This window comes from Elaeis guineensis, chromosome 7, assembly GCF_000442705.2.
Source record: "Elaeis guineensis isolate ETL-2024a chromosome 7, EG11, whole genome shotgun sequence".
Classification (NCBI taxonomy): domain Eukaryota; kingdom Viridiplantae; phylum Streptophyta; class Magnoliopsida; order Arecales; family Arecaceae; genus Elaeis; species Elaeis guineensis.
Window position 1 is genome coordinate 99,016,359 of NC_025999.2, and position 67,949 is coordinate 99,084,307.

The 67,949-nt window shown below is 43.6% G+C and overlaps 5 protein-coding genes and 1 non-coding gene across 7 annotated transcripts in view; 4 read left to right on the top strand and 2 right to left on the bottom strand.

Moving 5' to 3' along the window:
- The window catches only part of LOC140859078 (uncharacterized), an 8,108-nt gene extending 2,426 nt beyond the window's left edge, over positions 1 to 5,682 (top strand). The window contains exon 2 of the mRNA XM_073260447.1: positions 1 to 5,682. This exon is cut by the window's left edge and continues 1,494 nt beyond it. The gene's annotated coding sequence lies outside the window, so the exon portion shown is untranslated.
- LOC105048122 (multiprotein-bridging factor 1b) overlaps positions 1 to 7,031 on the top strand; it is a 15,098-nt gene extending 8,067 nt beyond the window's left edge. The window contains exons 2-4 of the mRNA XM_010927326.3: positions 5,599 to 5,682; positions 6,491 to 6,573; positions 6,655 to 7,031. Coding sequence (XP_010925628.1) covers positions 5,599 to 5,682; positions 6,491 to 6,573; positions 6,655 to 6,774 — 287 coding nt within the window. The 3' untranslated portion in view covers positions 6,775 to 7,031. The remainder of the gene's footprint in view (positions 1 to 5,598; positions 5,683 to 6,490; positions 6,574 to 6,654) is intronic.
- A 739-nt stretch (positions 7,032 to 7,770) lies between these two features.
- On the bottom strand, positions 7,771 to 23,940 carry LOC105048121 (tubby-like F-box protein 1). Its single transcript, XM_010927325.4, has 4 exons — positions 23,529 to 23,940; positions 23,093 to 23,180; positions 20,885 to 21,014; positions 7,771 to 8,538 (listed from the first exon to the last, which is right to left on the bottom strand). Exons 1-4 carry the CDS (start codon positions 23,859 to 23,861, stop codon positions 7,968 to 7,970), a joined length of 1,122 nt encoding a protein of 373 aa, XP_010925627.1. The 5' UTR covers positions 23,862 to 23,940; the 3' UTR covers positions 7,771 to 7,967.
- Positions 23,941 to 32,093: 8,153 nt separating this feature from the next.
- LOC105048120 (uncharacterized) lies at positions 32,094 to 36,912 on the top strand. Of its 2 annotated transcripts, none has more exons than XR_012142521.1 (4): positions 32,094 to 32,596; positions 32,696 to 32,817; positions 35,926 to 36,094; positions 36,198 to 36,912. It is a non-coding gene; the product is annotated as an uncharacterized protein (transcript). The 2 variants fall into 2 exon arrangements; XR_832588.3 differs by having other exon boundaries at positions 32,095 to 32,596; positions 36,192 to 36,912.
- A 4,955-nt stretch (positions 36,913 to 41,867) lies between these two features.
- LOC105048119 (CBL-interacting protein kinase 5-like) lies at positions 41,868 to 44,061 on the top strand. The gene has a single exon (XM_010927323.3). It carries the CDS (start codon positions 42,441 to 42,443, stop codon positions 43,824 to 43,826), a length of 1,386 nt encoding a protein of 461 aa, XP_010925625.1. The 5' UTR covers positions 41,868 to 42,440; the 3' UTR covers positions 43,827 to 44,061.
- Positions 44,062 to 57,470: 13,409 nt separating this feature from the next.
- On the bottom strand, positions 57,471 to 60,605 carry LOC105048118 (uncharacterized). Its single transcript, XM_010927322.4, has 4 exons — positions 60,060 to 60,605; positions 59,870 to 59,961; positions 59,660 to 59,741; positions 57,471 to 57,711 (listed from the first exon to the last, which is right to left on the bottom strand). Exons 1-4 carry the CDS (start codon positions 60,118 to 60,120, stop codon positions 57,530 to 57,532), a joined length of 417 nt encoding a protein of 138 aa, XP_010925624.1. The 5' UTR covers positions 60,121 to 60,605; the 3' UTR covers positions 57,471 to 57,529.
- Positions 60,606 to 67,949: the final 7,344 nt, after the last annotated feature.

Below are 67,949 nucleotides of genomic sequence, written 5' to 3' on the forward strand. Positions count from 1 at the left end.
GTTCCTGACATAGTCAATTTCAGCTCATGTTTGGACTGCGGGGGCACATAAGGGCCGTTGCAAGGGCCTCTCTCCTCATCCGGTCTCTAAATAATCGGGCCTTCGACTTTGCTCATGTTAGGACGAGGTTCACCTCCTGTTCCTAACAGGGCTGTGGGGGCGCATAAGAGCCGTTGCAAGGGCCTCTCCCCCCATCCGGTCTCTAAATAATCGGACCTTCGACTTTGCTCATGTTAGGACGAGGTTCTTCTCCTATTCCTAACATGGCTGTGGGGGCATATAAGGGCCGTTGCAAGGACCTCTCCCCCCATCCGGTCTCTAAATAACCGGACCTTCGACTTTGCTCATGTTAGGACGAGGTTCTCCTCCCGTTCCTAACATGGCTGTGGGGGCACATAAGAGCCGTTGCAAGGGCCTCTCCCCCCATCCGATCTCTAAATAATCGGGCTTTCGACTTTGCTCATGTTAGGACGAGGTTCTCCTGTTCCGAACATGGCTGTGGGAGCACATAAGGACCGTTGCAAGGGCCTCCCCCCATCCGGTCTCTAAATAACTGGACTTTCGACTTTGCTCATGTTAGGACGAGGTTCTCCTCTTGTTCCTAACATGGTTGTGGGGGCATGTAAGGGCCGTTGCAAGGGCCTCTCCCTCATCTGGTCTCTAAATAACCGGGCCTTCGTTCGTGTCAGGACGAGATTTTCCTCCTGTTCCTGACATGCTTAATTTCGATTGTCTGAAGGAGCTACTTCCTGTCGTTACAAGCTCATGCCAAAAGAAAAGATATGCGAATATGAAAGAAACTTTTATTTAAGACAAAGTTATTGATAATATATTCGTAGATTTTTCGAATCCCATAGTCGAGGAAGGTCTGCTCCCCGTCGGGGTCCTCCAGAGATGGTGTTGATGATCCCGATTGGAGGCCGATCTTCAGGCTGTTCCTCCCTCTTTGGCGGCTCCGATTGTGGTAGGGCCCTCGGTCGATCTTCCCTACCTTCAGGCCGGCGTCGAATGAATCTGTCGAGCCGACCTCATTTAATGAGCTCGATCTCATTCCGGAGCTGAATACACTCCTCCGTGTCGTGGCCGTGGTCACGATGATAGAGGCATAACTTGTTAGGATTGCGCTTCTCGGGGTGTGTGCGCATCCTTTCCGGCCTTCGCAGCTGCTCCCTGACCTCCATCAGCACTTGAGCTTTTGGAGCATTGAGGGGGCGTAGCTGTGGAATCTTCCTAAGGGAGAGCTTCGTCGAACCCTGCGATCCGGGCTCCTCTGCCTACGAGCTCGGGGGGGAGTTCGGACACGTTTGTGTCCGGGGGGAGTTCGAGAACATGGTCGAGCTTCACTCGTCTCTTTTTCAGCTGCGGGCTTGCTGGAGTCACCCGTCTGGTGCTCCTTCGCGACCTCCTCGTCTTTCATCTTGAAGGCTTCCTCTGCTCAGGCATATCCTTCGGCTCGAGCCAGCAAATCAGCGAAGTCCCTGGGATACTTCTTTTTCAGGGAGAATAGAAGATCATTCTTTTGAAGACCGCTCTTAAAGACGGCCATTGCAACTGATTGGTCCAGATTCCGGATCTCCAATGCGGCTGCGTTAAAACGGTTGGCGTAAGTTCGGATGGATTCTCCCTCTTTTTGCTTGATGTTGATGAGGGACTCCGAATCTCTTCGGAGATGCCGGCTGCTAACGAAATGAGCCACAAACTGGTGGCTCATCTGATCAAAGGAGAAGATGGTATCCGGCTTCAGTGCCGAGTACCAATTTCTTGCTGCTCCCTTCAAGGTGGATGGGAAAGCTCAGCACAGGATGGTGTCTGACGCGCCATGGAGCAGCATCATTGTTTGGAAGGCCTCCAGGTGGTCCACCGAATCCGAGGTCCCGTCGTAGCTCTTGAAGTTCGGCGGGATTGATTTCTGCATAATCATTTGAGAGAAAGGAGGGTCAGTACATATGTCCTCACCGTAAGCAGTGAGAGCATGACGGAGCTCTTCGATCCGTCGGTTTATCTCCTGGAATCTTTGATCCAGGAGGTCCTCTCGACTGCGAGTCTCGAGGGTCTTCTGGTAGAACGGAGGTAGGGACCCTCCGAGGGTGGAATCGTGATCAGACGGAGGGCTCTCCGCCTTCTGCTTCCCCTTTCCGGAGAAGACAGGGCGACTGGCCCAAGTAGCCCGTCCGGTCGCCAGATTCTGGAACTCCGACGATGCTCTTTCCAGCCGCACTGATGCCTGCGGCTGTTGCGGCTGCTGCTGCATGGCCTGCACTGCTTCGGTGAGGCTCCTAACCTGCTGAACCAGCAAGTCGAACTGCTCCATACCAATTGCCATTGTTGGAGGAGGAGCCTGGAAAACTGGAAACGAGGCCAGAGCTTGCAGGTCTCGCTGAGATCTGGCCGCGAAGGCCGTGGATCGCCTGGTGGATGCCTTTCGGGGAGGCATCAGGTGGAGATTTGGCAGGAGAAGAAGGAGAAAATGTCGAAGAAAATGATCGAAGACAATCCCACTGAGTATTCCTTTAAGAAGAAGGGTACTGCAAAGACACAGGGATCCTTCCTCTAGCGTCAATTCTGTTGGTGCAGAATTCCGCCGACGTCGGAGAAGCTGGAGTCGAGGAGATCGCATCCGCCGCTGGGACCTGCAAGAGAAGTCTAAACCGGAGTTGGGGGTGCTCCGGCAAGACCCTCCGACGCTTAAGTCAGTACTCTGCCTCAACAGAAATGGAGCACTCAAATGGAATTTTAGCAGAGTTTCGAGATAGAGTTTTGAGCTTAGGGAAGAACATATTTGGGGGTCTCCTTTTTATAGATGGAGAGCGTAACTGATTGACAGCGACGTCTGTAACCGCCTGGTAGTGAGCCGTTTGGAGCCATGCGGAGTTTGTTACGAAGAGTAGTGGCGTCAGGGGGCCGTTCAGGGCCACGTGGAGTTTGTTATGGAGAGTGGAGTGGTGTCTGTTGTCGCGACTTGCCAGAGAGTAGTGGGGCCGCGTGGAATCTGTTACAGAGAGTGGAGTAGGGTAGTGGCCATTGTTGCAACTTGCCAGAGAGTTCGGGCCGGACGGCTGAAGCTCGGCTGGGGCGTCTGACGGAGCGGAATAGCTCTCTGTCTCTGTAATCTAAGAGAAGCTCGGATGTTTTCGAGGTTGCTGACGAATCCACTGTTGTCGGGTGCCTTGGGTGCTGATGCTGCAGGCGGAAGTCATCTGCTGTAGAAGCTCAGACGGAGACTTTCTGTTGGAGAAATCCGATAAGAGTCCGATTGCTAGAGGAGTCCGTCTGAAGTTTGCCTGATGTAGAAGCTCGTCTGAGGACTGTCCGTCGGAGAGATCCGATTTCATGAGGAATCCGGCAGAGGGTCGACCGATAGTGGGGTTCGGATGGCGTTGTGGAGGTTCGTCCGCTGGAGGAGTCTTGAGGATACTGTTGAAGGTCGAACATTGGAGGAGTTCGGGATTCAATTCTGTTGTAGAAGTTCGGACGGAGTCCAACTCTCGTAGGAGTCTGGATGAAGTTCGCTTATTGTAGAAGCTTGGCCGAATATCAATTGTCGTGGAAGCTCGGATGGAGATTTCTTATTGTAGAAGCTCGGAGTAGAGACCCGGTTGGTGGAGCCTGTCCCGTTGTAGAAGTTCGTCTGTGATCCATCCACTGTAGAAGTTCGGCTGGGATCCGACTCTTGTAGGAGCTCGGATGAAATTCGGAAGGCGGTCGACCGTCGTAGAAACTTGGATGGAATCTGGTTACTGTAGAAATCCTGCTGTTGGAGAAGCTCGGACATTGACGAAGTCCGGAAGAAGTTCGGAGTAAAGTCATCGTGGCCGGAAGAAGTCTGGAAGAGATTCGGAGAATAGTCGATCACTGTAGAAAATCAGCTGATAGTGAAGCTCGGAAAGTGCTTGGAGCAGCCCGGTAGATGAATGGAGGAGCTCATTATCGGAGAAGTCCGAATGGTATTATGGAAGCTCGGACGGTCGGGGGAGTTCGAAAAGATGCCACACAAGATTGGAAGCTGGAAGAGCCCTGGAAGGGTCGGCTTTTTACGAACTTCGGCTGGGATTATTTTATACCCAACAATACGCAAGGTATTGTTGAAAGGCCTCTTAACTGTTTATTGGTCGATGGTTGGAATACAAGTAATTTACCTAAACTAATTAGTGAAGAGCTTTGAGATTGTGTTGATTTCATTGAATGATTCAAACTATGAATCTACCTTTTGTTTTAAACGGAAGAAAGGAAGGGAGGCCCGCCCGCACATATTATTGCCTGGGTGCAGATTTTTAGATGCAACTATCTAGAATTTAACGTAATTTTGTAGTTTGGCTTGTATATGATCGATATTTTTGGGTATGATAAGAGGAAAGAAGGACCATCGGGGATTGAGGTTAACTTGGATGTCCTATGATTTAATGGATTTGAATTTGTCAGTTAGGGCTTGAATGTAGGAATCTTGTCAATTATATTAAAAAAAAAAAAAGATCTTTTGTGTGGTCAGGAACTGATTTAGACTAAATTAAGGATAGAAAGATTTGAAGTTAAAAATAATTAAAGAAATATAAATAAATAAATTTGTGATACAAAATTCGAGAATCGGTTCATCTCCATGAGTAACATGCCTACACCACAATCAGAGAAAGGGAGGGAGGGATAGGTAGGAGAGAGATCATAATGATGAAAATCGGTCATTTTACTAATTCTTGAAAAATCAAGAAGGGAGAAAGGGAGGGAGGGATGGGTAGAGAGATGATAATGATGATAAAAAATTGGTCATTTTACTAATCTTGTCATATGACTGTTGACAGTGTGAGCTAAAGTTACATAGAATCTAAAGAGATATGCTGCAAATTAGTTGAAAATGCACTGCATTGTTAGGCATTATGCATGTATCTCTTTAGTCTAAGTGAACTTTGTAAATTTGCATATATGCATGACTAAAATCTAGATAGGTATGCTGCAGACTATACTTAAAAAACTGCATAGAATCTATATATATATATATATATATATATATATATATATATATATATATATATATATATATATAATAACTGGACAGAGGAACGAGCTTTAGGGTTGACATTTGACTAGCAAAGCGACGATCCTTCCAAGATATTATGGAGAATGGAGAACATCTCTGAAAGAAGACTCTTGGAAAAGAATGAACCAGATTTTGCCATCAGATGTCAACCTGATATCATTCTTTTGATTATTTATGAAGAAATGATAATGCTTTATCCTTTTTTTTCTGTCTGAGAATCTTGCTAACCTTTTGGAGTATAAGATGCTTGCTTCACAGTCTGAGTGTCAGGCTGCACAGAAACCTAAGCCTGCTGGGTCTGTGAGCTGTGACTGTGTTATTTGCAAACATAGAGAAATATGCTGCTGTAAAGTATTTAATAACTGGTTGATATATGAAATATGATGTAGTTTTGTGACTTTTGTCGCATCTGTCATAGTCACATTTTGTCAGTCATGTAAATTTCAAAATTACAATAGTTCCATCCTGGTTTGTGTTTGTGCTTTCACTATATTATCAGTCAATTGTCTTATTTGTACAGAGAATTTGAGGGTTCTGTTTTCACTTGTTTCTTTTTTTAATTTTTGTAGCCACTGCTGGTATCAATAGAGCTGCATCTAGCAGCACATCGCTGAATACAAGGAAGCTTGATGAAGAAACAGAGACTCTTTCTCGTGAGTATTGACAACTTGTTATGAGTTTGATATTCAATAAACTGTATCCTTTTTGTTCTTATAAAAAAGCTTGTCTATACTTAACGATGTGTTGATGATTTGAAACTTTTCAAATGCAAGGGTATCACGTCCTCTCAACCTTTGCGGTTTCTTTTTTTTTTCTTTTTGGTTGTTCCTTTTTCTATCTAAAAGTCATCAAACATATACCAAGAAATCAAATAGAATGCACATAAGTAGTACCAGGGGCCATAATTTTCCCTTCTTTTCCTTGGCAGGACACCAAGAAGTGAAAATATGTTGCTCTTTCTGTTTCAAAATAAACAAAAGGGACAAACAAAATGACCTAACCTGTGCATAGTATTTATACATAATTGTAAACTGAATATTTGACTTCTTAGCTTGATATGGCTCTGGCCGCAGATTTTTTTTTTTTTTTTTGTTGAAAGTTTTCAATTTCTTCATATAACCATTGAATATCCATTTCTTTCTTGCCCATCGCAGAACCTGCTAACCTATCTTGGTTCCATCATTCGTCTTATAATACCTAGACTAGACTAACCCATTAGTGCCACACTATGTAATTTTTGTACTAAATGTCACCAAATTCTTGTTATCCTTTGGGTTTTGTTGAATCAGAGAAGCTTCAGCATTACCATTTTCCTTGGGGTTTGTTTTATTATGATGTTAAATGTTTATGCAAAATGTCCTTGTGCAGCTGCAAACATATGGTAGCACTTGACATCATGAATTTTGTTGTCTAATATGGATGTGAAATTGGTTTGCTTACATTAATGCAAATTGTAATTAGATGAACGAGTACCATCAGAACTGAAGAAGAATATCATGAAAGCTCGAATGGACAAGAAATTGACCCAAGCTCAGCTTGCACAGGTATTATTCTTGTTTTTGTATCATCTCTTATTAATTTTTACTGTGAGCTACAGTATTCACGAATTCACCATCTTGTGTCAGCTGATCAATGAGAAGCCTCAAGTGATTCAAGAGTATGAATCAGGGAAGGCTATTCCTAATCAACAGATCATAATCAAACTGGAAAGGGTTCTTGGAGCGAAACTGCGAGGTAAAAAGTAATGCAACAATTGCCAACTGGTACTAGCCAAATAACTGAGGGAATTCAGAGCGCTAGGTTTGATTTACTAATGTGGTATGGATCGAGTTCTTCAGTTCAGATTAATGCAAACCAAACATCAGAGAACATTATCCAGGAATATGTATCTTCTATGTTGGGTTCCTGTAATCATGGAGGTAGACTTGAGACTGTCGTGGTCGTTTGCTCTATGTTAAGTCTGCATTTCCAATATATTTCAAGGAGCTCCTCTCTTCGCCAATCCACCCTCGCTGTGACTGGTGCGAACTGTTGATCACAATGGATGGAGATCTGCTGATAGGTTCTTGTAATCACGGAGGTTGATTTCAGACTGTTCTGGTCGTTTGGTCTGTGTTAAGTCTGTATGTCCTCCCATATCTCTGGGAGCCCCTGTCTGCGCCAATCCACGTCCACGCTCTTTCGTTGGGACTGGTGCAAACTATCTATCACAATCGATGGAAGATCTGGTGCTGTGTCTTTTTCTGAGAACCCGTCTAGGGTTATGTTACGTTACTCCTTCCTGCATATCGTGCAGGCAGGTTGGTCACTGTATGGAATTCTACTAGATAATGATTGTCAGGCGGGTGGATGCAGCGCTGGATTCGCTACTTTTACCAGGCAATCTGCTCGGTAATGGTAATCTTATATGAGGGCAAAAGAACGAATAAAATTTAGAATCAAAAGAACTATTTATCATTATCTTAGTACCAGTCCTTTCTGCCCGGCCTGGACTGTCTCCAAACCGTAACATTGTAACATTTGAAGAATGGTGTGACCCCAACGCTTCGCTGCATCTCAAATTTTTGTATCTTGAGACATGTTTCTTGCATAAACAACCAAAAATTTTTCCACTCTAAAAAAAAAAAAAACCCTAAACACTTTTTTTCTCTCATTTTGTTTGTTGCGGTAGTGTTACGGAATGGTAGGCAAACAAGGGAACAAAATCAGTCCACTGCTACTTTGAGGCACTCATACACCACTGAAAACAGAATTATGCTTTCAACCATATCACGAGGAATCTAAAATCGTCCTGCAAATAAACATCTATATAGCTACAATACCACCTTCTCAACAGAATTTAGGGGTTTCACTGCAAGGAATGTTAAAGTAAATGATCCCTGGAACATCATGGTCCCTGCCATTCAGCATTGCACGGTAGAATAAACCTGCAATGCTCCTATTCACAGGCAAATTTCATGCCAAAGCTAGTGAGGCAGATGGCAAATGCCTGGAAAGCTGAAAGTGGCTGCCGGTAATCCATGGTGAACATGTCATCTCCGACTTTCCCAAATTGAAGCAACACGGTCTCCTCATCTCCCACTTCTCCAGGTGGGCTGGGATCTGCAGCTGCCACCAGTTGAAAGTTCTTCACTGAGGCAACTGTAACACGCCCATGGAAGTTCAGGCACCAGCACTGCAAGTGCTCATGCCACCGTGGGGCTTTATTCTTTAGAACCACTGAACCAGCCTGCCTTTGTTCCTTCAACATCTCCTCAGGATCAGGTTCATCCTCCATATTTTCTGGTGCTGAAGGGCACTGGAGTGTGCACATCATTCTTCTTGGTCCTCTTGATTTGAGAAGGTTGAACTTGTAAGATACTTGACCAATTTCAAAGTTACCAGCTGGAACTTGTGGGCTGATTTGCTTGCTGGTGAAACGGCGGCTTGCTCGGCTGCTAGATACCTTTGCACCATTGAATGGTGGCCGACTGTCATAGATGGTAAACTTGGTGCCCAAAAAGTCAGATCTGCAACAAATAGAGTTCTGTTTAAATCAAGAAAGGTGCTTTTTCTAGGCATGCATTTTACACTAGGTAATGTTCGGTGCACACCTTGATCTTAAAAGACAATGAACATGTTCTTTACTAATGACCATGGTGGTGCATACCACAGGTGCCATGCTGTGGATACTTTTGAAAAGCCATGCTGTGGTCAATAATTTATGAGCATCGAGCAAAGACAAGGAGGAATTCCTCGTAGGAAAATAAAGTTACAACAGAAGCCCAATAAAGACAAATATTTTATAAGAGGTATTAATGAAGGTTTTGGAGTCTTCATGTTTTTTGTCCGATGAAAAATGTACTCTTGCAAATATTCAACACATGGAGATATTCAATATAGTCCCTCCAGATGGTGTCTAAGAACTGTTAATACATGATGGGATGATTCAGCTGACTCCCGATTCCAATTTTCAATCAGCCTGATAAACACGAACTGTCGACTATCAATCGATTGGCCGACTTACAGTCGGCTATCTTCAACCATCTTTGACAAACTTCAATTATGACGACTCGACTGATTTCATATCGATGACCATCGACATATCAGAGTTACCGATCGATGGTTATTCGGACTTCCTCAATTGTCGACATACAGTCGACATCTTCAGACTACCGATATATAGTCGGCAAATCATAAATCGCCAATGCAAAAAGTGGATAATGGTCAAAACATGATCAGTGATGGGGTATAACCATCCATCCCACGATCACATAATGTCGAGTTAAACGGGACCCACATGTCTAATCGTTACAAACTTTTACCAACTACTCGTCTATAAAAAAAGGTAAATGAACAGCATTTGGTAAGGACTCTTGAGAACTGAAACTCTGCTTCTCTAAATATTTATCTGCTGTTCATCACTCTCCATTGACTTAGCATCGGAGGATCTTCGCGGACACAATTCCGATCAATGTGGACTTCATTTTGCATGTGCTCTTCGTTGGTGACAGGCGCAACAAGAGATTGGCCGCAACAGATGGGCACGCTAGGTAGGAGGGTCATACGAGCAATCATTGCGAAAATCAGAACTCAAAATAATTCTACAGGATCCGTGAGGCAATTTTCCCGCCGGAAAGATCTCCCTCCACCTCAATTGACAAAGCTCAGTTCTTCGCATCTTATAATCACTACGGACGCACAAATTGCTGCTCTAATACAGCAAATGAAGGTGTTGATGGAGGCGGTGCATAGCCTCCGACAACAACAGACACAGCAACAGCAATAACCACTAGCGAAGGAGCCGGTGGCTCATTCAGTGCCGTCCAGGCACAACCGCCGTTCTCTACAGCACTCACCCTCTTCATCTCCAGAACGACGACCGTCTTGACGTTCTCATCGAATCGAGCAACCATATTTTCGACATCCTCATCATGCTGCTCATCCTTCGCGGTGATCTCTTTCTCCTTCTCATGTACATAGCATCAAGAAGGAAAAAAGACCGCGTGCACCTTCTCCCTCTCCATCCTCAAATTCTTCAGGGGATTCTACCTCCGAATTTTCTCAGCAACGGCGGCTCAATGACTACAAGCGTAAATTTAAGGAGATCGATCGCCAACTCGTCCGACTCTAGGTGGAAGGTTGGAAGTCTTTCAACGACCTCAACTTTCACAATGCCCAACCTCTCTTTCAACGTATTTTGGACGAACTGATCCCGTCTCGGTTCAAGATACCGCAAATAGAGCCATATGACAGCTCCACCGACCTAATTGATTATTTGGAGAGTTATAAGGCTCTCATAATGATCTAGGAGGCGATCGACGCCCTCCTATGCATTGGCATCCCGGCAACCATTCGGAAAGCTGCTCGAGCCTGATATTTTGAGCTTCAATCGGAGAGCATAATCTCTTTCGAGTAGCTCGAGCATTTGTTCATCGCTCATTTTAGTACTAACCGAAAGGTACCACGAACATTGGACAGTCTTTTTTCCATCAAACAAGGTGAGACAGAGACATTGAGAGATTTTGTGGCTCATTTTAACACGATCACACTTGAAATCAGGAACCTCAACAAAGATATGACAATCTCGGCCATAAAGAGAGGTCTGAGGGGATCCAGATTCACCTACTCTCTGGATAAGACTCTCCCTCGAATCTATGCTGAACTCTTGGAGCGTGCATACAAATATATTCGTGCGGATGAAGACACTTCTCACCAACATCAAACAGAAGGAAAAGGTCCGAAAAAGAAACAAAAGAAAAGTAGAGCTCCGACCGAGCCAAGTTGGTCAATGATCAATAAGGGAGCTTCACCCCATCGATGAAGTCCAAGGCCGAACAACTATGACAGCAGGTGTGACTCTTATATTCCTCTTTCTGCTTTTTCATACGTAATTCTTAATAGAGATCGAAGGAGAGGAGTATCTTCGACATCCCTCGCCAATGAAAGTGCCATCGAGGAGTCGCAACAAAAAGTATTATCAGTTTCATCGTGATCACGATCACGATACCAAACAATGTATTCAACTCAGGGACGAAATAGAGATCCTGATCCGATGTGGCTATCTTAGAAAATTTTGATGATATCGTCCGACTCAACCTCCCACCGACCAACAGCCCCAACCACAAGCTGAGAAAACGATCAATAATCGGCCAACGGTGGGAGTGATAAACATGATCTCTGGGCGACCGAAGGATTGGGGGGCAACTTTCGAAAAAGAGTCGGTAAAGAAATGACAATGTGATAATGTAATCTCTTTTTCGGAAGATGATGTTCGGAGAATACAAACTCTCCATGATGATACTGTCATCGTCTTGGCGACAATAGCAAACTATGATGTAAAAAAAAAAATTAGTCAATAATGGAAGCTCTACTGATGTTCTCTTTTACTTGATTTTCTTCCAAATGCGACTACCGACTGATCGACTCAGAGTCTCAATGTCATTAGTCAGTTTTACCAGAGATACAGTTATCATGGGAGAAAAAATTACTCTTCCACTAACCGCAAAAATAGATCCATAACATAGTACCATTCTCCTGATATTTACAGTCGTCCGAGTTCTCTCAGCTTATAATGCCATACTCGGACGATCGAGACTCAATACCTTAAGAGAGATAGTATCAACATATCATTTATTGATCCGATTTTCAATAAAAAATGGAGTCGGAGAAATGCATGGAGATCAACTTGCTCGACGATGCTTCATGATCTCTACAAAGAATAATCAATCTGAAGACTCTTTGTCCGTCGATAAATTGGACCAAAGAGAATAAAAAAAGAGGTGAACCAGTCGAGCAATTGATTTCTATCCCGTTAAGAGAGAATAATCCTGAGAAGATGGTCCAAATTGGATCGCAATTATTTGATCCGGAGCGACAACAACTAGTGAATCTACTAAGAGCAAATGCCAACGTTTTTGCTTGGTCGGCAATGATATGCCAGAAATTCCTCCAGAAATAATAATTCACTGACTAAACATTGATCTTAAAGTTAGGCAGGTGAGACAGAAGAAAAAATCTTTTGCTCCTAAAAGACAGAAAGTTATCGATGAAAAAGTCGACAAGCTCCTCACGGCTGGCTTCATCAAAGAAGCTAATTATCCCGATTGGCTCGCCAATGTAGTAATGGTGAGATAAATCAATGAAAAATGAAGAATCTGCATCGACTACACAAATTTAAATGAAGCTTGTCCGAAGGATAATTTCTCCTAACTAAAGATTGACCAACTAGTTGATGTGACTTCCGGACATCATCTTTTGAGCTTTATGGATGCCTTCGCGAGCTACAATCAGATTCAGATGACACCCGAAGATGAGAAACACACTACCTTCGTAACCGACAAAGGCATCTACTGTTATAAGATAATGCCATTCGGTTTAAAGAATGCCGAAACTACTTATCAATGGCTAGTCAACAAATTGTTCAAACCATAAATTGCACGTAACATGAAAGTCTATGTTGACGATATACTGATGAAAAGCTCTCAAACTTTTGATCATATTCGAAATTTGAAAGAAGCCTTCGACACACTTCGACGACATCAGATGAAATTAAATCTGACTAAGTACGCATTTGGGATAACCGTCGAAAAATTTCTCAAATTTATCATGTCACAATAAGAAATTGAAGCTAATCTCGAAAAAATAAAAGCAATCATCAATATAAAGCATCCAAGCTCCAAGAAAGAGATACAACAACTCAATAGAAGGATCGCCGCACTCAGTCGATTCATTTCAAAATCGATAAAAGATATCTACTATTCTTCAAGATCTTATGACAAGCAAAAGACTTTTCATGGTCAGATGAGTGCCGACAATCCTTCGAGGATCTAAAAAAATATTTGACGTCTCCACCATTACTTACAAAATCGAAGATTGAAGAAACTTTGTATCTTTATCTAGCGACTTCAACAGAGGCAGTTAGTTCGGTACTCATCCAGAAGGATGAAAATCGAATTCAACGACCGATTTATTACACCACCAAGGTGCTTCATAATGCTGAAATAAGATATTCAAAAACGAAAAAGATGATATACGCTCTGATCATATCATCACAATGACTTCGTCTGTACTTTCAGACACATCCAATAATTATCTTGACAGATCAGCCATTGAAGGTAATTCTGTACCGATCAGATACTTCAGATCGAATGGCGAAATGGACAATAAAACTCAGCGAATTTGATATTCAATATCGCCCACGACCGTCAATGAAGGTACAAATTTTTACCGACTTTGTCGTCAAGTGCACCGTATCCGACGATAATCCTAAGGATGAACTCGACAACAAATCGAAGCAAATTGAAATTCCTGAGACCGACTTAACATCAATGTAGGTGCTACATATTGATGAAACATCCAACACACAAAGCAGTGGAGCCGGTCTCATCCTCACCAACTCCAAAGGAATCATAACCAAATATACCCTTCAATTTAATTTTAAAACCTCAAATAACCAAGCCGAATATGAAGTCCTTTTAGCCGGCTTAAAGATTGCCAAAGAACTTCACATTGACAACTTGAAGGTCTTTACCGACTCATAATTGATTACTGGACAAGTTAAGGATGAGTTTGAAATCTGAAACCCCATTATGATGAAGTACCTTCAGAAAGTGAAAGATCTTACATTAACTCTAAAATATTTCAAGATCTCTCACGTTCCAAGGGTAGAGAATGCTCGAGCTGATGCACTTTTCTGACTCGCAACCACTTCATTCAGCTCGCTTAGTCGGACGTTCATCGAATGTCTTGAACAACCGAAAATTGATAAAGTCGAAGAAGTGCTACAAATCAATGACGAGCCGAGCTGGATAGATCCGATTATCCAGTATTTAACTGATGGAGCTCTACCTGTAGATCCTTCAAAAATCAAACGGCTACGATGGATAGCCTCAATATATTTTAATGAATGGATAACTATATAAAAGATTATTCTCTCTTCCCTTATCGAAGTATTTAAGATCAACGGATGCCGACTATGCATTCCGAAAAGTTCATGAAGGAATTTGTGAAAATCACTTGAGAGGCAAATCATTGGTTTATAAAGTCTCAGAACAAAGATATTATTGGCCCACCATGAAGAAAGATGCAGTTGAACTTGTTCGAAGATATGAACCATATCAGAAATATACTAACATACAACATCACCAGCCAGCCAGCTAACATCGATCATTGTACCATAGCCCTTCGCACAATGGAGAATTGACATACTTGGACCCTTTCCTCCGATATCTGATCAGAAAAAATTTATAGTAGTTGCCATTGATTACTTCGAACCTTTGACATAAATCACTGAAAGTAAGATAAAAAACTTCATTCAGAAATCAATCATATGTATATTCGATCTACCAAATACCATCATTACCGATAATGATCGATAATTCGACAATCAGAATTTCAAAGAGTTTTGTACGAAATTTTATATTACGCACAAACTCATCTCAGTCGGTCATCCACAATCCTCAATCGGTCATCCACGGTCCAACGATGAAGTAGAGGTAACAAACCGAACAATTCTATATGATCTCAAAACCAGACTGAATGAAGCTAAAAGTCTTTGGATGGAAGAATTATATCCGATCTTATGAGCATATCGAACAACTCGTATACCGACAGAAAGAATCGACATCTAACTTGACTTGTGGAACTGAAGCGATAATTCCACTTGAGATTGGATTGCCATCAGTAAGAGTTAAATAATATAATGAGCCAAGCAATTTTGAATATCGAAGAGTCGACCTAGACTTATTTCCGAAAGTCCGACAGCAAGCTTAAGTTCGGATGGCAATATATCGACAGAGAATAGCCCAATATTACAATGCAAAAGTCAAGCCAAAAGTCTTTCGTTCAGGAGATCTGGTCCTAAGAAAAGTAGAAGTTTCAAAACATCTGGACCAAAAAAAAATTATCTCCAAATTGGGACGGATCTTACAAGATAACCGAGACACTTCGTCTGGATGCATATCGGCTAGAAACTCTCGATGGAATGACTATTCTTCAGATTTGGAATGTCGATAATTTGAAAATTTACTATCAATAAAAATATTCACATGTACGATATATTCGGAATGAAACATTGGGATTTAGAATCTTGAAATCTTCAATCATCTACAAGTTATCTACAAAATGACATCAGACTGATAAATAATCGATCAATTTTTACCGATTGTATCTAGATTTTCTGCTGTAAAAACTAACTTAAGTCGAACGACAATATCGACAAACAATCGATCAGCTTATACTGACTATATCTCAATTTTTCATTGTAAAAACCGACTTAAATCGAATGACTACTCATGCCGATTTAACTTTAGCTAAGCAGAATATTATGCCGACTTGACTTCGATCGAGTAGGAAATATACCGACTTGATTACGATCAGTCGAAGGATATTCGGCTTGTCACCGTATATCAAATACTAAGTCTACAAGCTAAGCCGGTTGACACCCAATTAGCAGACAAACTCTACTATGATTATTGGCCGACATTCAATTCATCAATGAATAATCGGTAATCCGACCGTTATTCAACAACATTGACAATACAAGTTTAAAAAAGGATTCCATACCTAAAATTTTTTTTTCATTCATTGAAGAAAAGATTACAAAATTAGATCCAAGATTCGATTATTGGACTCTTGTTCGATTACAAAAAAAAAAGAAGATAAAGATATAACACCGATCACCAGTCAGCTTCTTCTTCACCTTGCTCCGGTACAACTTCGATAGTTGGAGCAGATTCTGGTGCAATCGATGCATTTCTTTCATTCGATGCGGTGGTCTCCTCAGTAGCCTGTTCTCCTAATCTAGGAGAGACGATGCTGTTCAAATCTAAATTCGGATATAATTTTTCGACTGCATCTCTGCCATCTTCGTATCCGACACAGTAGGAAGCGAATCCATCCTCGAAAATTTCATCTTTATATTCTTGTGATTCTTTGAAATTCTCGATGGCCAAATTCAAAGCACCTTTCGTCCATTCAGCTTCTTCCTTGGCAGAGGCTGACTTTACATCGACAAGTGCCAACCTCTCCTTGGTGGTCCGATGCCTTTCGTACTCCGCCTCGAGTTCTTCTATACATCTGTCCCTTTCTCTCCAGAGCTGATTGATTGAATGCTTCTTGCTCTTGATCCGAAACTCCAGGGACGTGATATTCTGTTGAGCCAACCCTAATTCGACTCTGGAGGACTGCAGTTCGACCGTCATGCAAAAGATCTCTTCCTGAAGCACCTTCTTCCGTTCAGCTACCGCTTGAAGTTGTTTGACGGCAGCAGCTTTCTTGATGTTGGTGACCGCGACCTTATCCATCCACACTCGATGAAGCTCGATGAATTTTCGATATCCGCTCTCCAGAGCATATATATTGTGTGCCAGCTAAAAAGAAAGGATAAGTCAAGTTAGATCAAAAAAAAAGAAAAAAAGAGAAGAAAGGAAGTATCATCAACTTATCCCAAAAATCGTCGGATAGAAAGAAGAAAACATCTCGGACACAGTCCGATCTTTTCTGTTCTCCCTGTCAGTCGGGAGAAGAGCAGCCTCGATGAGTCGTTTGGCCAATGACAGATTGGCCAAGGCCGACTCACCGACGGAGATCCAAATATCAAAAAGGGTGGGGAGACCCGCCGACGATCCATTGTCGGTCGAAGTAACCGGCACCTTTCTCCGCTCTCCAGTCGGTGGTCGTTCGCTCGAAACCGCCATGCAGTCGGTGCTTGACTGCGTCTAAGATCGCGTCACTTGAGGAATGGCCTGCGCGGCAGCAGATAGCTCTGGTTAGGCCGTGATTGTAGATTCGGCCAAAACCCTCGTCGATGGAGCCACTGATGGTTCTGGTGCGGCATCTTCATCCCTCACCGTCTCAACTCTAGTCGACGACATTTCAGTAGAAGGAAGCATTGTCGGAGCTGACAATGCTATAACCGGCTCAGTGCTGGGAGCTATCACCAACAGATGTCGGACTCTCTCGTCGGTACCAACCCAGAATCAGCCCGACTCTTCTTCGTCGTTCGGGATGATCCTGCGTCGATCGCTACTCTCTTTCTAGCAGCATGTAGATGAATGTCGACAGTTGAAACTTATGCTGTCGACCGCATAGCTGCAATCAAAAGACAGAAGTTTAGTACAGAGTTCAGAAGCAAATGAAAAACAAAACGATCGATTATGCTATACTTAAAGAAGTTATCGAACTAAGTCTGGCATCATAAAGAGCTTGCTCTGTCATCGGCTCTCGCTGCGCTGGGACTTTCATATCTTTAAGTCGAAAAAAATCTTTCCGATCGATGATGTTGACCCGACTATGCTCATTAGGGCCGATTCTCGGATCGTCCCAGGATGAAGGAAAGCCCCAAAGAGATGAAGAAGAAACCAAAAAAATTGATTCTTCCATCTATGAATGAATGATGAAAGATCGAAAATGAAGGACAGACCCTTCCTCGAGTTGAAAAACCACCAACCCTTGACTTTTGAGTGAGGACGAAGGACAAAAAAAAGCTCGAAAAAGAGAAGGACGAGGGTTGGTCGGGATGAGATGATACAACAAAGTAAAACTGATAATCAGCCGAATGAAGTTCGGAGCTAGCTGAACAGAGCAAATATGGTAATAATCGAGAAGATTTCGGACGAACTCCGAAATTAAAAATTGAAGACCGACCCGAAGGTCCTCTACATAGATGCGATCTGATCCGAAAGAGAAGAGTTCACCCAACCATCCGGACTATGAGCAAAGAGCTAAAATTACTCCAGGATACGGTACTGTTCCCGGAGCCGATCGACATTGGGTCCGGACAAGGAAGAAACCTCCGTCTCCAGATCTGAAGGAGAATCGTCGGTCAGATTCTCCAATCGACTATCTCAAAAAGATGAAGCCTTCGCCTTCTTACCCCTACTTGCCATTGAAAATGATAGGACCTAGAAGAAAAGAGAAAAAAAAAACTAGGGGGAAGGAACAAGAACTTGACTTGAAACTAAGAAATGATGTGAAGAATAGAGAACTTCGAAAGCTCTCAGCACCCGAGACGAAACCCTCTGCAACAGGAAAGAATGACAAATGCAAAAGCAAAAGATCCAAATGAAAATGACGTTATATATAGGAACATTTAATGGTTCGGATGAGGTTGTTCAAATCAAAGCCTCTCCAGATTCCGACACATGGCTACATCACAACCGACCGTTGATCGGACGGTTCGACGTACCTACCTTCAAATCACGCCACCTCACTACTATCCGCGTGAACAATGCAGAGCCAATGATATCTGAACATATAGCCGAAATCAACTAGTTAGAATCAAATCGTCCGGATTCACTGGACGCTAGACTATCTTCTCGAAGCGACACTCCAATGATGAACTCACGGTTATTGAAACGACAAAACGGTCGAAGATCCTTCGTTTTTCGAAGAAATCATTAATTTCTGTAGTCGAATCGGAGCTCGAGACAACACATGACAACTTCCTTCGTCCAATATGTCAAACCACGTGCCAATCCACATATCAGACTATCTTGAACTTGAGAGTGGGGGATAACTGTTGGGACAATTCAGCCGACTCTCCGATTTCGACTTTCAATCGGCCTGATAAGTACGAACTGGCGACTATCAATTGGTTGGCTGACTTACAGTCGGCTATCCTCAATCATCCTTGGCAAACTCCAACTATGACGACTCGACTGATTTCAGACCGATGACCATCGGCATATCAGAGTTGCCGACCGATGGTCATTCAGATTTCTTCAATTGTCGACATACAGACTTCTTCAGACTACCAACATATAATCGGTAAATCAGAAACCGTCAGCGCAAAAAGTGCATAATGATCAGAACATGATCAGTGGCGAGGTATAACCACCCATCCCACGATCACATAATGCCGAGATAAGTGAAACCCACGTGTCTAACCATTACAAATGGTTATCAACTACTCGTTTATAAAAGGAGATAAATGAACAGCATTTGGTAAGGACTCCTAGGAGCTGACACTCTGCCTCTCTAAATATTTATATGCTGTTCACCACTCCCTACTGACTTAAGCATCGAAGGATCTCCGCCGGACACAATTTCGATCAGTGTGGACTTCGTTTTGCAAGTACTCTTCGCCAGTGACAGATGCAACAGGAGATTGACCGTAACAATACATAACTAACAAGACTTTCCTAACTATTGGAGGTCAATTCAGTATATATTTCTTTGCCATTCATATCCATAAAAGATTACTCATCAGCAAAACTTATCAAATCTTTTGTTATAATTTCAATGCAAGTACTGCAAAATGTAGACATATCTAAAACCTTTTCAGTTTTTGGCATTTACCCAGAGGAGGGGGCATAAATATGCCTTGGTACTGCTACCTAGAATCACGAGGAACCATTGATCTAAATGTAGACAAAAACAGTTACCAGCTGATATAATAATTGTCATTTTTTTGAAAAAAATGAATATAATAAGCATGTTGTAGCCAAGGGCTCATGGCTTGACATATGAGGTATTGTCCGCTCTAACCCATAGGCTTTACAGTTTTGCCCTTCAAAAGGTACCTCATATGAGATGGATGGTCCCTTCCTATATAAGCCAGAGTCTCTCTTGACTCATAACTAATGTGGGACTAATGATACTTTCCCTCCTATATCACAATATAGCCTCCCAATCAAGGAAAAGTCTATATCGACGGAGAGTGCCCTTCTTAATTTTATCATAGTCTGTGTATGGACGGAAGGTGTCCTCTTCATTTTTACCACAGTCCCCCAATCAAAGAGGAGTCTGTGTATAGATGGGAGATGCTCTCCTTATTTTTACCACAACCCCCTAATCAAAGAGAAATCTGTGTACGGACAGAAGGAGAGCCATAGTCATAGGGTTGATCCTCTATTTAGCGTGTCACTATTGCAGTCCAGAGCTCATGACTCAGCACGTGAGGTATTCGCTGTGGCCCATGGTCTCATAGTTTTGCCCTTCAAAAGGTACCTCACGTGGGATGGATGGTCCGTTCCAATATAAGCCAGAGTCTTTCTTGACTCACAACCAATATGGGACTAATGATGCCCTCCCTCCTGCACCACCACACATATTATCAGTTCTAAAAATCCACTTGGCTATCTCCGTTCCCAATGATCAGCATGGTTTGACAACTTAAATGAGTTTTTTGTGGTTGTTAATTTCCTATATCCTAAACTTAATTCAAGTTTACTTAAATGAGTTAATTTCACAATTAAGTGCAAAATATATAGTCAAAATGATCCAGAAAATGCAATAGAAATATTAGAGAATACAAAATAATGTTAAAAAACATTAAATGATAATGATGCAAAAAAGGAAAAAAAACATAATATAGGTAAACTGTTATTAAAAGATCATCATCCTACTTAAAAAATTGGCCAACGCTTTTGAGTTAGACTCCAAGCATTCTGGTCAAATTGTCAACTGGGACGCAAGCATTCCAACCATCTGATCAAGTAAGATTCCGATTGACTTGTTCCAGTCAAATTATCAAGAAACCTCTCTTTTGTTGCTGCTTCGTAACACAAAAGGTATTACTAGAGGTAGGCTCGTAAACTACGTGCTTAAAAGCATTAGAAAGAGTGATCCGACATCCATGTATAAAATGCAGATGTCACAACACAAACACATTACGTATCACATGTATGTATGCTAGCAGATATGTATATACATACACATAGTATCATGTGACTGATATCCAAATTCATCTTGATGACAAAATTTAAAATTAAATGATATTAATGGATCCCGATTTACAATAATAGCAAGCATATGTTTCAGTTTAAGCTCCCTTCAACAAAACTAGAAGAGAATTATAACAAGATATGCTCTATGGGATATCAAATACTCCAAATGCATAAGGGCAGTGCAACTTAATAATCATAGGCTCACCTCAACTTTCCCACATATGCATTACTTCCTTGGGACAGGTCATCAGCATCAAGAGAGATGATGTACTCTACATGTGCACCATGCCTAAACCTTCGAGCTGCTAAAAGAAACTTTCCTTTATCCATAAATCCTGCAAGAATCAATGCTGTCAGTCATCTTCAAAGAATTCCTCAAGGATATACAAAACAACTAGGCAAGTTTGTAGATTGGAGAGTCCCAACATATATACACAATGGAGATCATTAAATACAAGAAAGCATACCTTATCAAGAATAAACATCATACTAGACACAACAGAGGAAAAACCAAAATTGGAACTAAATATACTTGATTAGATCAAACCACAACATCCATAAAGTAGGTGTTCAACATAAGATAATATTCCCATAAACGAACCACAGCATTATTTACTGAATGCCTAAATTAAAAATTTAGCTTATCAAGTACCATATAAAATTTTTATCTAATAAAATGGATGCCCCATGAAAAGAATGTAAAAGGATTAAAAGGTGGCCCACCAATTAAATCACTAAATCACTAGATGCAAATATTTGAGGATGCTCGATCTTGTCACATTCTGTGAATTCCTTGAAGCAGGCGAGCATATTATTGTAAATTTGTAATAAATTAATGTTAAGAATTATTTTTTATTATCTAGAAATAACTCCAAAGTAAGGATTTCTTAAATGCAAACATGATTATGTATTTCACTAATGATAAATGCATACGTAAACTTTCTACAATTTGTTTTTTGTTTTTGTTTAAAGATTTATTAAGCAGTCAACATTACTTAAATGATCCCATGCTGGAACCCCTGAAGTTGTTGGCCATGAAAATTCTTAACTTTAGCCCAGGCCCTAGATTGACCAGAGTTTTGAAACTATTTCTGAAACCTTAATTAATTCTAGTCTTTCCAGAGGCCAAGCAAGATGTGGAATCAGTAATTTTATACAGAATAGTTGGGCCAACATTATATACCATGAGTATTCTATGTGAGGTAGCTGATTGAGCATATCTTTATCAAACATGTATAATAAGTACTAACAATAGCAAGCTCTAGTTCAAAGAAATTTCTATATATTACAGAGCAATATTTGGGTCAGTAGAATGTTATAAAATACGACTCAAAAAACTGTTGTCCTCAGAAATCAAAGCTTTTCTTCAGAAGGCTTCTAAAGTGAAAAGGATAAAGGAAGTGCTTTGCCCTTTATAATTTTATCCTTTTTCCTTAGTGCCTTAGAAATATACAGTCCACAATCTTAAACTGCATATAGCTTGTAATAAGGATGAACCTAGATCTCCGACAATCAGACCCACAATAGTAAGCAGGTTATCACTTCAGAAGCCATGTATGGGGTATTGCATCCTAGACCTGCATAAGCCCAAGTAGAACTGGCTTCTTTAAAAAAATAAATAAAAAGCAACACAAGAACTATGTGAAACAACTTGGATTATCCCCTTGAATACCAAGCTAATAAAGATAAAAAACTATTTGAGGAAAAAACTCTGTATGGGTTGTTCAGAAAGAACACAAGGCTGAGCAACATGTTTACATATTTTCTTACTTGCTGAACATGGTTAAAGGCTTTTACATCTTAGATATCCAAACAGTCATCACTGCCATGACCGGAAATCAAAATGGTAAGTACTATTTTGGTGTATCATGAAGACTCATGGTTCTGATGCAACCATAGGAATTCTTCTTATAGCACTGTCAAAAGGATTAACATAACTTGGAGGTTTTTACTCCAGTCATCATATACACCAACCTCCACACAATTAATTGTCACTCTTGAATATAAGTTTCACCTGTGAACAATTCTCATAGCTACTCAGGTTCAAGCAAGTAGCAACATCAATCAGCAAAAATGATAGCAATCTCTACACGATATTACTCGAACCATTCGCCAATAACTTGTCAAGCAATTTAGTAGTCCAATATGACCGATTCAGAACTTCCATTGGAGCATTGAAACTGATAGCTGTCATCATCACAATTTAGAACCATGATATTGAATGTTCAACTAACTCCATAAGTATGTAGCCAGGTCAAAGTCAAGTTCAAACAAATAAAGTCAAAGCTTTAGCAATGGAGAATTGCGAACCACTCACTGGCAAGCAAGTAGCAGTCAAATTAGGCCAATCTACTATTAACATCTATCGCACAAGATGAAGAAAAAATGAAAGATTCAGTTGACAATTACTTACTCTGGGTCAAGCTGAGGTAGAGATAGAACGTGGAGTTCCTCTTGTTCCTTTTGATAAAACATTGGATCGGAAGGTTTCTTGGCCCCGGCTGCATCCAAAAAGCCATTTACAAAAAATAAAAAAATCCATGTTTAAAATTCCCATATTATGTACATCAGCGGAGGAAAAAAGAAACCTAAAAAAAATCAAGAAAACTAACAATATGAAATAAACCAACCACGAACAAATAATTTCTTATAAAAAAATAGAGTGACAAGACATGCTCGGCGTATGGTAAGTGAATCCCCAGAAACAATTCAAAAATATCTCACGGATAACCAAATTTATTGGGCACCGAATCAGATCCATCCCCAAATTCTTTCCAGAAAGGTTTAAAGGGAGGGAGGAGAAGATAAGAGACAACGCAATAGCAATACAAATCAAGCAAAATGCCGACCTGCTTGAGAGACGAAGGAAATGTGATCTTGCCGGTATCCCGGGGGCTTCCGATGACGCCGGTGGTGATCTCCCTCCACCGACGGCAGACGCAGGCGCAGGACACCACGCTCTTCCGCAGCGGCCACTGGTCCTCACTATTCTCCACCCTCCTCACGATCTCCCCCAACAACTCCGGCAGAATCCTCGACCACCGGTCCTCTGCCGCCGGTTCCTCCTCCCCCACCTCCGGCGCCGGCCCCATCGCCTCTCCGAAGGACTCCACCGACGGAGAGACCAGGCGGCAAGACAAGAAACTCTTGGAGAATAGATACGCCCTTCGCCGCGCCGACATCCTCTCTCTCTTCTCTCGGCCGCTCAAAGGAAGCGCAGACGGACATGGAAGTCTTCAGTGGTCTTGGCCCCGGGTTCCACTGCCTAATATTGAGTAGTTTTTAAGAAGAAATGATACTTTTACTCGAATTTTTAGATGTTCAGTTCTTTTTTGCATACAGCGGCCTGGAAGGCTACCCGCTGGGTAGTGGACGAGGAAGGAAACGGAGTGAAGATATCAACGGCATCTGCCCTCGGGTTAATCTCGAATAAATATTAATTGTCCCGTCTCTCCCTTTTGACTGTTATCGTTGAATGGAATGGCGTCTTGCCGGTGATGAAGCCGTTAATTGTTACGCGGCCTTTTTTTTTTTTTTTTTAATCTGGTTTGGAGAGAAGCGTTGTTAATATGGTCGGGGCACCGTACCGTAAGGTTACCTTACTCACTTGGCCGTTCTGCTGTTGCCGAGCAGGTGTGCAGTTTGTGGTGGGGAACATGACGGGCCGCCCAATATTGGAAGGATGGCAGAGAATGTGCCACGTGTGAAATCCACCATTCATTTTTTTCTCGTGGCATTACTAACATTTTAGTACATCGGCTTTAGACCATCAGATAAAATATCACTGGATTATTTAATAATTTAAAATTTAAAATTTCATTATTTTTTTTGTTTTAAGTGGCAATTGATCATTTGCACTATTGTCCACAGTTTTTTTTTTTTTACCCCTAAAAAATTAGGATGGAAAACAAAACTTTATTAAAATTGATTGTGATGGAATCTAACATTAAATCGATTGTATCAATATATAATAACTCAAGTAAACTAGCCTAATCCCAATAATATTTTTTTGGGCCAAACATAAAATTTAGAAGTTTTATTTTATTATCTAAAATAAATAAAAAAATAACAACAATGAGAGCTTGCTCAATTTGATAGGACTAATGCTATATGTGATAGGTAGTAACTAACTGAAAATTTTTTTTCTTATCCTAAAAAAAAATATGTGAAGTTTTGAACTATCTGCTCATTTGTTATTCTCTAGCAAGTTGTTATCTTTATCGTGAAGGAAATTTTATCTGTTGAAAAAAAGTTTTTAATTATAAATTTTTATTTATTTTTTTATTTTTTATTTTTTTTAAAATAATAATATAAAAAAATTATTTTTGTTTTTTTTTTTTCACCTGTCAGCAACCAGAGTGGAAATGTCCCAAAGAAGGCCACCCTGGGAAGCGTCCAAAAGTTTCTACAGAGGCATTCTTTCTGCCATTTGTCGACTGCCATTACAGTGACGACGATATCAAAATCATCATATATTGACGCAAAGAACTAAAGATACATATAATTAAATATATTTTTAAAAAATAAAAATATAAAAAATATTATTTAATAAAATAGAGCTTTCATATAAGATGAATATAAATACAGTTAAAAAAATATTTCAAAAAAATAAAAATAAAATAAAGACAACATCATATAGTCTTTGGTATGGATGACGTAACTAACTACTCAGTCTGACTAATTATTTTATGATAAATATATCTAATATTCATAAAAATATGATCTTCTAAAAATCTCCGGATATCATGAATATGGATGGATGCTTGAAAGATAAGTTGAATTGTCTCTGCATCAAACCCATCATGATGATAGGGCCTTCCTTAATAAGTAATCAATCAGTTCTCAAAAATTACCTTGCAGGTATGATATCCTTGGAGGACGTCCACAGCTCTATCCCATGTAGCATTTTTTTCAATGGACAGACAATGACACACGGATATATATTGTCTTAACAGGCATTCTTTGACTAAAAGACTGGTGGCACGACCTTCTTTTCAATAAATAAAAAAAAAAACTCTAATAAAATAAATATTGATTTGACCACTATTTTGTCCAAAAATTATTTTTAAAATTTAACTTATACTTAGTCAATAGTGACAGTTTTCCTCCCATAAGCAAATACTTTACTCTTACTACAGCACAACGATATCCACGCATCAAGAATAAATGTTTAATGCCCAAATTGCAGTCAAGAATAGAAATAGATAGCTAAGATACACGATAGGTTTTCTTTTCTTTTTTTTCTATTCCTCTTCTTTTGATACAAGAAGGTAACTTTTTTCCTCCGCTCAATTTCCACGTGGCAAGGGGAAATAAACGGGGTGTCTTTATGTCCAACGGTAAGGTACAAACTTGGATAGAAATTAGCATAATCCGATTTGGATCGGTTTCATGTTTGAATTTAAATTAAATTAATTTTAAATAATTTAATATTTTTAAAAATTAAATCAAGTTAATAAAAAATTAAAATTAAATTAAACCAACGTGATTTAAATGATCTGATTTGATTTAATTTATTAATTTATATTATTATTATTATTTTTATGATTCATGAAGATTTATTTTTTTTTCACGTGAAGATATCATTGAGAATTTATCAAATAAAATGATTTAAATTGACATAAGATATTGTCATTCAATAAATTAAAATTTTTAAACGAACATCATCGTTGAGAATTAAGATAAAGATCTCCAATACATTACAAAAAAAAAATAATTCAATAAGTAAGTCATTTAAGATTTAAGATTAATCAATACAAAATCAAATTGATAAACAACATCATAAATTCAGATTATTTTTTAATACATTAATACTCTAACATAAATAATATCCTAATCAAAATGACGTCATTTTATTAAAACCGGTGCGGTTCGATTTGAAAATAATTTTATTTATCAATAAATTTAAATCAATTCAAATTTATTTTTTATATGTCAAAAACTAACAAAATCAAATCAAATAAAATTTTAAATCAATCCAAATTTGTGGTTTAGTTTGATTTTACTGATTTGATTGGTTTAGGTTCGATTTTTGCTCACTCTAAAACTTTAAGCCAAACTGATTTTATTTTCAAAATAAATCATATAATCAATATTTACATTGTCTTTATTTTTCAAATATGTACTTATATATATATACACACACATATGCAAAAGAAAAAAAAAATTTTTTTTTTGATAGATAAAGAGAAAGGACTCTTGCCACCCCAGGAGTTTATCATAATTTATATACTTTTTTCAGGAGGCCGAGGGCCTAAATATACTTAAATTCTTTTTGGAATACACCTTTGGACTATGTGAGAGAGACGGTGGTCGTGATCCGTGATAGCATCCATCCATAGTTTCGTGGTTCCAAAGGAAAGACACGAACAACTCATCGACACAGCCCGTAATGAAGCTGTCACTCGCTGTTGTTGTGCCCCCACCAAGCTTTTAGGACGCGAGTAAATAGCTAACCACAATAATGAAAGCGGCGTTGCAGCTCAAGTAGTCCGTGCCCTCGTGGGTGCGTGGGGTTCATGATATTAAAGTCATGATGTGGTTTCCTTGTGCTTTGGTAGCGTGGGGAGCCACTCAACAAGGCCGGCACGCCATTGCTTGGAGATTCTCAAGACCATCTGTCCTCTAACAGATCATACACCACATACACCATGTGGCGATGCACCACATTATCCACTTCGGCTCGTTCTTATCAACTCCATCCATCATATCCGCACCTCAATGGTTAATCTACAAAAACAGGCCAAAATAAGTGGGCATGATGCACAACCATATTGGTGCATACAGTGCAGAATATAATTTCTTCCAATAAAGACATCGGCATGCGAGATTTGGTTGGGCCACACCATCTTTCCAACCTTTTAATTGAATTCTGAGTGGAGGGTCATATTTGATATAGAGGGCCCACTCTTTGATTCTTTGATTAGCCAAATCAAATCCTTTTCTTATTTATAGATGACATCTTCTGAGATTTCATTGTCAAGTAGGTAGGTTAGGTTGGCATTAAGTGAGGTTCCAAGTTAATTTGGTAGAATCTGCATGGATCTATGTGAGTATCTGAAATTCTGAATCTAGACTGAGAGGGAAAGTGAGATATCTGATATCTGATATCTATATTGGTTTAATATCTAGTGAGTGAGAGCATAAAAAGCGGTCTTGTTTCTTGTACATTAAATTGTAATACCTGAGGTTTAGATTTTTGTTAGACAAGCGCCATCTTTGGTTTTGTGATACTATTAAATCCATTTTGTATACATAGTTGCAAGATTTTATATATCATGTTATTATTTGTGACATGTTTCTCAAGTTCTTATGAAAACTACACAGGTGAAACATGACTTTTATAAATTGAAGTTCTCAACATATGATATATGGTTAAAACTTCTTCATAATAGAACGAGAGAGAGAGAGGGAGAAGGTGAAGGGGCAAAATAAAGTAGCAAGGAAAGTGGCGGAGGAAAGGGAAAAATAGTGAAATGGCTTGAGGACAAAATAGAGGACAGTGCACAGCCGGAGTAGTGGGTGGACCAAATGAGGAGGAAAAGGAATTGGAAATTAAGAGGAAGGAGTGGATGGAGGAGGAAAAAACAACAGAGGAGAGAATATGGAAGGGGAGATGAGATGGGAGATGGGTCTCTCCGGAGAAAGGAGTGTGACAGATATTTTTCTTCTTCAAGTCTGATCTAATTGATAATATAAACAATTAGCTTTGATAAAAGTATGGATGCTATGTATCTCAATAACATCCGATTTAAAAAACTTTGTCATACATAAAACTTAGAATGGTATGTTACCTACTTAAATAAATAAGTTCTGTCTTTATTAAATTCAATAAAATCTTGTTTTTTTTAGAATCTAATAGTCAAAAAGTCCACATCGAGCATTGAAGAATGACATGGTAAACAATCAACAGATGCAATTCCTGCTATTGTCAACTTTAATAAAAGCAGTAGATGAACCAGCTGCTTGATCTCTACGCCATTCATTTGAGACTAGACCTAGATATAAAATACAGATTCTTAAGATCATTTGTGTTTGGTTTGAGAGTGGTCCTTCCACTATAGTGGATAGATTAATAGAAACATGCAAGCACTGGCCATATGTTCTTGTATTAACAACTTCGCTAACCTCCTTCAAGTGCTCTCATTTCCACAATGAAAGTAATCAAACTTCTATATTGCAGCCCATATGGCTATGGATTTTGAGAGACAGTAAATTTGGTCTCTGTTGTTGCTCCAGCTATTGCAAATTAGGGTTTGGCTGATCGTGTATGTAAGTGAGTATAATTTGAGGCTATTCCTCCTTTGCTTACTAGGAAAAAATAAAAACAAAAAGCAGCAAGGTGCAACCAAGCTTAAGACATTATTTAGAATTGGCACGATCATAATGCTGGCCGCAAATCCTTCATAATTAACCTGTGTAACAGTTCCTGATTTGTAGGTAGCCCAACCGATTCCAATTTAATGCACCCTTAATTAGTAGTTCTCATTGCCTACATTTTTTCTGTACGATATAATTGACTCTAAACTAGCTATAACTTGCGCGATGAGCAAGATATAGTACTTTGCTTTTTTTTTTTCAACTATAATTAAAATGTAATATAGAATATAATAATAATAAAAATAGAACAAAATATAATAGATATAAGAATCCAATTATTTTTTTAAAATAAAAATTTATATTAATGATATCATTAATATAGATACCTATATGATGAATGAAAAAGCTCAATACAAATTGAACTTTTATTTTAATTATATAAAATAAATAACAAATGCATCTTTTAATTATGGCATACTACATTGGTAGATATAGCTTGCAAAGATCCTTCTACTTAAGGTTATAAAAAAAATCCAATATGTGCAAGACCTTATGTGTAAAGCTTATAACTTTTAGTTAGATTTCCGTCTCCTAGGAGATCAGTTCAGAACATGCATCTATGCAAAGGAAATTCATGCATGGGTAACCACGGAAGCATAATTTTACGCATCCATGGCTCACAACTAAATTTTCATTCAATCCACCAATCCCCCACGTGAATCCCATTTCCCATCGCCGGTGCCGGTTTGTCACTCGCCGATTCAAGCAAGGGCGAGGCTCCCCACCTTGCCTTCGGGGATGATTAAAAAGTGGATTAATTATCTAAAATTTTTTATATTTTTTTAAAATTTTTTAATTTGAGCATAATTTTTTATTTTTTTCAATCATATATGTGTACTATCCAATTTGTTATAATTTTGGCCTGCCGTCAATCGGTATTGAAATTTGTCGTTAAGATGCATACATGGAAATGAGATGTTTAATTTAATAAAAATAATTGAAATATTCGACTTTTATATTTTTGTCTCTCTCCGACATCATGAATTTTCGAATCTATGACGGCTCTTCGATGATCCTCTTTTTCATTCTACTGATCTCCATCATCAGTGTTCGCTCTGCATTGCCGAAATACTCAATCTCCTGTCTCACATTGCCATCATCCAGCTTTGGTCAAATCAACCCCAACTCCATCCCCATCATTCTTTTTGATTCCCACCACACCGAGCTTACTGAGCTCATTGAGAAGGCCCTTCTCTTTCAGATGAGGATGTCGTGGGCCACCATAAGGTCACCATCTTCACCCCCTGCAATGAAGCCCTCAAGCACGATCTCGGCCCTGAGTTCAAGCGATTCCTTTTGAAACCTCGGAATCCCATATCCCTCCAAACTTTGATCTTATTCCACATGATCCCCTCCCGAATGAACTTTGATTCCTAGCCAATTTTCAAATCTGCCCGCCATTACACCCTTGCAGCCAACCACATCCACCTCTCCAATGGCAGCGCAGTAAAGCAGGTCGACCTCATTGTTATGGTCTACTTGGATGCGGTGGTTCGCCCAAATAGCATGATCCATGGCATCAAGCGCCTCCTCGTCCCCTGATCTATCTAGGAGGACTTCAACCACTGCGGCCTCCATCTCCGCCGTCCTCCCCGTTGGTGCCTCCGAGTGGATCCCCGCACCCACCGTCCCATCTACAATGCCATCTCCATCTACGACTGCTCTTTGCTAGGAGGACTTCAACTGCTCTCTACCAGCCTTCCCCATGAGGGCTTCAACCGCGCTCTGTCGGACCTCCCCATCTATAACGCCATGGCCCCGGCCCCACCCCCACTCCCCCTGTCACTCCCGGCCCCAGCTTCGGCTCTAGCAAGCATTGGAACAGTGAGAAAGTCAATATTACAGGACTGATTTTGGGTGGGCTCAATTAGGGACCGACTTCATTTATCTTGCTTCAAATTTGAGGAGCGGTACAGAACAACTAGATTGTTCACATTGCTCTCTACCCATTGGTAAAGGAGAGTTTCCAGATCTACTATGACCTGGCAGAGATCATGAACATCTTCATCGATCACTTCATGGAGCTCCAAGTCCCCGAATGCATCTACATCCACATCTTCTAACGTCTCTCGAAGTAGTTTGAGGAGCTCGAAAGCTTCTACGATTGGTGTAGGACCGTCGGCGTCTGTCACTCCTCCAAGTACCTCGAGGTTGAGTGCATCACCATCAAGAAGCTTGACGTCATGGACAACTTCATCCACGACAAGTCCAAACTCACTGATAGCAAGAAACATCGTGACTTCGTGCCCGAACCCAACGATACCAAACCCTCCGAAGAGTCCGACGATGACATCTCCAACATCAACGCTCTCCCACCTCCCGAAGACTAGTCCTCCGAGCAAAAGGAGGAAGTCCAAGAAGAACATAACGAGCCCCTGCTGCCCGATATCCAACAACTAGAAGAAGAAGTCGACTTGCTGAACTTGAAAGATGATGCGATGATCGGAAAAGAGCACGACAATAGTCTCGCCTTGACGTTATTCGCACACAAGTCCAACATTTTAAATATTTTTATTAAGTTAGACACCTCATTTTTATGTGTGCATCTTTAATGATAAATTTCAATGCCGATTAGCGATAGGCCAATATTGTAATAAATTGGACAATATACATATTTGATTGAAAAAATTAAAAGATTATACTGAGATTGAAAATTTTCAAAAAGCATAAAATTTTTTAGATAATTAATTTTTAAAAAATAAAATAAAAAATAATTGATAAAATAACAGAAATCGTATCTCAGTTTTTAAAAACTCAAAAAAAAAATTGAGGACCCGAGAAAAAAAAAACGGAAAAGATGTGTGACAGATGGAGGGTTGGGATTGAAGAGAAAAAACAAGAAGTTGGACACCGAAATGGCCTGAGAGAGGGTCTAACTATTGGTTGGACGAGGTCTAATTGGACCCCGCCAAATCCACGGCGGATAACACGCCACGTTACCCTTTGTATTCCACCAATTCCTGATTGCGCATTATCCACCGTGCATATGCTCCGAGCCCTAGTCCACTTGGACCTGGTCCATGCAATAATTTCTCAGAGATAGGAGGGGAGGCATGGGTTATTGGTTCATGAAATCCGCCGTAAAAAGTGCAGGGTAGAAAGAAAGAAAGCAGCAATCCGCTCTGCTTTCCTTTTTCTTTCCCATGTTGGATTTATCATCCCCTCACCCTCTTCTCTCTCCGGCATTTCATCAGGCACCTGGCACTACTCAAAGTCTCTTTCGAATTCTTTCTCCCTAAAACAATCATTTCCGCTTTCCCCTATAGGACCAAGTTAAATCCTAAGCCTTTCTATATATATATATATATATATATATATATATATATATATATATATATTATAAAAGATGAGGGACGGAAATCGGAAATTCGCTGAGAATCTGACTATTAGGTTGAGTCTCTAAGTTCCAGGGGGCCGTCGTTGCCGCTGCCTTTGAGTGGGAGATGGAACCTTTTCGAGCTACAGCTTTACGAGGTCTTGTGGGTCGTCATGATGCTTCACCTTCATAGTGATGAATGCCTGTCACTTAATCTCGAAGGTTTATAAATTTTCTTCAATTTTTTTTACACATACCTTCCGTTGCTGACGCCAATACAATATTTGTTTCCTAATGGTCGTAATGTGGTGGGAACTGAAGGATTGGCTTTGTCGGAGTTTCGCTCGGAAGTCCAGGTCGATCCTTATGGCGGTCTTGAAACTTGGGATCCTCTAGACAGCGACCCGTGCAATTGGTCAGGCGTCCATTGCATTGACGGCAAGGTAGGGATTTTGAAAGTCCAACGTCCTCTTTTTTCCCGTAGCTTTGAAAAGCCTTTTGTCGTTCTTGCCATGATTCTGATTTTTTTATCAATTTGAGAACATCATTTGCATCCTTCACTTGAGGATGAAAGACTGGTATTAGTTCTCAGCTCGTTATATGCGATGGCTTCTTCTGTTTTATTTGACATTTCATGAAATGAATCATTGTGGAGCTGCCACCATTTTGCTCAAAAGGGAGAAAATGCTGGAATCAAGAACTTGGTCTCTCACGGTAGTGATCACCAACATTCCACTCATCCTGTTTGTAAGCACTTTTTGTTAAATTGGACCATGCCTTGTGTCATTTGCATTAAATAATTCTCTCTCAGACAGTTCCTATCAATGTTTCTGAGGCCAGTCATCATTTCTTTTATTTTTCATTTTTTTTATTTTTTATTTTATTTTTTTGTAGTTGCTACTCCATCGCTTCCTACTCAATTTTACTATTTCAAGATGTTGAAGTCTCATCTTCAGACCTCAGCATCCTTTTGTCTGTCTCAGTATGTGTTTCCCCTTTGTCTAACGCATGCATTTCAATATGGTATTTTTGCTGTGACTGCTAACTTGCAAGATTTTCTCATAAGACTTGCAAGCGCGCGATGAGCACGGTACTCTAAATGCTTGTTTTCATTTCATCCTCCACTTCTAGCTTTCTTTGAAAGAACCAAATGACCTAACTTAGGAGACGGACTTGGTTATATTTCAAAAGCTTGGAGAAGCAATAAGTGGATGGGTATTGGGAAGCCTGAGAAGGAATACATTGAACAGACTCAAGCTAATAGATGGAAAAAATAATGCTGACAGATTCTTAAGAATGTCATCATGTGGATTACACAAAGCTTGTTGGTTTCAGTTATCATCCCTATAAACATAAAATATAAATTTCACTTATGATCCTACAGCATCTTATGATGTGGGTTTGTATATGGAGGAAAAAGAAAAAGCCTTGTGCATTATCCAGGGATATATTGTCATTATCTTTAATAATTATACTACAAATAATCTTGATTGATGGGATTACAGCCATTATCAAATCTCCATAGATCAACCACATGCATGTTCATATTATCAAATTTCCTTTTGTGTACATTAGATGTTGGTTATCCACCTCCTTCGCTGACAACTCTTGGGTGGCAATTCACTAGTCACTTTATTCATGGCCATTAGTTGCCGAATACCTCATTGGACTAGCTTGGATTGGAACAACGTTTTAATTTGTCCCATGACATCTTTACCCCACAAATCATAATAATCCACCCCAAGTAGAATGCCTTGGCTCCACTCTTGAATGCTTTTAAGAGTATCTAGCCCCAAATGAAAATCAATGGCTACCATTTTAGAATGAAGATCAACACCATTGATCATGATATATGATATCTAGATTGGCTATAGAGCAAAACCCATATTTTTAATAGTTTTTACTTATGCATCAAATATACAAAATCAAAATTTTTAATGGTATGATACCATGTTTCAATCTATAGTTCAGAAGCATCCAAGTCACTTGAATTTTTGATCTATGTATGTTTTAAAAAAAATACTTAGGGCTTGTTTGGATGGTTGGGCCCAAAATCCTATGAGATTCGTGGCCCAAACATCAAAAATAATGGACTATAAGCAAGTCGGGCCATTTGTTTACAAGTATCCAGAATCATTTTTTGAATGGATTGGCCCGGATCCCATAGGGAGAAACAAATGGCCTGTTGAGGTCATTTTTTTCTCCCTATAGGATTTGGGCCAGCCCACTTAAAAATGATAGGTCATTTTTTTCTTCCTACGGGATTTCGGCCAGCCCACTCAAAAATGATCCTATATGCTTATAAATATTGGGCCTGGCCTACTTATAATCTAATATTTCTTATGGTTGGGCCACGAATCCCATAGGATTTTGGGCCCTACTATCCAAACAGGCCCTTAGATGAAAATTTATAATTTGGATTTGTAAATTACTAAATTATACATTCTATAATATAATCGTGCTCGTTAGATGTCTTTTCCTTGTTCATTTTGTGGTTGCTTGACATATAGGCAAGAGACCTTCAAACAAATGATTTTTGGCTTTTAGGTATTTTGTAAATTGCAAGCCATAATCAATGATGTGCATTTTCATTTTGAGAGGATCATCATGGATTTTCACCATGAAGCATATTAGGCCAAATGCTTTCAAAAGCATTGAGCTTAGGCATACGTTATCCACAATATATTGAAATCAGGGGGTTGTGACCATAGGTATGCCGATTTTTTTTTCCCATCATTATTTCCATGAGTAATTTATGTAATAAGGAAAAACATTCTGATGGCATATGCTTTGAATATTAGATACATAATGTCCAGTCGCTTAACTACCTCTCCGAGATTTATTTCTAACTATCTCTTCAGACTCATCTGTATAGATGATTGACATTGGTATTCTTGAAATATTTTCTGTTTCACTTGGTTGACATTGATACTCTTGCTTTGTTGAAGCTAGAGAACATGTGGTCATCAATGCATTAGGGCTAACGATTAATTAAAAAGACATACTTTATATTAGTTCATGTTTGCTATTGATAATTAATTGCAGCAGGAGTGTAAATCCAGTTCTTTTTTGGCTATCAAAAGATGATGCCATAATGAATGGCAATCCTCAAAGGGCTACTGATTGTTAAATTGAATATTGCATCCACTGAGAGTATAACAGGCTGATTGTTTATGCTTTATGTGATTGGGAATTGCAAATATCATGATTGAGATTCTCTATATGGTTGTTTCATCCCAGAATTAGTTTCACTTTTATAATAAAGCATCAATTATATGTTTCCATCTGCATGCATGCATGCATATTCACAACCTTACACAAGGACATGCCTGTTGACACGTGAATTTCTTCTATCTGCATATAGCTCCTTTCTGCTCTCTTCTTTTGTAAATCAAGCTAGTATTCATAGAATATGCTACTCCGAACTTGTGCTGATATATGAATATCTCAACTTCTGGCAAAGTTGTCTGCAACAACTGAAAAAGATAACACTTTTATGATCCCACTCAAAAGAAAACTTCTATGTTTTATTGACATCTTGTTTTTTGTAGTGGTAGCTGACGCCTTGCCCTTCTATGACACTATCTGGATCTTCCTCTGTATACTCTTCAGTTTCTTTTAAATATTTCAACAAAGGAAACCTCCTATTTCATAGGATCAGGTTCAAAATGGGCTCCTCTGCACATAGCCATGGAGAGAAACATGGCATTACCTTATCAAGTGAGTATAGATCCTTTGTACTGGTAAGGATAAGCTTCATGACCATAACCACACATGCTGCATATGCCTTCTAACATGATATTCTTCCATCTGCTAGCTGCAGGTTTCGGTGAGCAATATATTATGGAAAATGTATGGCACATTGTAAATTCTGTTCATCGTAAGCTACTTCAGCAGGCTCACAATCTCCCTGCTGCTGCATTAAAAGGTGCCATTCCTCAAGAAGCTGTTGATGTTCCATCTACTGGAAGTGGCAAGGACCTACTTGCAGCATCTATTCATCAGAGAAATGTACCTCCTGCTTGTATTTCACCTCATCCCAAAGGCACTCCTCCAAAAGAAAGCAATACAGCGGACAATGACTCCGCACTAAGTGGAATAATGAGAAAGCGGGCATTTGTTCTTGTACTTCCAGGACTTGTTTTGCTTCTATTACTGGAAGCATTTTCATGTGCCACAGCCAGGGATGGAAAAAAAAAGGGCTCCTTGGAAGACCCTGACTAAGTGGTCAGTTGCAGAAAGCATTCACTGCAGAAGCACTAACTTGCTGGCCATGGATTTCGGCCCACCGGCTGAGTACTTCAATCTGCTAATCAAGGACAACTTTGACCTGCCAACCAAATATAGCTTGGCTGGCTGATAGAGTACAACGTCAGCCCACTGGTCGAGTACTTTATCTTACTGAAGAAGCTCTCGGTCTATATTTTGGTACTTGATCGAAGGTTGATATTCTCTTAGAACTTCTTATTCAACCTGCAAAAAGTATATTTTTTTAAAAGACTTACTATCATTCAATATATATTGGATGACTTTTCCAAGGCTTGTTGATTGGTCTATGAATTGTAGATCATCGGTCTAGATGAGGTGTAAACACACAGCTAACTACGAAAAAAAATTCTTACATCCAGTGAATGTGTGAAAGCCAAGTAAACCAAGAAAGTGGCCTACTTCCATTATTTGGCTAGTGAACCTGTTTAGAAAATGAAATTTGACGGGAGAAAAGAATTTAAGCTATTCTTGAAAATTTGGGTATGATCATATATAGTTAGAATTTTTTGCCACTAGACCAAAGTTGATGATGACTATACTTCGAATCCTACGATTATACATGCAAACAGGTCGTAACCTCAATTATTAATTTGTGTTGGATGGATGTCTGGCCAGGACACCACCTCCCAAGATCCTTTCAGTACCACGCGATGCAGCAGGAAGAAAGAAGAAACAAAACAAAAAAGAAAAACAATCAAAATACGTGGATCAGCCACAAAAGGGCTCGCCTCCACGGGGCATGCAAACTTCACTATGAAAAGAAAATTTTACAAGAAGAGACCTCATCCTCAACCCTTGTACACCCAATTCTCTCTCACATGAAGTTCCCTCACAAAAGCTCTCTTCTCTCTTGGAGACCCCCTGAACCCCTGAAGAGTCTGGCGACCGCTGTCCAGGAGCCTCCTGCTCCTTCTCTCACAGCGCCTCACGCCTCTCTCTCTCCTCTCGGTTCGTACGGCGGCGAGAAAACAACCACACAACTCTCTGTTTCGTCACAGGCCTTTTAAAGGCTTAAACAAAGATTAAAGCATGATTAGAAAGGGATTAGCACTCCTTAACAAAGCCAAGAAACCCTCCTGACCGTCGGATCAAGACCGGAAATCACCTGGGCCCTTCGATCGCGCTCTGGTCCACGAAATAGGGCCGTGGACCGCGAGAACCGCGTGGGAAACGCCCACGCGGTCCACAGGCCGGGCCGTGGACCACCCGGTCCACGGTGGACTGGGGCAAGAGCCAGCAGGCCCGCTGGCCTGGGCCGGCCCGCGCGCGCGGGCCTGGGCCGCGCCTGCGCGCGGGCCTGCACGCGCCTGGGCCGCGCGCCTGCGTGCGCCTGGGCCGCGCGCCCGCCTGGGCCGCAGGCCCCCTCGCGTGCGGGCCTGGGTCGCGCGTCTCGCGCGCTGCCGCCCGCCGCCGGTCGCCGGCGATCCTTCGCTGCCTCGATTTTCGTGCCAACTTCGAAAGCTCGTATCTCCTCCATCCGAGCTCCGTTTCAGGTGATCTTGGTCTCGTTGGACTCCATTTTTCGCCGCGAACCTCGCTGTGGGCTCAATGTGGGCTGAATCTCGAGGTGTCAAATCCTAACAATCTCCACCTCGACTCGATATTCGGCCTCCTCCAAACTCTGAGAGCTTCTGGATCTCCTCGCCCCCATGCCCTGGGGCAATCGCCTGCTGATCATGGATGGGCAAACATGGGAGTCGAGCCAGGCTGCTCGATCCCATCTCCGTCGTATGCTGTGCTCCTCCTGACCTGAGACCTGCTCGGGGCATCATCCTGCGGCAATAGGAATCTTACCTTGCGACGTCGCCTCTCGTCCTCCCGAGTCTCCTGTCTCGTGCCCGATCCACCTCCTGGAGCTCCACCTCGCTCTGGGCTCCACCTGGCTCCCGATGCTCCACCTCGCACTGGGCTCCCTGCCAGATAATAATGTCCTCTGCTCCCCTTCTTCCCCTTCAGCACAATCCTATCACCGCGTAGCACCCTCAGGATTCCTCCACCAACTACCGTCCTGTAGCCTCTCGAATCCAGTCTGCTAAGTGAGATAAGATTCCGCCTGAAATTGGGTATGTATCGGACCTCCCCCAATCTCCTCACTGCACCGTCATGTGTCTTCCAGCTGACCGTCCCAATGCCTCTGATCGCACAGCTCGATCCATTCGGCAGATATACAGTGCTCTCACTGTTCTCCAGGAAGTCAAACTGCTCCTCTCTGCAACACACATGATAGGGACATGCAGAATCTAATATCCACTGCTGAGAAGAAGTAGATACCTCGTCAGATATCTCGAAGACATCTCCATCTAAATCACTGCCGGCCGTCGCTACAGCAGCCACCGTCCGATTTTTCAGTTGAGGGCAATCTCTGGCTAGATGCCCCAACTCTTCATACCGGTAACACCTGGTTTTGCTCAAGTCCCTCCTGGACTTAGACCGCCCTCGACGCGATCTCCTGTCGCTCCGTCTACCGCCTCCTGCTCCTCCAGAAGCCACCAAAGCTGAGCTATCGACACCTGAGCTCGAAGCTGGGTTCTCCCTCCTGAGAACATCGTTCTGGAGTATCGCCGCGGTGACCTCGTCCATCTTGATAGTACTCTTCCCCACTAGAAGAGCAGTCACCAAGGACTCGTACGAAGAAGGAAGCGACGCCAGCAAAACCAACGCCCTGGTCTTCTCCTCAACGTTCTCGCCAACGCTGAGGAGGTCGGTGAGGATCTTCTGGAAGTGGCTCAAATGCTCCTGCACGCTTTGTCCCTCAGTCATCCGCAGTTGGTAAAACTGCCTCTAGAGGAAAAGAGTGTTGGTGAGAGACTTCGCCATGTACAACTCCTCGAGCTTCGACCACAGCACCGTCGGGGAAGTCTCGCTCAACACATGGATCACCACCTCATCCGCCAGGTACATGCGGATGGTACTCACCGCCTGCATCTGTAGCCGTTTCCAATCCCGCACCTCCATGGTGGTCGGTTTCTCATCGCACAAGAGAGCTTCGATCAACCCCTGTTGGATGAGCACGTCCTTCACCCTTGCCTGCCACAAGGAGAAATTGCTCTTACCATCAAACTTGTTGATCTCCATCCTGATTGTTCCTGTTTTCTCCATCTTCAGTCTTGCTCACCACCACTGCAATCTGCGTTCTTGTACCGCCTTGCTCTGATACCACTTGTTGGATGGATGTCTGGCCAGGACACCACCTCCCAAGATCCTTTCAGTACCACGCGATGCAGCAAGAAGAAAGAAGAAACAAAACAAAAAAGAAAAACAATCAAAATATGTGGATCAGCCACAAAAGGGCTCGCCTCCACGGGGCATGCAAACTTCACTATGAAAAGAAAATTTTACAAGAAGAGACCTCACCCTCAACCCTTGTACACCCAATTCTCTCTCACATGAAGTTCCCTCACAAAAGCTCTCTTCTCTCTTCGAGACCCCCTGAACCCCTGAAGAGCCTGGCGACCGCTGTCCAGGAGCCTCCTGCTCCTTTTCTCACAGCGCCTCACGCCTCTCTCTCTCCTCTCGGTTCGTACGGCGGCGAGAAAACAACCACACAACCCTCTGTTTCGTCACAGGCCTTTTAAAGGCTTAAACAAAGGTTAAAGCATGATTAGAAAGGGATTAGCACTCCTTAACAAAGCCAAGAAACCCTCCTGACCGTCGGATCAAGACCGGAAATCACCTGGGCCCTCCGATCGCGCTCCGGTCCACGAAATAGGGCCGTGGACCGCAAGAAACGTGTGGGAAACGCCCATGCGGTCCACAGGCCGGGCCGTGGACCACCCGATCCACGGTGGACCGGGGCAAGAGCCAGCAGGCCCGCTGGCCTGGGCCGGCCCGCGCGCGCGGGCCTGGGCCGCGCCTGCGCGCGGGCCTGCGCGCCTGGGCCGCGCGCCCGCGTGCGCCTGGGCCGCGCGCCCGCCTGGGCCGCAGGCCCCCCGCATGCGGGCCTGGGTCGCGCGTCCCGCGCACCGCCGCCTGCGGCCGCGCCGCTGCCGTCCGCCGCCGGTCGCCGGCGATCCTTCACCGCCTCGATTTTCGTGCCGACTTCGAAAGCTCGTATCTCCTCCATCCGAGCTCCGTTTCAGGTGATCTTGATCTCGTTGGACTCCGTTTTTCGCCGCGAACCTCGCTGTGGGCTCAATGTGGGCTGAATCTCGAGGCGTCAAATCCTAACAATTTGATTTCTTCTTACGGAAGAACTACTTAACTTTATTCAGATTCATGTTATCTAGTGCTAGGAAGTCTATTTAGATGGCAGAACGGACTATGAGTTGCTTCTTAAATCCTTGCTGTCAAATTATGCTTGGATCTGGATTGGTCTTTCAAATATTAATCATGGCTCTACGAGCGTTGCTGGTCGAGGTCACGGCTTCGTATAAGTCGAAGCGCCTCTTTTGGCCTGGCCGTTTGATATACACCCCACAACTCCCGAAGGTATTCTTTCATCCACCAATTTCTTTTCTTCCATGACCACATAAATCTGGCAGAGCTTCCAAGTCCTGTAGTGGTGGCGTGCCGTTCATCATCAAGAGTGCTGTCACCGGTCCACCCAACTTGCCTGCGAGGCCCATACTACGTTGATGTAATAGTGTCGTGTTGTTGGTTTAGGCTTTGAGGAAAGTCTTGAACGTTGTTCGCTACACGCTAAAACAAAAATTTTATAGCCTTGGTCCACAATTCACGTGTCATGCTGCTCAAAATTTTTTCTTGCTCAAGGTCACATGACATATTGGATTTTGAATGGATACCATGATTGATAGCAACCTGAAGAGGAAATATATTACTGGACTCTTCCAGAAAAATCAGTAGCCGTCTAAATAATGGATAGAGGACAAGGGCCTCCCAGATGTTCCGTCAAGGGACAATCTTCGCTTGCACAAGTTATTTGTACTGTCTCGTCTCTATCTGGAGGCTGGAAATATCCCCAAGCCATGAAGGTTAGTAACGTGGGTCTTAAAGATCCACGAGATCTTCTACCAAAAAAAAAAAAAAAGAAAATCCACGGGATCCTAGTCCCATCAAGTTTTCTAATGTGTGGCCTGAGATAATAGTTTTATTGTCATGCGTGTCTATTATAGTTTTCATAATTTTTTTTCCCCTCAATATTCATATGGTGATAGATCCAAAAACATATAGCTTTCAACATATAAGAACAAGGAGATAGGAACAATAGTGTCCTCAGAATATTGCACGATAATTTATAACATACTCCTAGTACTCTTGAGGTTCACCTACCATCGTGGCTAACAGCCACCTAAATGGAAGCACTTCTTGTTGTGCACGCTCGAAACTGGTTAGCCCTCCACGAATTTGCGCCGGTCTAACAACAAAATTTCTCCTCGCAAAGTTCTCGTTGCAACCATGGCCCATGAGCCATAATTCCAGTGCAACAATCGCTCATGAGTCATGAGCCGTTACCACCAAAGATAGCACCTTCATAACATCCACAGCCTGTCTGGAGAATAAGACACAAAATTCCTCACCCGTCTCGCGCTACGTCCATCTTTAGCCAAGCGATTTCTCCACACCGCGTGAGGAGGAGCTGAGGGGTTTATGGCCTCACACTCAGATAAACAACCCCAAACACCCCCCTTCCCGCCCCACACCCCAACCTCTCTATCTCTCTCCCTGGAGGATCCCATCAATCCTGCCGTCTTTGGTTCCTCCAACTGCCCTCCTCTGCATCATGTCATATCCTTCAAGAGAGAGAGAGAAGCAGGGAGATGCATTTAGAATCTTCTAAGCTGATCACCTTATTGTGTGATCGAAGGCAGTAGCCTGATCAGCCAAAGGCGACTAAGAGATGGAGAAGAGAGGGTCAATCCTGATGCACCGGTACGAGCTTGGGAGGATGATCGGGCAGGGCGCCTTCGCAAAGGTCTACCATGCAAAGAACATCACCTCCGGCCAGAACGTCGCCATTAAGATCATCCAAAAGGAGAAGGTGCTGCGAGGTGGCCTGATCGACCAGATCAAGCGGGAGATCGCCATCATGCGCCTCATCCGCCACCCCAACGTCGTCCAGCTCTATGAAGTCATGGCCAGCAAGACCAAGATCTACTTTGTCATGGAGTACGTCAAAGGTGGTGAGCTCTTCAACAAGGTGGCCAAAGGGAGGCTCAAGGAGGATGCCGCTAGGAAGTATTTCCAGCAGCTCATTGGGGCTGTGGACTTCTGCCACAGCCGAGGGGTCTACCATCGGGACCTCAAGCCCGAGAACCTCCTCCTCGACGATAATAGCAATCTTAAAGTATCCGACTTCGGTTTGAGCGCTCTCAGAGGCTCGCAGAGGCCAGACGGGCTGCTCCACACGGTATGTGGCACACCAGCCTACGTCGCTCCAGAGATCATCAGCAAGAAGGGATATGACGGGGCCAAGGCCGATATATGGTCTTGCGGGGTCATCCTCTTCGTTCTACTGGCAGGATACCTACCATTCCATGACTCCAATCTGATGGAGATGTATAGAAAGATTAGCAGAGGAGAATTCAAGTGCCCTCAGTGGTTTTCTGCTGATGTTCGTAGGCTTGTAACCAGAATCCTAGACCCCAGCCCCAGCACAAGGCTCACCATCGACAAGCTGGTAGAGAATCCCTGGTTTAACAAGGAATTCAAGCCAGTGGTAACATATCCCACAGTAGATTGCTCGGCCAACCTCGCAGATGTGCATGAAACTTTCAGGACTGATTGCGAAGATGACGAAGGGGATATAAGAACTGAAGGATCCGAGACGATGAGACCATCAAGTTTGAACGCGTTCGACATTATCTCCCTGTCCCCAGGATTTGATCTTTCAGGCCTGTTCGAGAGGGAGAGTAGACAGAAGCCAGAAACAAGGTTTACAACCCAGAAGCCAGCATCCACAATAGTGTCTAAGCTGGAGGAGATTGCTGAGATGGAGCGGTTCAAGGTCAAGAAGAAGAAGGATGGGCTTCTGAAGTTGCAGGGGAGCAAAGAAGGAAGAAAGGGGCAGCTTGCAGTCGACGTGGAGATTTTCGAGGTCACACCCTCGTTTTATTTTGTGGAGATGAAGAAATCGGCCGGAGACACATTAGAGTACCATAAGTTCTGCAATCAAGATATGAGGCGTTCCCTAAAGGATATTATTTGGACTTGGCAAGGAGTGGATCAGCAACAGCTCCCAGTGCTACCGCTGGCGCCGCCGCCCAGCCTCAACCAGGACGGATGATCTCCCCGTCTTGTGGGTCCCCCGTCCTGATGTTTCCAATTCCTGTTTTTGTTTTATTATGATAGTCTTCCGAGGACATTGTAGGTTTGCTTATTAGAGTAATATACCATATTACCCTTTTTCTCCTCTTTTATTTGCACTTGTAAGCAATAGATCTTGCCGAAGAAAACCTCGTGCAGAAACCTATTAATATTATTATTTATAGCAAGTGAAGATAAATATCTTATTTGTGATCCATACTATTTTCTGCTTCAATATAAATAGGGCTGAGCATAATTCGGATTAGATCAGATTAAAAAAAATATTTTATCCAATCGAACCAATTGGATTGAAAAAAATTCAATCCGCTGCCGACCGTTTGCCATACATAAACCGTTTGAAATCGAAATGGACAGTTTGTAATGAATTCGGATGGATTGTACCTGTTTGAACTTTAATGTTGATCCAATATTGATTTTAAATCTAAAATTGACCTGTTTAAGCTTATTTATTTTTTTTTATCAATTTAATATAAAAAGATCTAAACTTTATAAACTATAAATTTTGAGCTTATTTTTGAACCTGTATAAAATAAAATAGAAAAATAAAAAATTTACTCATCTGAAAGTAACTATATCTGAAAGCTTTCAATTTAGAATTGTGCTTCTATCAATGATTCAGCATTAATATTTCTATAAATCCAAATAGGTGATGCAATATTTTTTAGAATAAAGTATTGAAGTCTAAATGACGTCGTCTCAAAATGAAAGTGAGTTTGTGAAATACTACATCGGTTTGGTTCAGTTTTATATGGTTTAAAAGTATAGAAACCGAATCCGACCATAAATAATCAATTTTTTACAAATCTCAATCTGATTTCACTCGATTTATATCTTCAGCCGATACAAATCGATATTTATTGCGTCGGATTGGGGGGCTTTTTCGAATTTTGATTATTTGCTCAACCCTAAATATTGTTGGTGCAGAATTCCGCCGACGTCGGAGAAGCTGGAGTTGAGGGGATCGCGTCCGCTGCCGGGACCTGCAAGGGAAGTCTAAATCGGAGTTGGGGGTGCTCCGGCAAGATCCTCCGACGCTCAAGTCAGTACTCTGCCTCAACAGAAATGGAACACTCAAATGGGATTTCAGCAGAGTTTCGAGATAGAGTTTAGAGCTTAGAGAAGAACGTATCTGGGGGTCCCTTTTTATAGACGGAGAGCATAACTAATTGACAGCGACGTCTGTAATCGCCTGATAGTGGGCTGTTCAGGGCCACGCGGAGTTTGTTATGGAGAGTAGTGACGTCAGGGGGCCGTTCAGGATCACGTGGAGTTTATTATGGAGAGTGGAGTGGTGTCCATTATCGCGACTTGTCAGAGAGTGATGGAGCCACGTGGAATCCGTTACAGAGAGTGGAGTAGGGTAGTGGCCATTGTCGTAACTTCCCAGAGAGTTCGGATCTGACGGCTGAAGCTCGATTGGAATGTCTGATGGAGCAGAATGGCTCTCTGTCTCATCAATCCAGAAAAAGCTCGGATGTTTCTGAGATTGCTGACGGGTCTACTATTGTCAGATGTCTTGGGTGCTGATGCTACAGGCGGGAGTCATCTGCTATAGAAGCTCGGATGGGGACTTTCTGTTGGTGAAGTTCGGTAGAAATTCGATTGCCAGAGAAGTCCGTCTAGAATTTATCTGATGTAGAAGTTTGTCTGAGAGTTATCCACTGGAGAGGTCTGGTCGCAGGAGGGATCCGACAGAAGGTCGGCTAATAGCGGAATTCGGAAGGTATTGCGGAAGTTCGTCTGCTGGAGGAGACCGGATGGATCTGTGGAAAGGCGGCTGGCGCTGTTGAAGGTTGATGGCCGGAGAGGTGCGGAAGGCACCAGAGACAGTCGGTTGCTGTAGAAGTCCGACGGCTGGAGCACGTCTGTTGTAGAAGTTCGTCCGAAATCCAATCGCTGTAGAAGTTCAGACAGAGTCTGATTCTTGTAGGAGTCCAGAAGGAGGCCGCATACCGTAGAAGCTCGAATGGAGACTGGTTGTCATAGAAGTTCGGAGTAGACCGCTTACTGTAGAAGTCCCACTCCGGAGAAGCTCGATCCTTGATGAAGTCCGAAAGAGGTTCGGAGTAGAGATCCGGCTGCTGGAGCCCGTCCGTTGTAGAAGTTCGTCTGTGATCTATCCACTGTAGGAATTCGGCTGGGATCCAGCTCTTGTAAGAGCTTGGATGAAATCCAGAGGGCAGTCGACGACCGTCGTAGAAACTTGGATGGAGTCTGGTTACTGTAGAAAGTCGGCTGATAATAAAGTCCGGAGAGCATTTGAAGCAGTCTGATAGATGAATGGGGGAGCTCATTATCGGAGAGGTTCGGATGGCATTATGAGAGCTCGGATAGTCGGGGCAGTTCAGAAAGACATCACACAAGGTCGGAAGCTAGAAGAGCCCATGGAGGGTCGGCCTTTCATGAACTTCAGCTAGGAGATATTTTATACCCAACACCAGTCTCCCTACTTTTGAGTTCGGGTTCTGAATGAAGGAAGTACAAAAAAATTTTCACAGCTGAAGTTGACTCCCTTGATTTTCGCCCTCGATTATTTCTAGATATTTTGGTGTTTGGCACGCTGGTGCCGGAGCCTTTTCAAATCGAGGCGATCCGAAAAGATTTTTTTGAAATTTTCACTGGAGCGTTGCTCTAGATACGGTGTAATAATGATTCTGTCAGCTGTCAGCCGATTTCAGCCGTCTGCCATGGTGAGTGGGACACGTGGTGGTTATAGATCGGCCAGAGAAGATCTGCAATCATTACTGCATCGGACCTCGTCGCTTATTTAAATCCGTCTCCCTCCTTCAGGGGTCTCACTTTGCCTGGAAGCTTCTTCGGTCCCTCCTTCTTCCTGAGAGTTTTATTTTTCCCCAGCATCCTTCTCGGCCTTAGGCATTCTTCTAGTCGTCCCCATCTCTGCATCTCTGCATCCTTCGGGCCAGCTTAGGTTAGTTCCAAAACTCTCCTCCTGTATTTTTTATTACTGTTCTTCTTTCATTTTTCTTCCTTTACATTTCGTCCGTTCGGTTTTCCACGAGCGCCCCGTTTCTTATTTTTCTCAATTTTTTCGAAATTTTTAGGATTTTCACTTGATTCAAATTGTCCTCCAATACTTCCTCCTCTAACAGTTCTAGGAGTCCGTCAGTTCCAGCCCCCCAAAATCTCAGTTCTGTAGATAAATCTCGTCCGATCTTTGTACCAGACACCATCCCCAGCTCTCTAACTCCAGAGGAACTCTCACTAATTAGGATTCAGTATGGGGTTCCTTCGGAGTACGAGCTGGAGCTTCCTGGGCCGACTGGTCGGGCTAGCGCCCCTCCCCCCGGCTGCTTCTGTTTAAACCAAGAAGCTTTTCGCACCGGACTTCAACTTCCGCTTTCATCTTTTGTTATTACTCTCTTTCGCTTCTTAAATATTTCTTTAGTTTCTGTAGCGCCGAACTCCTTTAGATTTCTGATAGGATTTCTTTTCCTCTGTAGTTTAACTGAAGTTCGGCCAATCCTTTCTTTGTTTAAAAATTTTTATACCTTCAAGCGTCATCCCTCTGCAACGGATTGATGGTACTTCTCCCCTCAGTTCGGTAGAAAGGGGTTGCTAAAAGGTGCCTCCTCTTCTATCCACAATTGGAAGGAGAGGTACTTCTACGTCCGATGCCCGACCTTAGAGTTGGGGTTGCCTCCCTGGGGCTCCCTGAGGGATTCCGTCCGTCGGACTTCTAGTCTGGGACAGGATGACCTTAAAGCCTCCAAAAAACTCGAGGCTTATCTAGCTCCTCTTCTCTCCAACCTCCTGAAGGAACAACTTTTGTTTAACGTCGGCCTAAGCCCTCTCAACCCTGCCGGTACTGTTATATATATATATATATATATTTTTTTTTTTTTCGCTGCTTCTCCTTTCTTCTTATTCTCTTGTTAAGCTGTGTCGATCCTCATTTATTGCAGATATGGATGCCGACGCGGCTCGAATGCTAGCTCAGGATCTCAAGACCCACAAAAAGAAAGGCATAGCATCCTCGGGGGCGGCGAAGAGGCCAAGGGTAGAAGAGACCAGCTCGGTCGTGCCTGTCCAGGTGGCCATTACTGTCGACTCTCCCTCCGACGTCGAGCTCGCAGTCCCTCAGGCCTCTTCAAAGAGCCCCCCGATCGAGGTTCCCGCTCCAAAGGCCCGATCCGAGGAGGCACCAGGGGCCGAACGGAGAAGGAGAAAGAAGACATTGGCCAGCAAGAGCCGCAGCAGCAGGGCTACCATCGAGGGGGCCGATGGCTCCGAAGAAGATCTGGGGGAGAATCCCTTCAATAATAGGGATCTAATAAAGAGATTGGTCGATGGGTGTATCCTGCCCGAGGTCGTCTACAGGATCATCCACGTCGATCCTGAGCAGCAGGTCTAGGACTCTCTGAGATCCTTTCTCGAGGTAGGTCAATTTACTCCTTCTTTCTGCCTCTTTACTTTGCTTATTCCTCGGCTTTTATATTGACTCCCTGATCGCTCTTGCAGATTGGATACTAGCTCATCACCAACATCGAGGCGATGAACGATGCCAGGAAGGAGGCCGCCCAGGCGGAGGAAGGTCGTCTAGCCGGAGCCGCCCGCCTCGAGGAGAAGATTGCCGAGGTTGCGAGTCTCCAAGAGGTGCTGCAGAAGGAGGGGCAGACCTCGGCAAACTTGAGGGCCACCTTGGAGGAGGAGAGAAAGAAAGCAGAGGCCGAGGTCTCTGAGTTGAAGACGCAGATCCCGACCCTGGTCTCGGAGGCAATGGTCCGGACAGTGGAGGAGTTCAAAACTTCCTCCGAGATGAGGGATCTGAAGGTCGAGTTTGGCCAGGCCGCCTTCATCAAGGGCTTTGAGCTCTGCCAAGAAAAGGTGGTCGGAAAGTTTTTCGAGCTGGACCTCGGCTTCTTGGATGAGGCGTCCGATGATGAAGCCAAGCCTTTTGAAGCTACTGCCGGTCTTCCTCCAGTCGAGACTTCTTCGACTGCCCTGGCCGACCTTCCGGGGGTGCCGAGCTCTCCCACTTCTGTCCCAGAGGTCCGAAACTTCTAATTTTGTATTCTTCTTCTTTCTTTTTTTTTATAACTTTTTTTCATTTTTTTGTACTTAAGAACTACTTAATCAATGAAATCGGATTCTCCTTTACAGAGAGCTCCTTTATCTTACTCTGCATTCTTTTTCTTCTCTTTTGTTTTCTTGCGCTAATTTGTGTTGTGGCGCTTTTGTCTTCCAACGATAGTGCCCTGTCGAAGCTCTTCCCCTACCACAGGGGGTTCTTCTGAAGTCGATGATTCGAGACCTCAGAAGAAAAGTTCGTCACTTGACGAAAAAATCAAAGAAGCTGGATGATGAACTTCACTGGCTGAGGAAGAGTCATTCAGAAGTCACTGCAGAGGCTACTCACTTTCGAGACCTCTACAAAAAGGATCTCATGGACTACACCTGGAGGAAGGCTGACTTCATGACGGAGCTTGAGGAACTCCAAAAACGTGCCAGCGACCGATCTTGGACTCAGGCTTCTAAGATCAGCTCCCTTGAAGTCGAGCTGGAGGCTGCACGGGAGAAGATCGGTCAGTTGGAAAGGAGCTCATCCTGGCTCGCAACTCAAGCTGACCACGATCGAGACTGGTCGAGGAAATTCTCTGACCTTCAGAAGCAGCTGCAGGATGTCGAGGCGAACTACAACGCCTACCGAGTCGGCTGGTGCGGGCAAATAGACGACTACCGAAGGAAGCTCAAGATGACGACCGACGAGGTTGCCTGCCTTCAGAGGCAGTTGTTTGAGAGAGTCCAGGCCGCCTCTGCACAAGTCTCCGACGAGCTCTGCTCTTTGAGGGGGACCATGGAAGAACTGTCTGTGACCCTTGGGCAGGAGAAGGCCGAATTGCAGCGGCTGAAGATTCAGCTGGCCTACGAGCAGCAGGCGGTCAAGGATGTCGAGGTGGAGTCCGAAGTTCTGAGGAAGAGGCTTCGGAAGTTGGAGGGCGAGAGTCGGCGGTTCCACCAAATGTATCGAGAGATGCTGTTAAGAAAGAAAGAACTGGAAGAAGAAGTCGAAAACTTAAAGCAATCCTCGATGATGGCTGGAACCGAGAGTTCGAAGTCTGAAAAAGTCAGACTTCCTTAGAGCTTCTTTATCTTTTATTTTATGTATTCTTTCTTTTTCTTGTCATTTTTCTTTTTTTTGGCCTTCAAAGGCTTTGTAATGTACACTTTACTAATGAAATGAAAAAGAATTTTCTCATTACTTTATCCATTAAATTGTCGATTATCGAACTTCTTTTATCTTTTATCTTGTTCGATGTCGACATTGTTTGAAGATTCCTGATCGTCGCCGTATTGATTCGCCCTTAGGAACTGGAGATTTTCGACAAGGATTTTCTTCCTCGTTGAGACGAGGTCCCTTGAGTCTTGACCTTCAAAGGCTTTGTAATGCACACTTTACTAAGGAAATGAAAAAAAAAAATTTCTCATTACCTCATCTATTCTTGCTTTGAATTGTTGTTTACCGAGCTTCTTTTATCTTTTGTCTTGTTCGATATCGACGTTGTTTAGAGGTTTCTGGTCATCGCCGTGTCGATTTGCCCCTTTTGTTCATGATCGAAGGTCTTTTCGAGGCCACTCAAGTTTGACACTTCCTCTCGGTGCTCGAGCTTGGGGGCCCGAACTTTTCGTTACCTTGAGGAAGTCGATTTTCTCCTGCCGGTGTTGGGTTCCTTCTTGGAGACTGAGAGTTTTTGACAAGAATCTCCTTCCTCGTTGAAACGAGATTTCTTGTGTCTTTGATGTAGTTAGTTTTTCCCTTATCACCGGCGTAGCTCATCGCTTTCCCCTTTTCTCTTCTCCTTTTTTTTTCGTGTTCGAGTGAGGGTTTTTCCTCTGCTCTTAACGGGGTTGTAGGGATGTAGAGGAGTCGTTGAGGAGACTTCCCCCCTTATCCAGTCTTAACTGATCAGATCTTCGTTTGGGTCAAGATGAGGTTCTCCTTCTGTTTCTGACACAGTCAATTTTAGCTCATGTTTGGACTGCGGGGGCACATAACGACTGTTACAAGGGCCTCTCCCCCCATCCGATCTCTAAATAACTGGGCCTTCGACTTTGCTCATGTTAGGACGAGGTTCTCTTCCTGTTCCTAACAGGACTGTGGAGGCACATAAGGGCCGTTGCAAGGGCCTCTCCCCCCATCCAGTCTTAAAATAATTGGGCCTTCGATCTTGCTCATGTTAGGACGAGGTTCTCCTTCTGTTCCTAACATGGCTGTGGGGGCACATAAGGGCCGTTGCAAGGGCCTCTCCCTCCATCCGATCTTTAAATAACCAGACCTTCGACCTTGCTCATGTTAGGACGAAGTTCTCCTCCTATTCCTAACATGACTGTGGGGGCACATAAGGGCTGTTGTAAGGGGCTCTCCCTCCATCCGGTCTTTAAATAATCGGACCTTCGATTTTGCTTATATTAGGATGAGGTTCTCCTCCTATTCCTAACATGCTTAGTTTCGATTGTCGGAAAGAGCTACTCCTTGTCGTTACGAGCTCATGCCAAAAGAAAAGATATGCAAATATGAAAGAAACTTTTATTTAAGGTAGAGTTATTGGTAATACATTTGTAGATTTTTCGAATCTCATAGTCGCGGAAGATCTGCTCCCCGTCGGGATCCTCCACAGATGGAGTTGATGATCCCAATTGAAGGCCGATCTTCAGGCTGCTCCTCCCTCCTTGGCGGCTCCTGTTGTGGCAAGGCCCTCGTCGATCTTCCCTACCTTCAGGCCAGCGTCGGATGAATCTGTCGAGCCGACCTCGTCTGATGAGCTCCTCGATCTCATCTCGAAACTGAATACACTCCTCCGTGTCGTGGCTGTAGTCACGATGATAGAGGCAAAACTTGTTAGGGTTGCACTTCTCGGGGTGTGTGCACATCCTTTCCGACCTTGGCAGCTGCTCCCTGACCTTCATCAGCACTTGAGTTTTCGATGCATTGAGAGGGGCGTAGTTGTGGAATCTTCCTGGGAGAGAGCCCCACCGAACTCTGCGGTCTGGGATTCTCTGCCTAAGAGTCCGGGGAGGAGTCTGGGTATGCTTGTGTCTGGAGGGAGTTCAAGAACGTGGCCGAGCTTCACTCGACCCTTTTTCAACTGCGAGCTTACTGGAGTCGTCCGCCTGTCGCTCCTTCGCGGCCTCCTCATCCTTCAGCTTGAAGGCTTCCTCTGCTCGGGCATATCCTTCAGCCCAAGCCAGCAGATCAGCGAAGTCCCCGGGTTACTTCATTTCCAGGGAGAACAGAAGATTGTTCTTTTGAAGACCGCTCTTCAGGGCGGCCATTGCAACCGATTGGTCCAAGTTCCAGACCTCCAACGCGGCGGCATTAAAACGGTTGATGTAAGTTCGGATGGATTCTCCCTCCTTTTGCTTGATGTTAATGAGAGACTCTGAACCTCTCCGAGGACGTCGACTGCTGACGAAATGAGCAACGAACTGGTGGCTCATCTGATCAAAGGAGAAGATAGTATCCGGCTTTAGTGTCGAGTACCAATTTTTTGCTGCTCCCTTCAAGGTAGATGAGAAAGCTCGGCACAGGATGGCGTCTGGCGCGCCATGGAGCAGCATCATTGTCCGGAAGGCCTCCAAGTGGTCAACTAGATCCGAGGTCCCGTCGTAGCTCTCGAATTGGAAGAGTTTGAAGTTCGGCGAGATTGGTTTCTGCATAATCATCTGAGAGAAAGGAGGGTCAGTGCAGATGTCCTCACCTTAAGCAGTGGGAGCATGGCGGAGCTCTTCGATCCGTCGGTTCATCTCCTGGAATCTTTAATCCAGGAGGTCCTTTTGACTATGAGTCTCGAGGATCTTCTGGTGGAACGGAGGTAGGGACTCTCCGGGTGTGGAATCATGAACGGATGGAGGGCTCTCCGCCTTCTGCTTCCCCTTTCCGGGGAAGACAGGGCGACTGGCCCAAGTGGCCCGTTCGGTCGTCGGATTTTGAAACTCTGGCGATGTTCTTTCCAGCCACACTGATGCCTGCGGCTGTTGCGGCTGCTGCTGCATGGCCTGCACTGCTTCGGTGAGGCCCCTGACCTGTTGAACCAGCAAGTCGAACTACTCCATGCCGACTGCCGTTGCCAGAGGAGGAGGAGTCAGAAAAACTGGAGACGAGGTCGGAGCTTGCGGGGCTCGCTGAGATCTGGCCGCGGAGGCCATGGATCGCCTGGTGGATGCCTTTCGGGGAGGCATCAGGTGGAGATCTGGCAGGAGAAGGAGAAGAAGATGTCGGAGAAGATGACCGGAGACAGTCCCGTTGAGCACTCCTTTAAGAATAAGGGTACTACGAAGACACAGCCCTTCCTCTAGCATCAATTCTGTTGGTGCAGAATTTCACCGACGTCAGAGAAGCTGGAGTCGAGGGGATCGCGTCCGCCGTCGGGACCTGCAAGGAAAGTCTAAATCGAAGTTGGGGGTGCTCCGGCAAAACCCTCCGACGCTCAAGTCAGTACTCTGCCTCAACAGAAATGAAGCACTCAAATAGGATTTTAACAGAGTTTCGAGATAGAGTTTAGAGCTTAGAGAAGAACGTATCTGGAGGTCCCTTTTTATAGATGGAGAGCGTAACTGACTGACAGCGATGTCTGTAACCGCCTGGTAGTGGGCTGTTCAGGGCTATGCGGAGTTTGTTACGGAGAGTAGTAGCGTCAGGGGGCCGTTCGGGGCCACATGGAGTTTATTATGGAGAGTAGAGTGGTGTCCGTTGTCACGACTTGTCAGAGAGTGGTGGAGCAATGTAGAATCTGTTACAGAGAGTGGAGTAGGGTAGTGGCCATTGTCATGACTTGCCAGAGAGTTCGGATCTGACGGCTGAAGCTCGGCTGGGATGTCTGATGGAGCGGAATGGCTCTTTGTCTCATCAATCCAGAAAAAGCTCGGATGTTTTCGAGGTTGCTGACGGGTCTACTGTTGTCGGATGCCTTGGGCACTGATGCTACAGGCGGGAGTCATCTGCTGTAGAAGCTCGGACGGAGACTTTCTGTTGGTGAAGTTCGGTAGAAATTCGATTGCCAGAGAAGTCCGTCTAGAATTTGTCTGATGTAGAAGCTTGTCTGAGGGCTGTCCATCGGAGAGGTCTGGTCGCACGAGGGATCCGACAGAAGGTCGGCTGATAGTGGAATTCGGAAGGCATTGCGGAAGTTCATCCGCTGGAGGAGATCGGATGGATCTGTGGAAGGGCGGCTGGCGCTGTTGAAGGTTGATGGCTGGAGAGGTGCGGAAGGCACCAGAGACAGTCGGTCGCTGTAGAAGTCCGACGGCTGGAGCACGTCCGTTGTAGAAGTTCGTCCGAAATTCAACCGCTGTAGAAGTTCAGACGGAGTCCGGAAGGAGGCCGCATACCGTAGAAGCTCGGATGGAGACTGGTTGTCGTAGAAGTTCAGAGTAGACCGCTTACTGTAGAAGTCCCGCTACCGGAGAAGCTCGATCCTTGACGAAGTCTGGAAGAGGTTCGGAGTAGAGATCCGGCTGCTGGAGCCCGTCCGTTGTAGAAGTTCGTTTGTGATCCATTCACTGTAGGAATTCGGCTGGGATTCGGCTCTTGTAAGAGCTCGGATGAAATCCGGAGGGCGGTCGACCGTCGTAGAAACTTGGATGGAGTCTGATTACTATAGAAAGTCGGCTGATAATAAAGTCCGGAGAGTATTTGAAGCAGTCCGGTAGATGAATGGGGGAGCTCATTATCGGAGACGTCCGGATGGCACTATGAGAGCTCGGACAGCCGGGGCAGTTCAGAAAGACATCGCACACGGTCGGAAGCCAGAAGAGCACATGGAGGGTCGGCCTATCACGAACTTCAGCTGGGGGGTATTTTATACCCAACATATATATATACATATATATACATATATATATACATATATATATACATATACATATATATATACATATATATATATATACATATATATATACATATACATATATATATACATATATATATATATATACATATATATATATATACACACACACACACACACCCACACACACACACACACACATATATATAGACACATCATATATATATATATATATATATATATATATATATATATATATATATATATATATATATATGTATGTATATATATATATATATATATATGTATGTATATATATATATATATACATATATATATATACATGTATATATATACATATATACATATATATATAAACATATATATATATATAAATATATATATAGATATACATACATACATACATACATACATACATACATACATATACACCCACACACACACACACACACACACACACACACACACATATATATATATATATATATGTATATATATATATGTATATATATATATATATATGTATATATATATATATGTATATATATATATATATTTATATATGTATATATATATATATATATATATATATATATATATATGTATATATATACACATACATATATATATATATATATATATACATATATATATACCCACATATATATACATATACATATATATATATATATATACATATATATATATATATATACACATACGCGCGCGCGCACATATATATATATAACAATACTCTGCGGAAGAACGTCGGGGCATTGCCAGCTCTGCTTCCCTGCGCTACCCCTACACGCCACGTGGCGTGTGCACATCAGTGCCGATGTGTTGCCCCCTATGAAACATCACGACCCAAGGCCCCGCGGCTCTGCGCCAGCATCGGTGAACCCCAACCACCATCCAAACTTTCCTATTCGACCGCTCCCAAGTCGGCGATCGCATGAGCATTGATGACCATCTCCAGCCAAGGTCGGGGAGGGGAGGCGAGGGGGTTAGTGGTGCCGGAATCGAGGGAGGGAAAAAGCAGTCGCCAGTGCTCGTGCGAAGCCACGGGGGCTCGGGTTATCTAGGATCAGGGGAGGGAACAACGACGGGGGAGGGCTACGGAAGGGAGGAGAGGGGGGTTAGTGGCGTCGAAGCTGGGGGATAGGAGGGGGTTTGGTGGTCGTATAAAGCAAGATGCGGTGCGGATGGCGATAGGGTGGGGTCAGGTTGGTGGCATCGAAGCCAGAGCAGGGAAGGGGCTATCATCGATGTTCGCACGGAGTCACGGAGGCTCGGATTCATCGGGGCCGAGGGAGAGAATAAGAGAGGACGGCGATGAGATAGGGCCACAGAGGGGAGGGGAGGGGGTTGGTGGCATTGGAGCCGGAGCCGGAGGACGCGACGGGGCCCGAGGTGGGGGGGAGACAACGGGAGGAAGGGAAGGAAAGAAAAAAAAGAAAAGAAAGAAAAAAAATATTTAGAAAAGGAAAGAAAAAAGAAAAAAATAATATTATTTTATTACTAATAATAATTTAAAATATTATTTTTTACGATATGAATTTTAAAAAAAATATTTGGAGAGGAGAGGAAAAAAGAAAAAAAATAAATAAATATTATTATTTTATTATTATTAATAATTTGAAGAAGAAGAAAAATATTAATTTTAAAATAATAATAATATTATTATTTTTTAAAATATTATTTTAAAAATACTATTAATAATAATAAAATATTATTTTTAAAAAATTATTTCAAAAAATAATAATAATATATTATTTTTAAAAATATTATTTTTAAATAATAATAAATATATTATTTTTAAAATATTATTTTATTTTTAATAATAATTCGGATAATAACAAAAATATAGTAATATTAGAAAAATTATTTTCGTGCATCCGACGTGGATGATGATGGGATGATGGCGGCGTGGATGACCGTGACCTGAGTCTCACACTGTGAGGGGCGGGAGCGACGGGAGGAAGAAAAAAGAAAAAACAAAAGAAAAAAAATATTTGAGAAAAAGAAGAAAAAATATTATTATTTTATTTTTAATAATAATTTGTAGCAAAAAATATTAATTTAAAAATAATAATATTATTATTATTATTTTAAAATATTATGTTAAAAAAATAATATTTTTATTATTAATTTAAAAATACTGTTTGTATAATAACATATTATTTTTAAAAATTAATAATTTGAATAATAATAAGAATATAATAATATTTAAAAAATAAGATAATAATATTTAAAAAAATTATTTTTGTGCACCCACCTCCTAGCAACGAGTGGATCTCCGATTATTTTTTTTTTATGTAAAAGATACAACCCGAACTCTTATTATGGATGCGCAGCTCGAGCACCAATCTGCGGGTGTTTTCATGTGGCTCTATGCGCGCTGAGAAGTAGAAAAACAATCTCAAAGACAACACAACTGCGGCGCTGAAGTCGAGCATCTGTAAGTTAGAGGAGAGGATGTCCATCAGGTAGACCGATGCCCAATACCGTCAATACTGAGTCACAAATTATATCACAGCTGACATCAATGATGTTGCATCTTTACTAGCCTACAAGGAAACTCTTTCTCATCATAAAACCGTCTATTTGAATTATACCTCCTAAAGAATTGAAAGGAGCAAAAAGAGCAAACATTTTGTAGCCTTAGAACAGGCGAATGACTGCAAGAGGTACCATGAAAATTTCGATAGAAGTCCCCAAGCTTCACCACATTAAGATGCAAGCATGATCACAGTCTCAGCATCCCCTTCACCTTGGAAAGGAACCTCCACATGGGAGGCAGAAACTTTGCTCCATCATAATGGTTTAATTATTACAGAAAGAAATCCAGTAGAAGGAACAAGACAATCAAATATTTGATTGCCCCAGTCAAATAACAATGCACAAGGAACATATAAAAGGCCTTCATCGACCAGAAATCATCGTCCGCCCAACCTGCATGACCAGGAACCTTCCCTTCCCCATTCAATGCAGATGAAATCAAGAATAGAATACCTGAATTTGAGAAGCATCAAAGGTTTGTACGGGGAGTTAACAGTCCATCCATCATCACATAAAACATTATTCTACACCTTGGAAATTAATTTCATTGCTATCTTGACAGATGAGGTAAAAAAATTAATAGGAAAAAAAGGCAACCCTACACCACATATCTGGCTAAAATTTATCTCCAATAATGATGCTCATCGTAAATCTAAGCACATCCAAGCAGAGCCAAGGTCTACATTTTCGATCTTTCTTATTTTCACTCTTTGTATCATGATGATAACAAGGGAAGCAGGAGTAAGGACCATACAGTCTTCCAGCATTTCCAAAGGCCTTTTGAATCTTTTTGATAGCAGCAAGAATATGAATAGAACCAAGAAATTTAAGAGATAAGATACAGAAGCAAAAGAGGTTTATGCGCTCCTCAAGGACCGTAGCTCTCAAAGTAAATCATCTTCAACAAGATGAACATCTTCCTACCAAACCATTGAATCAATAGACTTCAATTCCAATTTTCATCCAGAGTACAATATATCTTACATTCTTACTTATATGAGTGCATCTTGGAATAAGAGATTATTTAAAATAATTTTAGTATTGAGAGAAATTTTTGAGAGGGTCTTCCTGCAAACAACAGTTTCACTCATTAGTTTCAAATTTCACAATGCAGCACCTTGTTTTTTTCTTTTTTTTTCTTTTAAAAAAAATGATTGGATGAATTTTTAAACTTTGTTAACAAACACCAATCTCCAAAAGTTCCTTCACCACCTCTGTTGGATCTATCTTAACAAAAGAAACAAAAAGCAAGAAGTACCAAAATAATTGCCCTGTTATTATGAAGAAATTACTTTCAAGAATGGTGAAGCAAGAAGCACCAAAACAGATCCAATACATGGAATCATAGAAGGATGCTTGTAGATTGCAGTCTCAAAACTGGACCTGCTAAAATTCACTTTATGATAAACCTATTCTAAAGAAGGTTGCCTTTGGAATAACCTAAAAGAAAACGTAAATAACGTAAAAAAATTATGTAGCCATGAAGGATCTTGCTCACTGTAATGATGCCACTTAAACTGCTCGATGACAAATGAATTGAAGCTTTTTTAACTTACATAACCAATCAATTGCATGCTTCATATTAAGAAGAAACAAACTCTATGTGCTCAGAAAGTGAATTATACATTAGTTCACTTTTCCACAAACTAATATGAATGATTTGACACAGAGAAAAAGAGTTCTGATGGAGATGAAAAAAAAGTATAAAATGTTATTAGTTTAGGCAAGACCAAAACCTAAACATCTTTTACACCAAGGTTCTTCAGGTGTATGAGTTAGGTTCATAACATTTGTTACAAGCCAATCCTATCTGTTTAGATTGCAACCCAAAAAGGCCAACTTGTAAAAAGGGGAAGACAGGGGTTATAGTTAAAGCCCTGATGTAAAAGGTTCCTTAGTGGGAATTCTCCAATCTTCTAGAAAGAAAGGGCAACTTCATCCAGATTAGATGCTTTGTCGGGTGGAAAAAATGTGCAAGACATCTAAGAAAGGCCATGCATAATGGTAGGATAAGGATCTTGCTAGAAGCCAAGTTATATATAGCTCTCTCAGTGACAATTGTGATAAAGAAAGTATGTGTATCATGCAACGTAATAAGAACCTTTGGAGGGATGCCCATCTACAAAGCGAAGCAGCCAAGAAATAAACTTGTTTCTTGTAATCAAGAAAGACATCCAAGACTCTCAAGAGTTATCATATCATATATGCCAAAACAAATTATTTCAAAACTTGCAAGAACTTTAGACAAACGCACATGCTCTTCTCCCATCAGCAGAGCCAAATTAATGCCCACCCAATAATCCCATAACATATAGCTTCTCTAGCTATAATATAACCAAGAGTCGTATATAATTCAAAGTCTCTTATCAAGGAAACGTCGAGATAGAAAGTCATATCTTACCAAAGAAAAGCATTATTGCAGTAATTTTTGTACATATTTCCATCCAGTTTCCAAATGTCCAGATAAAACCCGCACAGCCTGACTAAGTTTCACCGAAATTAATTGAAAAAAAAATTATAACAAAGACAGAAAGAGGAGATAGAAGGCATAAGGGCAGAAGGAAACCCTAATCAAGATTCAAGATTTCGGGGTGGCGGCAGCTCCGTTTACCATCTCTGCCGGAGCCTGAGGGGTTTCGGCCGTCTTCATGGCGGCCTTCCTCTCATAGTCTCGCCAGAGGTTGATCCCCTTCGTGCAGATGACTGAGAGAGAGAGGGGGAAGGATTTGTATTCAATAATACGGTCGGAAAGATAGAAGCAGGGAAGGTGATTGGAGATTTGGGTAGGAGAGATTGAGTACCTCCGGCGCCGACGAAGTAGAGGAAGCGGACGAGCTTGGTGCCGACCTCCTCGCTGACCATGGCGGGCAACGTCGAGGCTCCCTATCTGGCTGAGACTCCGTCCAAACGGGGAAGATTCGATCCGAAGATCACCCCTCCAGCCCACTTCTCCTCGTGGGTTGCACAGTTCCAATCCAATCGAGCGGGTAGAAGTCCCGTTGATCACCCACCGTATGTGTATTGGACAACGGCTCTTGATTGAGCGGAGTCCACCGTCCATGTTTTGGCATACACGTACGTCATCCTCAATCATCGGCGTTCCTTCCCTATTTACACAGCAGCAGGTGATCTAAAGCGGACCTTTTTCGGTTCATCCTGGCCGGGAGAATATCCCACGATCTAATTGGTCATGCATTTTTTACTTTTAAATTTTCCAAATTTCAAAAAAAATAAAAAATCACAAATCCATGGGATTGTTAGCCATGAGAGCTACAAGCAAGATGGAAAGCTATGATATTTTTAATTTTAATTTATAGCTACATTTTGACGATGACTACTACGCCTCTCTCTCTCTCTCTCTCTCTTTTTTTCTTTTTTTTTTAAGATAATGGGTTATGCTTGATAAATGTGAAGAGCGGGATGGACAACCATAATCATGTTTAAAAATATTTAAATTTATACCAAAATGTTAACTATATTTCTCTCTTGCTTTTACCTACACAATAGAGAATGATGGGAGATTTTTTTTTTTTTTTTTTGACAATAGAGCAATAGCCAATTCAATAGAGGTGCATTTAGTGACAATCTATATTTACATAAATACTTTTTTTATAAAATTAAGAGGTGAACGTTAAATTGGTCAATAAAATAAAAGCTTAATTGGCAAGTTGTTTACACATACAATGCATGCAAATTATCTTTACTATGTAATGAGAAAGTTTTGTTGGTCTTGAGACCCCTTTTTGGCCAATTCAATAGCTGGATTTTTTTTTTTAAAGTTGGAGGACATGATTATAATTTTACAAAAATTTCCATGCAACTACAGAAGAGAGATACAAAAAAAGTTAAAAATAGTATCTATATCATATAATGTACTATATTTCAATATTTCTTTCAATATAAAGCACACCTTCGATAAATAGTACATGCCAGATACTAGTTCCAAAAGGACGAAATATTTGATAGATGACCATAAAAAGAAGTCAACCTAAGAATTGGAAATGCAGCTACAAAAGATCTTTTATTGGAAACCTGGATGCAGAAGACTTTGATCACTACAAAGCAGTAATGATTTACCGTTGGTGCTTTGCGTAGCATTGAACTAATGAACCTAATTCCATTTCTATAGGATGCATCAAGCTTCTATTACACTTGCAAGTAGCAAAAATAAGGCAAACCTATCCTATCTCTAGGTTGTTTGGGTTTAGCTTGACCAGTGCTTATCCTTGGTTCTAGCCTGAAACAGATAGCTAAGAATGATGAAGACTTGCGGTTTCTTGATAGTTTGTATTTTGTCTTTTCTTTTACCTTAATTTTGACATATTTCCTAATAAAACAATTTCGTTATCCAGCTTAACCTAATCAATCTATAGAACAAACAATTAAATTGCTGTACTACCTATATTAGAACTCTGGGTACAGAACCAGCATTCATGTGTACCCATACACCCACCAAGTGCATCACCATTCATGCATCTATTCTTAACCTTTCATGCGCTAAAGCAGAGGATCACATCATCACATAACAAGCAAATTAATAGTCATAAAAATTTGTTTTTCATATGACTTCATGACTCTATCTCCTGTTCCAGTTTTACGTTTGCACACGGATATACCGTAAAATATGATATATAATAACATTTAAAGTTTAGAAGTTCAACCAAAGGAAACTATTTCCACGCTGATGTCTGTTACCAGTCATCAGTTCAGCAATTTCTTCTCATATTGTCAGAGAAAAGCTATCAATAGTGCCAAGAGAAATCACTATCTAGGAACTACAGTACGAACCTGCCACATCATTTCTTACCCATGTCCGCTAGTTGAAACGTGCTTCTAAATGTCAACAAACATCTGCAGATAAGCTATGGCTGCAACGAATTCACCATCTTTTGCCCAAGGAAATGATAGTGACACGAGTAAGAGTTTGTCGAATTGCAGCTTGGAAAGAATCCAATTTAAGCATCAGAATTCTGCTTCTTGTAAAATAAATCCAGCGCATTACAAACACATCACACCAGGATGTACAACCAAACATTATCCATTAGGAATATTTCATGGTAATTGTTGGGGGATACCCACCGACCGGCCGACCGACTATCGGAGGGCCCGACCGGCTGGCGGCCCGACCGGCCGACCGATTATCGGAGGGCCCGATCGGCTGGCGGCCCGACCGGCCGACCGACTATCGGAGGGCCCGACCGGCTGGCGGCCCGACCGACCGACCGACCGACCGATTATCGGAGGGCCCGACCGGCTGGCGGCCCGACCGACCGACCGACTATCGGAGGATCCGACCGGCTGGCAGCCCGACCGACTAACTAACGGCCCGACGGACGACTCTGACTGGCCGATCGTAAGTCGGGCGACAGGCCGACGGACGCCATCAGCGGCTAACTGCGGCCATTCCACGGTCCATTCCCGACCGACTAAACCCAGAGGTCCGGTAGCCGACCCACATGAAGCTCGCCGACCGACGGAGGAGTCCGACGCCACTCTGCTGGCCACCGACCTTGGGTCGGCCGACTCCACCAACCACCGTACGGCCGCCAGACGTTGTCAGCTCTGACACGGACAAGCGGCACAGTTACCTAGGGGCATTGTCCCGCCGAGAGCCGGGTCAACCCTGGTGATTAGACGGCTACACGGCGACATGACATTTTCACGGCGGCTCTGACAGTCTACAGTGAGTTGACAGTTCCTCACTTGTCCGCGCCATTAATGACGGCGCCATACCTAGCTCCACTATATATACCGGGGAAGGCAACAGTGGAAGGATCGATCCGTCCGTCTCTCCCACATACGCAGGCTCGCTCCTCTCTCTCTCTCCCTCTCTCTCTTTCTCAGAGCTCTCTGTCTGCATTTCACTGTTGCCCAGTCACCTCTCTGACTTGACCGTCGGAGGGTCCCCGCCGGAGCCGCCTCCGGTCAGTGCGGACTTCCTTTTGCAGGTGCACGCTTCCCGGCGATTGGCCGCAACAGATTGGCGCGCCAGGTAGGGGTCAGCATGACAAAGACAAGAGCTCAACGATCGAGAATCACTGGGTCGGCAAGGCGCTCTTCCCGCCGGGAAGAAGCCTCCCCGCCCCCACCGGCGGCGGAGCCTAGCTCTCCGCGCCCTGCAGTGACTACGGAGGCCCAGATTGCGGCCATCGTACGACAGATGACAGTACTGACCGACGCAGTCAAAAGCCTCCAGCAACAACCGGCGACCCGACCTATGCCTTCCAGGAGCAGCCGCCGACGGCCGCGCCGACCCCTGTCGCCCCCATGCGAGCGCTCTCAACAGCGCTCCCACGGAGAGGAGGAGGGGCGACCACGGCGCGACGACCGACGGTCTCAGCGGCCCTCTCCTTCCCCGTTGGAACGGGCGAGGAAGGAAAAGCGGCCGCGCACACCGTCGGCCTCTCTTTCAGAATCCTCCGGAGGCTCCACCCCTGGGGTCTCCCAGCATCGACGAGCGGACGACTACGAGCGACGGTTCGAGGAGATCGACCGCCGGCTCGCCCAACTGCAGATGGACGGCCAGAAGTCTTCGAACGACGTCGACTTCCAGACCGCCCAGCCTCTCTCTCGACTGGTCCTTGATGAGCCGATTCCCAGTCGGTTCAAAATGCCGAACGTGGAGCCATACGACGGCTCCACCGACCCAGTCGACCACCTCGAGAGCTATAAAGCTCTCATGACGATTCAAGGGGCAACCGACGCTCTTTTTTGCATCGGCTTCCCCGCCACACTTCGCAAGGCTGCCAGGGCTTGGTACTCCGGTCTTCGATCGGGCAGTATCCATTCCTTCGCGCAGCTCGAGCACTCGTTCGTGGCCCATTTCAGCACCAGCTGAAAGCCGCCGCGAACGTCGGATAGCCTTTTCTCCCTCAAGCAGGGGGAAAACGAGACGCTCCGACACTTCGTGGCGTGATTCAACGCGGCCACGCTCGAGGTCCGGGACCTCAACGAAGACATGGCGGTTTCAGCCATGAAGCGGGGCCTGAGGTCGTCCCGGTTTACTTATTCTCTGGACAAGACCCTCCCCCGAACATACGCCGAGCTACTGGAGCGCGCATACAAGTATATGCGCGCGGACGAAGGAGCGTCCGACCGACGCTTGGTCGAGCCCAGAGGTCCGAAGGAGAAGCGAAGAAAAGGTCGGGAGCCTGCCGAACCAAGCAGGCCCCCGGCCAATAGTCGGCTTTCTCCACCCCGACAGATCCAAAAATCACCTCGCCGACAGACTCCGAGGCCGGTGCGTCCCAGGTATGACTCCTACACTCCTCTCTCCGCTCCCCGTGCGCAGATCTTGATGGAGATCGAAGGGGAAGAATACCTGCGACGGCCTCCGCCTCTGAAGGCAAAGGGCCTCGACCACCGGAAGTACTGCCGGTTCCATCGGAGCCACGGCCACGACACCGAGCGATGCGTCCAGTTGAAGGATGAGATCGAAAATCTCATCCGCCGGGGGTATCTCAGCAAATTTCGAAAGGGTCCGCCGACCCGACCGACTGCCGATCGACGCCCCCAGCCGACTGAAGAGGCGCCGACTAACCAGCCGACGGCTGGAGTCATCAACATGATCTCCAAGCGGCTGGGATCGGGGACGTCTACAGGGGGGAGCCGACGAAAAAGCCGCGCCCGGACGACGTGATTACCTTCTCAGAAGACGACGTTCGGGGCATCCAGACTCCCCACGACGACGCTGTTGTTGTGTCGGCGACAATAGCCAATTATGATGTAAAACGAATTTTTGTTGATAATGGAAGTTCGACAAATGTTTTGTTTTACTCGACCTTCTCCCGAATGCGACTACCGACTGATCGGCTTAGTAGGGTCTCCACGCCCTTGATCGGCTTTGCCGGAGACACCGTCACGACAGAAGGAGAAATCACCCTGCCCGTGACGGTCGGTACCGAACCACGGCAAAGAACGGTCTCCCTCATTTTCGCGGTCGTCCAAGTTCCTTCGGCCTACAACGCCATACTCGGACGACCCGGATTGAACGCCCTCAGGGCGATCGTCTCGACGTACCATCTCCTTGTTCGATTCCCGACCAAAAACGGAGTCGGGAAGATGCGCGGAGATCAACAGCTCGCCCGACGATGCTTTCAAATCTCCGTCCAAAGCGACGAGACAAAGGATCCCCTGACAATCGACAAACTGGATCAACGGGAGGAGGAAGAGCGGGGTTCGCCGGCCGAGCAGCTCGAGGCGATCCCGGTGGGAGAAAATCCCGACAGAAAAGTTTGGGTCGGGTCTCAATTGCCCGACACCGAACGCCACCGACTGGCGGAGCTGCTGACGGCCAACGCCGACATATTCGCATGGTCGGCAGCAGATATGTCGGGCATCCCTCCAGAAATAATTACTCACCGACTCAACATCGACCCGACAATGAAGCCGGTGAGGCAGAAGAAAAGGTCCTTCGCCCCAGAAAGGCAGAAGGCCATTGACGAAGAAGTGGACAAGCTGCTCGAAGCAGGCTTCATTCGGGAATCCACGTATCCCGATTGGCTCGCCAATGTCGTCATGGTCAAGAAAGCCAACGGGAAGTGGAGGATTGCATCGACTATACCGACCTCAACCGAGCATGCCCGAAGGATAGCTTTCCACTCCCGAAGATCGACCAGCTGGTGGATGCGACGTCCGGATTTCGACTGCTCAGCTTCATGGACGCCTTCGCCGGGTACAATCAGATCCGGATGGCGCCTGAAGACGAGGAGCACACCGCGTTCGTGACCCCCAAGGGCCTCTACTGTTATCGAGTGATGCCCTTTGGGTTGAAGAATGCCGGCGCCACCTACCAGCGACTCGTCAATAAGGTCTTCAAAGACCAGATCGGGCGTAACATGGAGGTATACGTGGACGACATGCTGGTAAAGAGCACGCAGATCCCGGACCATGTTCAGGATCTCGAGGAGACCTTCCGCACCCTTCGACGACACCGAATGAAGCTCAACCCGACCAAATGCGCCTTCGGGGTGACCTCGGGGAAGTTCCTCGGATTCCTCATTTCTCAGAGAGGGATCGAGGCCAACCCTGAGAAGATAAAGGCGATCCTCGACATGCGTCATCCGAACACCAAGAAGGAGGTCCAACAGCTGAACGGGAGAATCGTCGCTCTTAGCCGATTCATTTCCCGATCAGCTGAAAGGTGCCTCCCGTTCTTCAAGACCCTGCGCCAGGCAAATGGTTTCTCTTGGTCGGATGAGTGCGAACAGGCCTTTGAAGACCTGAAAAGGTACCTGGCTTCCCCGCCGCTGCTCGTAAAGCCGCAGGTCGGGGAGACCTTGTATCTCTACTTGGCCACATCTTCTGAGGCGATCAGTTCGGTGCTCGTTCGGGAAAACGAGTGCCGAACCCATCAGCCCATCTACTACACCAGCAAAGTGCTCCACGGCGCCGAAGCCAGATACTCGGAGACGGAAAAGATGGTTTACGCCCTGACCGTCTCCGCGCAGTGGCTCCGACCATACTTTCAGGCCCACGCCATCGTGGTACTCACCAACCAGCCCCTGAGGGCCGTACTGCGCCGACCCGACACATCCGGACGACTCGCTAAGTGGGCAATGAAGCTTAGCGAGTTCGACATTCAGTACCGACCGAGGCCTGCCTTGAAGGCTCAGGTCTTGGCCGACTTCATCGCTGAATGCCCGACGACCGACCGAAGGTCGGGAGCTGAAGGCCCGGGATGAGATTCGGTCTCTGAGCCAGACCCGATCTCCACCTGGGTACTTCACATCGACGGAGCCTCCAACGCTCAGGGAAGCGGGGCCGGGCTCCTGCTCACGAATTCGGATGGGGTAGTCTCCGAATACGCCCTCCGGTTCGACTTCAAGGCCTCCAACAATCAAGCCGAATACGAGGCACTCCTCGCGGGCTTGAGGATGGCGAAGGAACTGGGCGTCGACAGCCTCCGGGCATTCTCCGACTCTCAGCTGATCGTGGGGCAGGTCAAGGGCGACTTCGAGGCACGAGATCCGACCATGATCAAGTATCTTCAGAAGGTAAAGGATCTCGTGGCCCGCCTCGAGCATTTCGAGATCTCCCACATCCCCAGGACGGAGAACGCCCGTGCCGACGCTCTCTCCAGATTGGCAACGTCGGCCTATGATTCTTTGGGTCAGACGTTTGTCGAAAACCTCCAACAGCCGAGCATCGATCGGGTCGAAGAAGTACAGCAGCTAACGTCTGAACCAAGTTGGATGGACCCGATCGTCCGGTACCTGTCCGACGGGACCAGTCCCGAAGATCCCGCGGAGGCCAAGCGACTCCGATGGTCGGCGTCGCAATATGTGATCATGGACGGCCGACTCTACAAGAGGTCGTTCTCCCTCCCTCTGCTCAGGTGCTTGGGACCGACCGACGCCGACTACGCCCTCCGAGAGGTTCACGAAGGAATTTGTGGGAATCACTTGGGGGGCAAGTCCTTAGCCTTCAAGGTCTTGCGACAGGGCTACTACTGGCCGACCATGAGGAAGGATGCGGCAGAATTGGTCCGAAGGTGCGAGCCATGCCAGAAGTATGCCAATATTCAGCGCCAACCGGCCAGCCAAATCGCTCCCATTGTCGCTCCGTGGCCCTTCGCTCAGTGGGGAGTCGATATTCTCGGCCCCTTCCCACCGGCGTCGGGCCAAAGGAAGTTCATCGTTGTCGCCATCGACTACTTCACGAAGTGGGTCGAGGCCGAGCCCTTGGCGCAA

What these genes read in the sequence shown, in the direction of transcription:
- LOC105048121 (XM_010927325.4), bottom strand. Translation starts at nt 23,861, where the DNA reads ATGTCGGCGCGGCGAAGGGCGTATCTATTCTCCAAGAGTTTCTTGTCT. An exon ending in TTCCTTCGTCTCTCAAGCAG is followed by an intron (nt 23,181 to 23,528) that starts GTCGGCATTTTG and finishes TTTTGGATGCAG; the next exon opens with CCGGGGCCAAGAAACCTTCC. An exon ending in CTACCTCAGCTTGACCCAGA is followed by an intron (nt 21,015 to 23,092) that starts GTAAGTAATTGT and finishes TGATTCTTGCAG; the next exon opens with GATTTATGGATAAAGGAAAG.
- LOC105048119 (XM_010927323.3), top strand. Translation starts at nt 42,441, where the DNA reads ATGGAGAAGAGAGGGTCAATCCTGATGCACCGGTACGAGCTTGGGAGG.
- LOC105048118 (XM_010927322.4), bottom strand. Translation starts at nt 60,120, where the DNA reads ATGGTCAGCGAGGAGGTCGGCACCAAGCTCGTCCGCTTCCTCTACTTC. An exon ending in CTCAGGCTCCGGCAGAGATG is followed by an intron (nt 59,742 to 59,869) that starts GTAAACGGAGCT and finishes GGTGAAACTTAG; the next exon opens with TCAGGCTGTGCGGGTTTTAT. An exon ending in TGCAATAATGCTTTTCTTTG is followed by an intron (nt 57,712 to 59,659) that starts GTAAGATATGAC and finishes TCTCAAATTCAG; the next exon opens with GTATTCTATTCTTGATTTCA.